The following is a 70,047-nucleotide window of genomic DNA, read 5'->3' on the forward strand; positions in this document are numbered from 1 at the left end:
GTGCTTAGGGGCCTGAGAGGGGATGAGCCCACGGGGTAGTACGCCCAACAAGGTGTGAGCGTGAAAGAGGTGGTGCTGAGGACAGACTTGTGGCCGCACCCACACACGTGCACACATGTCCAGCACTTCTGTTCCGTTCCATCCTTCCTAGTACGGCTCCCTGCTGCTTTTCTGGGGCCAGTGAGGCCAACCTGCCCTCCCCCATAGAGCAGGAGAGGAGCTGAGTGGTCTCACCTGCTCGGCACCCAGAGGGGGCTGGTGGGGGGTGGCTGGGCTTTCCTCCTCCATCTCAGCTGGGCTCCCAGCCCCACCCCAACCCTCCCCAGCTCAGCAGGTGACCCTTGGCCCTGGGAGGGGTCAGCGCCCCCCTACCCCCTCCTGGACCCCAGGGCCAGAGCTCCATGCTGTCGCCTACCCCTTCCCCCCTCCCCAAGCAGGATGATCCTCCCCGACCCGGAACCCGTCGGGTTGACAAATATTGTAAGAGCTTCGTTGCTGGTGGGGCGAGGAGGTGCCTGTCCTTCTGCCGGCTGCATCTCGGTGAGAACACAGCAGCGGGTCCAGCCTCCCCTGCCTGGCTGGGCGTCAGGGGAGGCCACCTCCGTGCTCCCACTGCCGGGGCCGCCTGTCATCGAGCCTTTGAAGTGGCGCCTGATTTTCCAGTCTGTCTGAAGTCGCTGGCTGTTTATGCAGCAGCTGGTCCAGCAAGTCCCCCCGCCGGGCCTTTTTCCATGACGGTGCCAGCCACCAGGGACTCCGGGAGACAGCCACCGGGTCTCTGGGGTGGGGGGAGGGGGGAGCAGGAGGAAGCTGAGATGCCATCTCTGTCTTCAGGGTCTTTTCTAGACTGAGGTTTGCTTATTTTTTGTTTAAAAGGACAAAAAAAAAAAAAAAAAAAAACAGAGTTTCCAAGAACCCTAATGTGCTATTCTCTTCAAAGAAAAAGGAATAAAGATTTTTAAAAAACAAAAAAAAATATTAAGGGCCAAAGGTAAAGCTTTTAAATGTCTTTGAACACTTTTACTGTGGTGGCAGCCACACTGGGGAAGGTGCCAGGCTGGGAATCCTTTCATGGATGCTAATGTGCCGTGTGACCTTGGGTGAGTCACTTCTCCCTGCTCGTCAGATCCCTGGTGAAGGTTGGACCGATTTTGCCCCCTTCCCCACTTTGGGGCCTTCTTACAGGCTATGCTGTTTGTTTTCCCCAAGACTCACTCCCCCAGGCCACCTCTTTCTTCTCAATATGAAAAGTCTTCTTTAGCCCAGGAAATCAGAGAGCAAAGTGGAAGGGCCCTCCAGGGATCAGACAGGCAGCATGATCCCTCTCAGACACAGGTGCAGAAAAATCTCCATTTGGGGGACTTCCCTGGTGGTTCAATGGCTAACATTCCTCAATCCCAACACAGGAGGCCAACACATTGATCAGGGATCAATCCCTGATCGGGGAACTAGATCCCACATGTGGCAACTAAGACTGGGCATGGCCAAATAGATAAATAAATAAAAATAAAAAATTTTAAAAATCTCCACTTTGAGGATGTCACAGCTGGGGATCAGAGAGGGCAAGTGACTTGCCCAAGGTCACACAGCGAGGGAGTCTGTGGCAGCAGGGTTGAATCTGTGTGTTCTAGCTTCCCAGCCGGTGGGGGATGGGGTTGCTTTTTCTCCTGCCTCATTAAGCAGTAGGAGGAAGTGCCCAGAGAGCAGTGGCCATGATCACATGATTTACATTTTTCAACTGAGGCCCTTGAGAGTGGAGTTTAAGTGTGAGAACTCTGGAGTAGAACAGAATTTGGGGTTCTGCATTCACCACCCCATTTATGTGGATCTTAGGCAAACAGTTTCCTATCTCTGAGACTCAGTTTCCCTAACTGTAAAATGGGCCTATTCCATGGGTTTCCTTTGTGCACAGCTATAAGGATTAAGGATAATATGTGGTTCCTGGCACGCATGGACCTTCCCTAAATCCGGCAGCTACTCCTGCAGGTCCTGAGCCTGGGGCTGGAGGCACATCTGTTTTCTCTGTCAAGCACTTGGAAAAGGAGGGCACCCAGGGCCCGTCTCCCAGGCCCAGCTGTCACGTCTGCTTTGCATGCCACACCCCTCCCTCCAGAGCCCCTTCCTGGAAGAGACAGGCGGCCATGGCGGGCTGTGCAGGAAATGTCAACCTCATCTCACTGAGGGGACTCTGCTGACACTGCTGAGATCCCTGGTGGGCAGAGTGGGCAGGGAGCAGCCCAGGGCCCAGCCTCGCTCCACGGGGCTGCCCAGACTTTCTTGGTCTCCCTGTCACAGCCTGGCTTCCACCGCTGGGAGACAGCCCTGAAGCTTACCTGGGGTTGGGGCACCCTCAGTCCAGGGGCCCTAAATGGAGCCTTAAGTGGTGGGTAGTTGGGTGGGCTCAACCTCAAGCAAGAGGTGCACAGGGCAGGTGTCCAGGAGGTTTGGGCTCGGGACTCGGAGACAGAATGAACTGGGCTGGAATCCTGACCCTGAGTCCACCACCTACAAACTGTGTGAGCTGGTGTGTGCATGCTTAGTGGACTGCTCAGTCGTGTCCGACTCTTTTGCAACCCCGTGGACTGTAGACCGCCAGGCTCCTCTGTCCATAGCGTTCTCCAGGCAAGAATGCTAGAATGGGTAGCCATTCCCTTCCCCAAGGGATCTTACCAACCAGGGATCGGACCTGGGACTTCCGCTTTGTAGACGGATACTTTACCACCTAAGCCACCAGGGAAGCCTGTATGACCTGGGTCAGGTCTCTAAACTCAGGTTCTTGAACTAAGAATAGGAAGAGGGTTAATGCCCTCTCCACAGGGCTGTTGGGGACACTGCAACAATCTTCCAGAGCCAGTACCTGACACATACAGAAAGCACCTAATAGGAGGAAGATGTATGAAAATTGTCAAGCTCTTACCCTCACAGCTGAGCATGGGATTCTTTCACCCATCCATTCATTCACTCAGTATTCAGTTAGGCCTCCTTGTGCACTTGATATAATTTGCCAGCCCAGTTCCAGGCACTGGGGAAGCATTACTGAACGTAGAAAACATCTCTGCCCTCCTGGAATTGATATTCTAGTGGGAGAGGCCCAGAGGGGACAAAGAACGGGGCTGGGCAGCAGTAAGAAGTAAAGAAAAGGACACAGAAAACCTGTGCTCAAATCCTGGCTCAGCCGCTACCTTGCTGTGTGACTTTGGACAGAGTGTTTCACCTCCCTGGGCTTCGGTTTCCACATTTGTAAAACAGGAGTAATTGCCCAGCCCGGCATCAAGAGATGAGTCTCCACTGAGGAACTAGGGGAAGGGGCTCCTCCCCACTGCTCAGCTTTCTTCCTGAGACTCAGGGCTGGGGAGCCAGAAGAGGATGGGGGGTCCCACCTACCACTTCTACTCAACCACGATGCCCAGCCCAGCATATCCCAAAGCTACAAACCTGGGAATGCCTGCCCCACCTATTCAAGTCTGGCCCTAAGGTGGGGGCAATAGCTCTGCATGTCTTCTCCAGCCCTAGACCCTCCAAACTAGGACCCTGAGATCCTGGTTCTTCCAGTCACCCTCAGGGTGCCATCTGGGGATCTAGGCAGCCTTGTTGTTGGAGAAGACCACCTTCATCCACTCATCCACTTTCTGTTTTAAGCAATCAGCCAGGCAACAAACGCTCATCCAGCACTGACTGTGTGGCAAGCCCACGCTAGGTCCAGGAGCTCAAGGGTGTGTCAATTTCTTTAGCAAACATTAAACATCCTCTGTTCTAGGCTCTGTGCCTGGCCCTGGGGACAAAGCGATTCATTGATTTGTTCAAGGTTTAGAGTGCCTGCCATATTCCCTATGCTGAGTGTCAAACAAATATCGAGGCCCTATTCTGTGCCAAGCACTATGACAGGTGCAGGGAACAAAGACCCAGGGGCTCCCTGAGCACCAGCGCAGAGCCAGGTGTACCACACGGATGGGAGGACGGCGGCCAGCGTTCTGTATGCGGACCTGAAACCCAGAGTTTCTCCCTGTGGCTAATGAATCATTGGGCTTCACAAGAGAAGTGCGAACAGAACCCCTTGTCCATGAATTTGCTAATTGAGCTCCTCGAACTCAGACATTAACCTGCATTACCATAAATACTGCAGAGAACAGCCGTCCGCTATTGATGCTCAGTGCTAATGGAGAAAACCGGTCGAGGAATAAAACTGAAATGGAATCATAAAACCTTATTTTCACCATTAATTTGAACCTAGTCTTCCCTAAATACCTTCGGCTAAATCTTTCTATAACGTTCCAGGGCTGGGAGAGGGGGTGTGGGAGCCAAAAGAAGGGAGCGGCTGTGCTGTGGAGGCTGGGGGTGGGGACCCTGGAGCTGGAGGGCTGGGGTGGAGCGGCCCTGGGCTGGCTGGCCTGTCTGCTCTGCTTCACTGGGGGCCAGCCAGCCCTGGTCCACGGCAGACAGAGGTGGGTTTTGGTGATGAGCAAAGCCGTCTCCACACATGGAGAGGAGTGAGGGGTGGGAAGAACAAGGTTGACGGAAGGGCAGGCAGAGAGGAAGGCAAGAGTGACCCCTTGGCAGGTGGATAGGGGGAAAGCACAGGCGCTGAAAGACAGATGGGCTGCTGGCCTGACCAAAAAGACCGTTAAGGGACAGACAGACCAATAGGTGGAGGAGAGAGATGGGAGGCCGTCTGACCACTGGGAGGACGGACAGAGAGACCTGATGGCGAAACGGAGAGCAAGACCGATGGACAGACTGACAGACAGAAGGACAGCCAACCTGACCTGACCCATGAGAAGCCTGACGACCGACAGGCAGACGGACAGCATCATAGGCAGACAGACGGGCACAGTGACAGTCCGAGAAGCAGATCAAGGGGGAGGCAGGTGGCCAGTCTGCCCGTTGAGAAGGCAGATGGACAGATGGACTGAAGGGCCATGGCGAGCGGAGGCTGGGTTTGGGGCAGAGGCTGGTTGCTAACCCTCCCTGGATGCGCTTAGGGGGAAGAGAAGGGGGGGAGGCCTGGTGGATGTCTTCCTCTTGCGTGTCAAACCCAAACCCCTTGCATGAGGGAGTCTGGCGTGCAGGGTGCTCCCCTGGGCCCCAGGCTTCCCGGCCTCTTCCCCTCCTTCTCCTCCTCCCAGCCACGTGCAGCGTCTGGCACGCAAGGCAAGAGGCTCAGAGTTGCTGATGAGGTGTGCTCCATGGTTGGAAGGTGGGGGCAGTGCCTGGACCCCTCCCTGGGTCACCAGGGCTCAGATCCAGCGAGGGGTCCTAGCCCTGGTCTGCCACCCCTTTGCCTCATGTGTATGCTCTAACCCTCACCACCACTCTCTGTGGAAGGTTCTACTATTACCTCTGTTTAACAAAGCATCAAACTGGGCTCAGAGAGGGGAAGTGCCTAGGCCAAGGACTCAGCATGAGGTGGTGGGAGCCAGGCTGCCCATAGGAAGCCCAGGTGGGCACCAATCCTCAGCAGTCAGTGGGGCTGGCAGGTCCAGTTTCCTTGTGTCTGGGCAGTGTGTCTACCAACCCCTGGAGTTCGCCATAGGAAACCTCCCAGCTCTTAGACAGAGGACGCTTCCTTCCTCTGGGATCAGCTTTTCCAGTGACCAAGATGCCTTTGGCCTCCATCTGAGGGACTGCCATCTGCCTCTCAGCTGGATGCAGAGTTATGTGGGCAAACCCCCAATAACCAGAGCCCTGATCACTCTGACTGTTGCTTGTTCTTTGCTCCATGAACATGGCTGGTTGGGAAAAATTTGAGACTCCCCTAAGGAGTACCCTGCTTTTCCATGAATGGAGCCTCAATTCCCATCCCCTTGATTTTTATCCATTTCTCTTTCAGGTCATCAAGTGCTCAGGACAAGAAATGCTTCCATTCATCAATATAATGGTAGTAGTAGTAGCAGCAGCAGTAGCAGCAGTAACAGCCATCAATGGAGTGTTCAGTGAGAGAAGATAAACTATGTTCTGAACTCCAGATACATTAACTCACACCTCACAGTGGGTCTGCGAGGCAGGCCTCTTCCCCATTTTACTGGAGGGAAAGCGGAATCTAGGTGGCTTCTCTACAGTCTCATAGTAAGAGGCAGAGCCAGGATCTAGATTCTGCTTAAACCCAAAGCCTGGGCTAGTTCTGCTGCCCCAGGCAGGCTTGGAGATGCAGCCGGAGCTTGGTGGGGCTTCTGAGAGCCATGACTGGACCACGGGCAGTACAGGGGGAGGGGAAGGGGGCGGCAGATGGTGGGGCAGGGCGGGTCAGAGAACCCACAGAGCTGGGAGGCAGGTGGCTTGGTGACTTAGAGACAGCTTCCTCCACCACCCTGGGTTGCTGTAGGTGAGAATTACTGTCCCATCCCTCATGAAAGAAACATCAGTGTTAATCGGATCAGGCCCCATACCCTGTGCTGGGCATCTCATCCATTTTTAATTTATTTCTTCCTTAAAACTTAACCCATGGAGAGGAGGTGGGGGAGGGGTAGCTGGGAGAAGGCTATGGAGGGATGTGGGCGAGAGGATAATTCCACACCTTCCGGATGCATCCAGGGAGGCTTTGTAGCACAGCAGTTTGGAATCACATACATGGGGGTGATTTCAGCTCATTACTTGCTAGCCATGTGACCTTGAAGAAGTCATTTCCTCTCTCTGTGCCTCAGTTTCTTCCTCTAGAACACGAGGCTAATGATATCCATGCCCATAGATTGTGCCAGGCACATAATAACATGAAAAAAAAAAAAGTGAAAATGAAGTTGCTCAGTTGTGTCTGACTCTTTGTGACCCCATGGACTGTAGCCCACCAGGCTCCTCCATCCATGGAATTTTCCCCAGAGTACTGGAGTGGATTGCCATTTCCTTTCTCCAACAATAGGCACATAATAGGTGTTTAGTAAACTGCAGCCATTGTGCCTAAGGGCTGGTCCAAAAAATGGAATGTTTTGTCATTCTCATTGCCTGGAAACGCCTTTCTTCCTGAGGCAAAATGATCCTTCACTGAAGGGACTCTGACCCTAATAAGGGGTTCTTAAGTAGAGTTGAAATCTCTCTTTCTGAAACCTCAACCTTCTGACTGTGGGAGGAAATATCCCAAGCCCGTTTCCCAGGACAGCCCCTCCAGGATCTGAAGACAATGATAGGAAATGTTCCCCTGTCCTTACTGGGGTCTTGCTACAGTTTCTAGTTGCCATAGCTTCCAGAACCCCCTTCAACATAGTATCTTCCCCTTAACACACCCAAGGGTTTGTTTTTCTCCTCCAGCACAGTCTAGCAAATATTACTGAACCAGGACATAAGCTGCCTCAGCTTCACTTAGTCCACAAGACACTGAATCAAAAGTATTTGGACAAGAAGAGAGGCAAGTCTCTAGATACGCCAGGCCAGCATGGAGCATGGCAGGAACTCAGTACTTCCAATAATCCAGCCTCAGTCCCTCCCAAAGTCCAGAGGTGGCCTTAGAGGCAGGCGCCTTCAGACGTAGCTTCAGCACCAAGGACAGCTCCACCAGGTTTGGCGGAAAGATTGTCCAGCTGGGTTTGAGGCTCAGCACAGTTCAGGCAAGGTGATGGCTCCAGACCTCAGACAACTGGCTCAAGGCTGGTAGTTATCTGGTTGCAGGGTGGAAGTGCTGAGTAACTGTTGAATGAATGCTTGATTGAGCGCCTTGGTTTCAGTCAGGGCCAAATTATGGAGCATAAATTCAGAAATTGGAGACCTTGAGGGGAAAGCAATTTGGGCCTGAAGTTGGAGGCGAGAGTCTTATCTCATCTGAGCCTTAGTTTCCCCAGCTGTGAAAGGATGGGGAGAAGAGTGGAGATATAGAAAAGGCCTGGTATATAATCCTTTTGAGACTTGACCTTTCTTGAGGATAGAGCCAGGAGTGTCTGCCTGGCCTGTGAACGATGCTGGGAGGATCTCAGAGGAGGAGGCAAATGCATGTGTTAAACTGGATTCCTGGGGCTCTGCTGTGCATCTGAAGTTGGGCATTCCATGTCTGGGATATCTCTGTGAGTATCCTTACACTGAGGCCAAGTGATTCCTATTCTGAGCATCTTGACGGACATGCAGTTCTGTCATTGGGGGAGAGACTAGGGGAGGGAGGGAATCAGAGGTGACCATCTGAGCTTGGCATGCGTGCATACACACACACACACACACACACACACACACACACAAATGCTCTTACCAGCCTCTACATACTCTCATACTGTCACCCTCTACACCACTCATATGCTCAGTCACACATTGATTCATGTCACAGTCATGGAAATGCATGTATATCACACACATGTATAATCACATATACAATAGTATTGAACGTGAAGTCACTCAATCATGTCCAACTCTTTGCGACCCCATGGACTGTAACCTACCAGGTTCCTCTGTCCATAGGATTTTCCAGGCAAGAGTACTGGAGTGGGTTGCCATTTCCTCCTCCAGGAGATCTTCCCAACCCAGGGGTTGAACCCAGGTCTCCCACATTGCAGGCAGATGCTTTACTGTCTGAGCCACCAGGAAAGCCACATACAATAGTATACCGGCTCCAATCACACACATTTGTATGTTTCATGTATTTTGGTCGCTGGGTTCTACATACAAAGACATCCATTAACTTCAGCCACCCTCACTTTCACAGCTTATACTTACTCATCAGAGTCATACTCCAGAGACCCAGGCACACGCAATCCTAAATCAACAGTCATATATCCTCATGGAGATAATGTTACACATGCCCTTTTGCATAGTCACATGCCACCACATGCACAAAAATGCCTGTGCAATCTCTCAGAGTCACTGAAACACAAACCCATAGCATTAGGCACCACCCCACTCCCTGGTCTGCCCCATCCTTCATCCTCCTTGTCCAGTGAGCCTGGGCTGCTTTCCCAGGTGTGATCAGCTAACTGACTGGGTGACTCCTGATCTTAGGACAGGGTCCACATCCCTAACCACCCCCTCCAGCACACCTCACCACTGCCCCTCCCCGCAGGGGTCAGAATGACTTAGTTTGGCTCCTGGTTCACCACTCACCAGCTCAGAGCAAAGTTTCCTGTGCCTTGGTTTCTTTACTGGTATAAACAGGATGCTGACAGCAACCTTCTCATAAGGCTGCTGTGCGGACTGGAAAGCACGCCTGGAAACGCTTGTCACCATGTCTGGCACATGATACAAGGGTGGTAAATCATGACTCATTAGTATTAATAACAGTAAACCTCCCACGTAGGTTCCCATTAGATGCCACACAGACAGCCTTCTCCCCAGAGCCCCTTTCACACAGGTGGGTGGAGGTGGAGACAGTTACTTTCAGCATCCAAAGACGATGTCCACTTTGGGAGGGGGGGGCTGCCCCGGGCTCCTTTCCCCTCACTGCCCTGGCCCCCACCCTTGGGTCACCTTGGCTATGCCCCCACTTAAACTTTCTCCTGATGGTTCCCAGCCTCCTTCACCTGGATCTGCATCACCTCGACCCCTGCCAAGGCCTCCAGCCCGCTTCTTCTTCCCTCGGGCTCCTGCTATCTCAAAGCCGGGAGGTGGCTTTCTGGTTTATTTTATTTGATGCTGGGCCCCTCACTTTTGGTATTCTGAGAGAAGCTCTTGCACTAATCTCCCCACTCTAAATGCTCGTCACATTTCTCTTAAAGCCACAGGAGCTCCCCCCACCCCATTCCCATCTTTTATTCATCACCTTCCACCAGCCCCAACACAGGAGACATGGAAATGCAAACCCTCCAAGGACTGCGAATTTCATGCCAGCAGCTGACCCTTCGCCAGCCGCCTAGGGTGGGAGAGATGAAGGTATCCTAATGAGGTGTCTAGGCATTGGGGATGGAGTTGGAGAGCTGGTCGTCCATGGGCCTGGGCCATCACCCCCTAGGCAAAATGAGAGCTAGGGGAACAAGGGTAAGGGGGCTTCCCTGGGGGCTAGGATGCTAGCCCACCCTTGCCTGCTTCCAAGGCCTCACCCACACTCACCAACTGCCTCAGCCTTGCACCATCCCAGAGACACCCAGTCACCCTCCTCCAGTCATAGACACTGTTCCCATGTCTTACCCTCATATCATCTCCTGATCCTCATGACAAGCCTGTGTAGTGTGTGGTGTATTGACCCCATGTGATGGGTTCAAGGTCATGTGGAAGGGAGGATGAAGAAACTGACCCTGAGACAAAGCAGATGCCCAGGGCCCCAGGAAGGGTCATTTGCCTGTGCTTCTATCATTCACTGAATTCTGACCATGATCCAGCCCTGGGCTGGGTACTGGGGTTGTCTGGCTACATAGGGACATTCTTGGCCTTAACCAGTGGTGATTAATCACAGTGCCATGTAAGTGCTTTCATAGGAAGCCTAAGGGTCTGTGGCGGAGAAGGCAATGGCACCCCACTCCAGTACTCTTGCTTGGCAAATCCCATGGACGGAGGAGCCTGTTAGGCTGCAATCCATGGGGTCGCTAAGAGTCGGACACGACTGAGCGACTTCACTTTCACTTTTCACTTTCATGCATTGGAGAAGGAAATGGCAACCCATTCCAGTGTTCTTGCCTGGAGAATCCCAGGGACGGGGGAGCCTGGTGGGCTGCCATCTATGGGGTCGCACAGAGTCGGACACGACTGAAGTGACTTAGCATAGCATAGCATAGCAAGGGTCTGTGGGCACTCAGAGAAAGGAGGCATCCAGCCCTAAGTCAGGGGAGGGGGGTACCAGAGTTTGAGAACTTCAGTATGGGGAGGAATTAGCCAGAGAGGAAGGGAGAGGAATATTCCTCTAATGGAACACACACAGCACAATCACAGAAGAGGCTGAGAGTGTTTACGAACCTGCAAGTGATTTCTTGTACCTGGAGGGTCCTCTGTGTGTTTCAAGGGATGAGACAAGATACACCGGTGGGGCCAGGTAAGAAAGTTCTGCTTGATGCCTTGGAACATCTCTTCCCATGCCTCCTCTAAACCCCAGCTGCACCGTCTGTCTTCCTCTCCCCAGAAGTTCCCTCAGAGGACTAGGAGGTTTGGCCAGCTTTGCCCACACTGAGGGACCAGAGGGTCATTCTTCCTGGTGCTTCTGTGCTTCTTCAGAGGAGTCCAGGTAGAAAAAGACTTGCTCCAAAGAGAGATGATACTAATGGTGAAGATTCAGACATTGTGTCTGATTAAAGGGTAGGGTCCTTATATATTTGAGAATTTCCTTTTGCTCCTCAAATGGCTCCTCTAGGTAATTTGTTTTCCTTCATCAGGTGGTTCCTAGAATGGTGATGCCAAGTACAGGAAGTAGAAGAGAGTCCAAAGCTGCTTTGGGAAGCCTTCCTTTAACTCATGCTATGAGAAGTTGGGTGGCCTAGGTTCAGAACCAGGGTGCGTCTCTAATGCTGTGCAAACTCGGGTGAATCCTCTCTGGGTAAGTCTAGGTTTCTCTATTTAAGAAACATAAAGGGGATGTTGCTGGTCATCCAGTAGCTAGCCTCTGAATTTCCACTGCAAGGGTGGGGGTTCCATCCTTTGTTGGGGAACTAAGATCCCACATACCACATGGCCAAAAAAAGAAAGAAAGAAACATGGAGGGTGTGGAGAACGAACAAACTGGTCCTCTCAAAGCTCTCTGATTTTATAATAAGAGCAAAGAAACTTATTGCAGTTTTCTATGATCCTATAATTTGGCTTCTCTATTTTCTTTAGCCTGTGAGCATCTTGAGGGCAAAAATTATCTCATTTATTCCAGAATTCACAGATTCAAGCAAGGACCTGTCACATAAGAAATGCTTGGTAAATATACAATCATTCATTTATTCATTCAACAAACATCTGTTTACATACAAATGAAAGCCACCAGTGTGCTGTGTGCTAGTGTTAAAGCATTGAGTAAATTAGATACCATACCTGCTTGTTGGAGTATGTTGAGTGATAAGGGCAGAAGATAAGTAAATAGACAATGTATAACTTCAACAGGTTTTAAGTGCTATAAAAAGAATAACCTTGTGTAACATAGCAGAAAGTGACTCAGGAAAAGGCAGTCGTTTTGGGGGTTGATTATTTTGAAGACATGGAGGAACATTCCAGGCAGGAGGAAGAGCTCATGCCAACACCTGGTGTGTTCAAGAAATCAAAAGAAGGGTTTGAATGAGGGGGAGGTTGGGTGGAGGGAGGTTGCTTTAAAGCTGGAGCAGGTTTGCTTTAGGCCAGGTGAGGACTTTAGATGTCATTATCAACTTGATAGAAAACTTTTGGAGGGGTTGTAACCCCTCCAAAAGAAGGGGTGTGTGTTGTGAAGATCCCTTTGGCCAGAATCCCTTGTGCAGAATGAATTATGGGGGTGAGAGAGGAAGAAGGGACACCTGTGAAGAGGCTCCCACAGATGTCCAGAGGAGAGGGGGTGTCGGTGGCTCAGACTTGGAGGCAAGTGTGGAATAAATGGTTAGATAGAACCCACCCAGATTCTATGACCTGCAGGTGCACCCAGTCACTGGGGTCTAGCACCCTGGACAGCGCACTCCACTCATTCCCAGAAGGGCTGATTCTGGGTTTCTCCCAGACACGAGATTCCTCAGAACACCCTCCATTGTGGTTTTAAAACATTTTAATTTCTAATTAGAAAATGTTCCAACATACAGGAAAATCAGAAAATACAGTAACATACAGGTATGTGCCCACCCAGGTTAAATGGGTGTTAACATTTTGTCATATTTGCTTCAAAGCCCTCTCTCTTTTTAAAAAAAGAAAATGGATGGAACACGATCAATACAGCTCAATACCTCTTTCCTCCTTGCCTTTTCTCCACAGAAGTAACTAAGCTGAAGCTGATGTTTACCGTCCCGGGCATGTGTCATCTTCTATTTATGCATGCAAAACCTGCAAGTCTATTGTTACATATATTTCAAAAGTTTATATAAATGGTATAATACTGTACACATTTCTTTGCCATTTATTTTTTCATTCCATATTTATGTTCTGGAGATTTACCATATTGGGAACATGTTGATCTAGTTTGTTCATTTTAACTGTGATAGATGATTTCATTGTGTTTATAAAGCAGCTTATTTTCCTGTTCTCTTGCTGAGAGGCAGTTAGACTGCTCCTCACTTTTCTATCACATACTAAGATGTGGTGAATATCCTTGACCACATATCCTTTTGCACACGAATATGAGTTTCTCCAGGGCTCCCCAAGTGGTGCTACTGGTAAAGAACCCACCTGCCAATGGAAGAGACATAGATTCAGGTTCGACCCCTGGGTCGGGAAGATCCCCTGGAGGAGGGCATGGCAACCCACTCCAGTATTCTTGTCTGGAGGATCCCATGGACAGAAGAGCCACACTCCATAGGGTCGCAAAGAGTCAGACACAACTGAAGTGACTTGGCATGCACGCACACCTGAGTTTCTCTAGGATGCATGGAAAACACTCTGGGTTCTGCACCCAGATTCTATGACCTGCAGGTGCAACTCATCCCCCAGCTGCTGTGAGTGCTGGCTGCTAGGGATTCACAGCTGCTCACAGCTTCTTGGGAACTTCTTTATTCAGGAAGTTATAAGTTACCCACCACCCTGCGCCCTACATTGGGCAGCCCACAGTCAATGACTGATGGATACAGCCAATGACTGATGGATAAGTCTTATCCATCAATGACTGATGGATAAGCCAATGACTGGTGCAAAAGCCTGGCCTCTTTGCCTCAAGGCAGATTCACTCTGCAACGTTACTAATGCTTCAGAGCTCCCCATGGGGTCAGATTGAAGATAATCTCCAGCTGAGAACCTACCATCACTTAACATTTCTTCCTACCCTATCTGCCTGACCCTCTCTCTCCACCTGAGAGTCCTCCCTCTAGAAACCACCTGCACAAGGATCTCGGGCACTGCTTAGGGGACCTAACTTCAGACAGGCACACACCTAACCTAAGGCAGAGCCACTGTGTCTCAGATTTGCTCATCTTAAAATGGTTTCCAAATTGTTCTCCAAAGTAGTTGTACCAATTTACATTCCCACCAGCAGTTTACAAACATTGCTGACTGCCCCCACCCACCACACTCATCTATACCAGTGTTATAGACTAATTTTGCCAATCAGATTGTGTAATATGCTAATTTTTGTTTTAATTTGCATTTCCGTGCTCACTAGTGATATTGAGAATCTTGTTACTATCTTTATTGGCATTCAAATTTCTTCCCCTGTTATTTGTCTGTTCACATCTTTTGTCCATTTGCTTACTGCTTTGGGATGTCTATGGTAAATTGATTCTTTGAGACTTAAATTTTTTATTTTGGAGACTAATTCTCTCTTGGTTGGTTATCCAAGTTGAAAATACCTTCTGCCAGCTGTGGCTTTAATAAATTTGCTTATTTTTTTGTCATGTAGACATTTTTGACTTTAAGGAAATAAGTTATCATTTCCTTTCATTTGTGTTTGTGTCTTATTTATTTTCTACTCTGAGATCTTCAAGTTATTTCCCTGTTTTGTTTGAAAAGCTTTGTACTCTGCTTTTTATACTTACTGATAGGACTTTGATCAACCTGGAACTTATTTTGTGAGTGGTGTGAATGGGGATATACTTTTATCTTTTTCCATGGGAGTATTTAATTGTCCTAACATCACTCATTGACTACCGTGTTTCAAACACTCAGATACATTTGGATCTGTTCTTGTCATTATTCTGCTCTTTTTCTCTGTTTCTCTATTCCTGGGACCAAATCAAATAATTTTAATTATTTAAAGCTTTGTAGCAATTATTGAGATCTAGCAGGGTAAGTTTTCCTTCCTCTTCCTCTTCTTTCTTCTTCAAAATTGCCTTAGCTATTCTGGGTTCTTTATTATTCCATATGCATTTTGGGATGACCTTGTCAAGCTGCAGAGAAAACCTCATTTCAAATCTTATTGGGTATAAAATGTATAGATTAAATTGGAGTCTACTGGCCAACTTGATAATAGGGAATCTTCTCACCATAAGCACAGTTTGTTTCTCCCATGGCTGTTATTCTTTCTCTCCTCTGTGTTCCACCCTTGCACAGGGGGCTGCCTGGGAAATGACTCTCCAAACCCTTCTCATCCTCCAATGCCCAGGTGAACACTCCCTCCTCCAGGAAGTCCTTGATGATAGCCCTGGCTCTCCAGGCTTGGTCGCCCTCTCTCTCTTTCTCCTTTGACATCCTCTAAACCTGCTGTGTGTACCATTTTCTGGACATAGCCTCCTGGATCTGATTGAGGGAACCATTTTTGGGCTCTCTGTACCTCCACCTGCTCTCAGCTTCTGAACAGAAGGGGCTGCATGTCCATCTTTGTATCCCCAACGGCACCCAGTCCATGGTGGGTGCTCAGTAGGCTCTGATGGTTGGTCCTTAGAGAAGACAGGTGTGTAGTAACACACTCTTCCTCACAGGAAACTGCTGGTTCCATGGGGCAGAGCCTGGAGCAGAGCTTGGGGTTTTAGAGGGATACACATCTGGCTTGAGATCAAACAGCTCTGGCTTACGTGAGGGTTCTGCCATATGGGACACTGGCCTGTCTGAGAAGGATTGTTAGTGAGACTGTAGGGAACACACTACATGGGTTTCCTCTCTGGTCCTCCTTTCCCAAGTTGGAGGAGGGGCAGGAATGAAGACCCTTCCCTCAGCTGGAGGGGTAGCTGGAGATCACTTATTTGCTCACCAACAAGCCCCCGGGGGTATTTTCCCCGGATGTCTGAGCCACTGACTCAAATGGACACAGCTGGGCTCTGCTCTGTCTCAGGCCACCGGCCTGTCTCCTGCCGCTCTTTCCTCTCTCGGGGAGCAGAGGCGTGTCCTAAGCCCCTGATATAACTACGGAAGCTGCCTGTATCCTGTCTTCCCTTCCCTGCCCTATAGCACCCAGGTGTCTCAATGGACTCCCTGTTCCCAGGGCAGCTGTTTGCATGGGAAGACCTTTCCTCACACAGTCCTCCTCCAGGGGAGTCCCCAAGAGAACGCGAGGTCAGGGCAATCAAGCTCCAGGGTTAAGCACCATCTGCAGTTCACAGAAGAGAGAATTAGGGATGCTTCCTAGCAGAGGATGCGCTTCGGAGTTGGACAAACCTGGGTTTCAATTCAGACTCCCATAAACTTGACTTTAGGCAAGTTGACTTCTGTATAACTCAGCCTCCTCTAATAACAAAATGGGCACATGAATCCTACCTCCTAGGTTAGATGAAGACCAGAGAGGGGGGGAAATGTATGGGATTCGTGCAGTAGGTGCACAGCATAAGGCTGCTCCTTCCTTCCCAGGAGAGGTCAGAGTTGTGGGGATGGAAAGAAACCGGAGACACAGGCAAAGATGAGGCAGAATTTATTCTCCTTGTGGGCGAGTACAAGGTTCAGGATGGAGCCCACAGAGAGGCAGGTCCCTGGGGTGCCCCACGCTATGGGCAGGGGCCACACTTTTCCAAGTGCCAGGCCCACTGTGTGCCCCCGGCCATGAGGATCCAGAGTCCAGGAACTGGGCAAGAGTGGGATGGTGGGAGGAAGACAGGGTCCTCCCCGGATCGTGTCCTGACCACGTTTCCGACTTCCATAGGAAGGAAGAACAGCTCGGCGATATAGTAATATAATATATAGAGGTGTAGAGAGCTGGCCGCGGCACCTGGGCGGGGCTGAGGCTCCCCGAATTATTGCAGGAGGGAGAGGGGGCTCAGTGCTGGCGTCTCCGCGGGACAGCTGTGCTGGCTACGGGGAGGGCTGGGCGGGGTGGGGGGCGCTGGGCTCGTCCCTCCCTGGGGGCTGGCAGGGCTCACCGAGTATCCTGCTTGGTGGGGTTCCGTGGGCCCTGCCAGCTTCCCCTGGGATGGGGCTTTCTCACCCTGGGTGTTTTTTTTTTATGTGCTTTGAAGACCATTTTTGCATTGTCAGGAGTGAGGGAAAAAAATATTCTGACATGGTAGAAAAAAGATATTTACATACCCTGGTGGGCCGCAAGGGGGAAGGTCAACTGAGTCGGTGGGGGCGGGGGGGGTGGGGTGGGGGCTTCCCAAGTCCCTCCCACCCACATCCGTCTGTGTGGGAGGATTTGGGGGAAAGAGCCCCTGGCTGAGGCGCAGCTCTGAAACTCTGAAGCTGCCGTGTGACCTTGGACAAGGCACACACTCCCTTGGTCTGCCCAGGAGGTGAAGGAGGGGTGGACTTGGGGCTGAAAAACTAGAATCTTATGGTCCTTGATCCTAGGCATGGGGCCGGGGGGTGGGGCTGGGGGAGCGCAGGCCAGGGCTGGGCAGTGACGTTGGCAGAGGCCCTTCCAAGTGAGAAGCCCTGGGCTGTGGAGGGGTACCAAAGACTAGGGGGAAGGTGGTGGCCCCTGGTCCCTGGCCAGGTAGTCAAGTTCAGCTGAGGGCATCGCGTGTGCGCCCTGGTGATGCCTGCACAGAAAGGGGCCAGGGAGGCTGGCCGGGAACCCTGTTTTCCTGTTGAAGCAGTGATGGGAGCCAGGTGGGGGAAGCAGGTGACCCCAGCCCCTACCAGCTAGAGGGAGGGCTCAGACCTGAGATAGAGCCGGGGGTGGGCCCACCCGGGCGGAGAACTAGGGTGGGCCTGGTGCTGGTGAGGTTTGGAAGTAGCCCCTAGCTCCAGCCTCCAGGTGTGCGGGAGGGGCTGAGCCTCTCCCCAGACCCTGTGGGTGCTGGGACCCGGGCCCACATTCGAGGGGCAGTGTCACACCGAGCTCCTCGCTCACACATCCTCACGCTTGTGACACGCTATCCACAGTCACACACACACGCGCCCCCAGCCTTAACGAATAAGCACAGTCACCAGAACTTGCACACATCCATGGGGGACCTGAAAGATGGGCACACACACACACACACACATGATCACATATGTTCACCAGGGCTCCCACGACCTCGTGAGAAGGTGAGTGCGCGCACACACACACTTGCACGCACACGGAGGCAGGTGAGCGACATCTCAGGGGCCTTGACGCTCCAGCTTCTGGGAAACAGAAGGCCCTCTGCCCTCTGCTGGGCGCCAAATCCCCTTCCCAGGTGGCCTGACCCCGGATAAGTCCGGGTCTTGCGGCGGCATCCTTGGTCTCCCTGGCACCTGAGCGGAAGGCAGCTGAGGCGGAAGGGCAGAGGCCTGGGACCGCCCACCTCGCGAGTCCTCCGACGGCGGCAGACGGGGCCCCGGGGCTGAGTTTAGGTCAGAGGTGCCGGCGGGGCCCCTGGGTGCTGGTCAGCTGGGCCCTCATGGTCTGGATGCTGCCCAGGATCTTCTTCTGGTGGCCCATGAGGGTGATGCCCAGGGCCCGCACGTCCCTGGAAAGGAAGGCGGTGCTGACCTGGGAGGCTGGGACCCCTCCTGGGAGCTGCCGTGCTCAGCGGCTCCGCCTCTGACCCCGCCCCCTGCCCTCTGCCCTCCTCTGGTCCCAGTAGGCCCACCACACTCACTGAGCGTTCATACGGAGCACCATGCCCAGGGAGGAGTAACCCCCGGCAGCGAAGTGGTCCCGGTAGCGGCCCATGCGGATGGAGTCCAGCCAGTCTCCCACGGTGAGGCCCCCGCTGCCACCCCCGCCCCCTCGGAGGTCAAAGCAGCTCCGGGCAAAGGCGGGGGGTGGACACCTGAGGCACAGGGGCCCTAGGTAAGGCTCCTGCCAGAGACACTGGCAGACTGGAGACACTGGCACCCGCCACCGTCAGGTTCGGCAGCAGCTAAGGGGTTTACCAGGGCTTGGAAGGAGAGGGGTGAACAGGGGTCAGGGGCCCAGGCTGGGTCTGGTCCAGGGGTCCAGGCTGAGTGGTCCCGAGGCCTGGACGAAGCCGGGGCCTTGTTCAGGGCAAGCGGGGAGGGCAGCCGGGCTTGGGCGGGGCTGGGGTGGGTGCCAGGCACCTGTGCACGGTGGCTGTGGCCCTGAGACTCTCAGGGCTGTGGATGAGAGAATCCAGGACACTGACGATCTGTGAGAAGCGAGGCCGCTGGGCGCGGTCTTTGTGCCAACAGTCAAGCATGAGCTGGTGTAGCGCGTGGGGGCAGCCCATGGGCGCAGGCAGGCGGTAGCCCTCCTCCACGGAGCTGATGACCTGCGGGGGAACACGGCGCTGGGCTGGAGCGGCCCTCTTGCCCCCAGGCCCCAGAACGCCACTGCCCAGCCAGGCTCCGGCACTCACGTCCCGGTTGGTCATGTTCCAGTAGGGCCGCTCCCCGTAGGCCAGCACCTCCCACATGACCACCCCGAAACTCCACACGTCGCTGGCCGAGGAGAAGGTCCGGAAGGCGATGGCCTCGGGGGCCGTCCAGCGAATGGGGATCTTGCCTCCCTGTGACGGACACACGCGTGTTGAGAACACCTCCCCAGCCTGACCAGGAGCTGAGAGCAGGGGTCCGGGCTGGGAAACTTGCAGGCTGGTTGGAGAGACACGGCCTCCATGACCTTCCACGATCACCTGTTCTGATGCGGGGGGGACCTGCACACGGAGCAGGAGTGGAGACTGAACGAGAGACAGTGGGTGGTGGGCTCAGCACCCAGGAGATGGTCAGTAAGAGCTGGTCAACAGGTTGCCTCAACAGGTTGAGGCAAAGAACTGACTCATAGGAAAAGAACCTGATGCTGGGAAAGACTGAAGGCGGGAGGAGAAGGGGACAACAGGAGGAGATGGTTGGATGGCATCACCGACTCGATGGACACGAGTTTGAGTAAACTCTGGGAGTTGGTGATACACAGGGAGGCCTGGTGTGCTGCAGTCCATGGGGTCACAAAGAGTCGGACGCGACTGAGTGACTGAACTGAACTGAACTGAACTGATGCCTGAACGAGTATGAAGCTCAGACAACGTGGTCTAGCAGGTTTCCAGCTCCCCTTATCCCCCTTCCTTTTTTTGGTTACAAAATCCTTTCTCTAAGTGAAACCTCAGTAGGTGAGACCCTAAGGGCCTCTGATTGATTGACCCTCTGATTGAGGCAGACCTCTGCACTTAAGGCCCCTTTCAAGAAGCCCAAATCCCCATAGAATACATTGTGAAAATGCTGGGGGGTTTTAGCCAAACTTTAGAGACAGATGCAGAGTAGATGTGTAATTCAGAGAGAAGCCAACTCTCCCCAAATCTCCCGGTGAGGGGCCGTGGGGACCAGCCCTGGTGTCTCCCCAGTGGCACAAAGGTGGGAAAGCTTGCACCCATTTGACAGAGGGGCAAACAGAGGTGCAGAGAAGAGACAGGACTTGCCCCAGGCTGGAGGCAACCCTGAAATTTCCAACCTCCCTAACGACACGCGGGGCGTGGGCTACGCACCGTGGTGGTATAGGCAGCATCAGGGTCGTCCTCCAGCACCCGGGAGAGCCCGAAGTCGGACACCTTGCAGACCAGGTTGCCGTCAACCAGGACGTTGCGAGCGGCCAGGTCGCGGTGGACATAGCCCAAGTCTGAGAGGTAGCGCATGCCGGCGCCCACGCCTCTGAGCATGCCCACCAGCTGCACGATGGTGAACTGGCCGTCGTGCGTCTGCAGAGGGATGCGGCGCGGGCTTCAGGAAGGCTCCTTGAAGTTCACAAAGGGCCTCCCTGCTTAGGAAGCACGCTAGTGTCGAAGGTTTGTTCTCACGTCTCGTTTACCCTCACTGCAACCCTGAGAGGTAGGTAGGTAGGTGGGGTGTGAAGACTGGTCATCCACTTTGCCCAAGGGGAGAGGGAGACCCAGAGAGGTGTGGCCCTGTCTCTGACCACCCAACAGACACATGGCCCGGCAAAGGCTGGGAATCTCGGGGTTTCTGGCCCGCACCTCATGCCTCCCAGCTGGGTGGGGCCCTGGGAACCCACAGAGCCACTGCTCTTAGCCTGTGTGCAGGAGAGGGCGGCAGGACCCACAGCAGAGGGGCTTTCACGTGATGGGGGCTGAAAGGCACTTGGATGGACTGACCTGCTCCACGCCTAGCTCCCCCTTCCCCAAGTCTGTTAGGTCTAAGCTCTGGGGACGAGGGGGTATTTGGAGGCCTCACACGATCTCCCATCACCCAGACTGAACTTCCCTCTCCCGGCCCATGTGGAAAACAGAGTGGGGCACGCACCCTCAGGAATGCATCCAGAGACCCGTTCTCCATGTACTCAGTCACGATCATTGCCAGACGGCCTGGGGGGTGGGGCGGGGTGTAACAGGGAGGAAGTGGTTCTTGGTAGGGGATCAGGGCTGCAGGGCCGTGACCCCATGAACATGCCACCCCCTGCCCCACTATGAGCTGCCATGAGCTGGGCCAGCACCATGGGGCCCAGGGAACGTAGGGTTTCCACTAGGGTCCTGGGCTCTGGGTTACCTTCCCTGCCAAGTCATCCAGGGACCTGAACCAGGGGGACAGGGCAGGGCAGGGTGGTAGATGGATGGACCCAGAGCCCTGACCCCAGCAGGAGGGGCTCTGAAGGCTGAGGCTGTTTTCCGCCTGGCACCTACCGCGGGTGACGACACCTTCAAGGCGGATGATATTGGGGTGGTCAAACTGACCCATGATGGACGCCTCACTCAGAAAGTCCCGCCGCTCTCTCTCCGTGTAGCCGGCTTTGAGGGCCTTGATGGCCACGGGCACGTCCCGCTGCCCTGGCATCCGCAGCCGCCCGTAGCAGACTTCCCCGGACTCGCCTGTGGACCCAAGCAGGGCAGGCAGGGGGCAGACGGTGGGACCTTCCCCTCCTCCACCTGAACTCTGCACTTGACCCGTCTTGCACACCCACGTGCCTGGCCATGCCTGGCATCTTGGCGCCCTGCTCCCTCTGCCCGGCGTGCCCTTCTCCCAGGCACCTCCAGGACGTCCCCACATGCCCAAGCCCTGCAGCTCACCAGAGCCGATGATTTTCTCGATGTGGATCCGAGACGCCTCGATCTCTCGGGTGAAACCACGGCCCGTCCGGCCCGGCTCCTCGTAGGTGTGGGGTTCTGTATAGAACTTGGGCTCTGGAATCTTCCCTGGAGGGTGGTGCAGGGGCAGGAAGACCGGTGGAGGTGCTGAGGGGCCAGGAGAGAAGGGCCATCACTGGGGTCCCTGAGGACGTTCCCTCCCAGCCCTTCCCTGAGTCTGGGAAGGGTCTGAGGGTGGGGTGAGAAGCGTCTTCAGGAATCTCAGGATGTGGGGGGCAAACAGCAGGCGTCTAGTAAGTGCTTGCCAAGTGAAAACAGGGTCTCTATGGAATGGCTCTGAGATCTCTAGGGGATCTGGGGATTTCTAGTGCATTCTGTATGTCCGACATATTTCTGGGCTCACTTTCAGGGTCCTTAAGATCCTTTTCAATTGGTCAAACTAAGCCAAGGTCCTTATGAAGATCTTTCTCATTCCTAGGGTAGGAGTGTGACCAAGAGTGGTTTCACCACAGTACCGACTTAGGTAGATGGAAAGTGGTTCTCTAAAAGACTGGGTTAAGAAGGATTCTGAGGCCACATTCAGGCTCCATGGGAATCAGAACCATGATTGATTCTACCATGGACAAAGAAGTGGAGTGTTGAGGTAGGTATCTTCATATCTGCCTTGTTTTCTGAGGTCTCTGCAGGATCCTGAAAAAGTTCTCTGTAGCAAGGGTTCTTGTCCACGAGTATATGACCAAACCCCCGCCCCCGCCAAAAAAAAAAAAAAAACCTGTGTGTGAACATGTGTGTGAGTGAAGAAATCTGTGCAGTTCTCTGAGAAGATCTCTAGAATCCTCTGCAAACGCAACAAAGTGGAACCGCAGCATGCCCCTGGGGGCTGGGGGCTGGGGGCTGTGGAACATGCTGCTGTCTCTCTCTCCGGGGCTCTAGTCTCTTCTGCGAGCACTTTTTCCCTTCCCTCCTTTTCTCAGCCCCAGCCCAGCACTGACTCCTGCTCTGATCCCCCCTCTCCCCTCTGGACCTGGGGCTCCTGCACTCACCCTGCCCGTTCTGATAATGCATCTTCTCCTCATCCGAGTGCTGGAAGGCCTTGCTGTAGCCGCAATGCCTGTGGAGGAGGACGGTCCTCAGCTTCAGCCCTGACCCCCATCAGCGACACGTGCGAATTCCCCCTTTCTTTCCCTCATCCCCTTTCAAGTCAGCTCCGGCCACCCCAGCCACTGCCCTTGGGACATCCTTGACATTCACAAACACGGCATGGGACTTCGCTGGTGGTCCAGGGGTTATGAATCAGCCTTGGAACATAGGGGACGCGGGTTCAATCCCTGATCAGGGAACTGAAGTCCCACATGCTGCAGAGCACCTAAGCCCATATGCCACAACTAGAGAGTCTGTGCACCGCAACGCAAGATCCCGCATGCCTCAACTAAACCCAACGCAGCCAAATAAATAAACATTTTAAAAATACTTCGTAAAAAAACACTGTATAGTTTACACAGTTGAGTCCACTCAGCCTTCGCGGCAAAATCTATGGTATTCCTGGCTCAATTTTACACAAAAGCACTCCCGGCAGAGGGTCTGGGAGACGAGGCTTCTGATGCCAACTCTGCCACGTGACCTCAGCAAGCCCCTTCCCTCCCCTGGGCCTCAGTTTCTCCGTCTATGGATGATCTTTCCAATTCTCGCTGAGCAGGATCCGAAGCCCACCCCGCCTCCCTCTGGAACCGAGTGGAGAGTGACTAAGAGCCTGGTCTTCAGTTTTCTAACAGATCTGTGTTCTGACACCGATTTAGCTGAAGTGGCCTCACCTCTCTGATCCCCCGTTTACTCCCTGCAGAACGAGGTCAGAATCTATACATCCCTGGGGCACCGTTAGGACTGAATGAGATGGAGGGGGTCACGCTGCAGGGAGATCCAGTGGGACTGGCTGGTGGGCGGACATGGCATGAGGGAACGAGAACCAAGGAGAATGGCTAGGTTTGGGGCTTGTCACACCACGAACAGTGGTGCCACATTCTGAGACGGGGCTTGGGGAGGAGCTGGTCTGGGGGTGCTGTGTGTCCGAAACACATTTGAGTAGAGGTGGGAGCGGGCAGCTGGACCTCAGGGGAGAGGCCTGTGCGGATGCCACGCTTGGGGGGATGTCAGCATGAAGGTGGAATTCAAAGCCGCGGACCCTGATAAGGTCACTGAGGAAAGGTGCAGGGTAAGCGGGTGAGAGAGGAGGATCTGGATGGGCCGGGGCCCTCCAGCTTTTGGAAGCTGGTTAAAGAGCTGGAGATGCAGAAAGACAAGGCTGGACAGGTGGATGGAAAACAGGAGGTGGGCCTGAGCATGGAAGGCGGGAGGGAAAAGTGTGCCAGGAAGGAGGGAAAGAACAGGTCTATCCGTAAGGGAGGCCCGCCCCAAGCACAAAGCGTCACTGGCTGGGCGGGGGCTGGAGATAGGCGGAGACACAGGAGCTCAGGGTGGCCGGGGGCCCAGGACCACCCACCTCTTCTTGCAAATGAGCAGGAGGAGAAGCACAACCAGGCCAGTGATGAGGGTCAAGCAGATCCAGACGATGGTCCGGGTGTCATAGCGGGGCCCTGCGTGGGGAAACCAGGGTCGTGGGGGCGGTGTTGCCTAACGTCTTATCCCTGGCCTCAGAGGTCTGGCAGCCTTCCTGGGGCCCAGTGGCAGCCTCCTCAGCTCTGAGAGTCGGGGCACAGGTTGCACCTGCCTCTGTCCCGACCCTCCCCTCTACAACCTGCCGCTTCAATATCCTGCTTCCCAACCTGGTGCCACCACTTCCTGGGACGGTGCGACCCGGGCAGAGTCACTAGACTTCTGAGCCTCAGCTTTCTCACCGATGAGTCCAAAACCACCTGCCCTGCCTGTTACTGTAAATGACGAAGCTGGGTGTACAGTGCATTCTGGCCAATTAACCCACAGCTTCTCCAGGGAGATCCCAGCATTACTGTGAGTTGTCAGACCGGAAAACTGAGGCCCAGAGAACTCAAGGAACTTGCTCAAGGACACACAGCATGGAGTCAGGCAGGATTCCTGCTTGGACGGTGCCAACGTGGTGTCAAACCTAAAAGCACTTGAGACACACAAGTTCCAGGGCATGCCAGGCAAGCAGCAGGGCGTCAACTCAGCCTTGGAAACCCGCTGTCCTAACACTGCCCCCTGGAGGGTGCTGAGCACAGGAGAAGACCCCAGTTGGCTGGAGATGTGGGGGGGTGGGGGGGAGGGCGGTGAGCAGAAGATTCCCAGGCTTGAATGTGCGCTGGAATCACCCCCAAGGGTTTTGATCCAACCAAAATTTCTGGGGCTCCAGTCCCAGGGTTTCTGATTGCAAAGATGTGGGGTGGGGCCTGAGAATGAGCATTTCTGACGCTTCCCAGGGGCTGCGGTGACTGCGGGTCCTGGACGATGCTGTGGGAACCGCTGTTCTGGAGGCGGGGGGTGGAGGGGGAACAATACTGGGGAAGGAGCACAGAGCCTGTCCCCAGGCTGATCAGATTCAAGTCTTGCTCTGCTGGGTCACCTTGGGTAATCTGTTTGACTGCTCTGACGCTCATGTTCCTCGCCTGAAAAGTGGGGAGGTGGACACTGCCAACTCCCTAGAGGGTCTCAGGGCCGATTAGAGGGTCATCCTGTCAGCAAGGAGCACCAGGATCCTGCCAGTCATACTGATGCTCGGGAAAAGCCCGCAGATGATGGGCTGTTATGAGCTCTGTCACCCGGCGTGTGTAACCTCCCTTCTCTGAGCCTCAGTTCTTTTTCCACCTATGAACATGGCAATCGCTTCCCATACCGCCCCAGCACCAACTAGCTCCTTTCCTCTGACCGCCACGACCCTGGCCCCGCGCCCTTGCCCCTCACTCCCTACACTCACGGGGTTTCCCGGTCTCCACCTCCATGGCCTGGCTGAAGCGGCCGCAGCCGGCCGAGGTGCGAGCTCGGACCTGGAACACGTAGCGGGTGCCCGGCTTGAGGCCCGAGACAGTGGCCCTGGTGGTGACCGCCTTGAGGGTGGAGTAGCTCTGCATCTCCTTGTCCTGCCCGTGGGAGGGGGGCGGTCAGCCTCGGTCCCCCGCCTGCCGCCCTCCCCTGCTCCCGTCCCCGTGGGTGGTACCTTCTCGTAGTACTTGATCTCGTACTCCAGGATGATGCCGTTGGGCTGTTCTGGCTCCTGCCACAGCAGCGAGACGCTGGTCTGCCCCGCTCGCTCCTGGCGAATCACCACCACCTGAGACGGGGCTGGGGCGTAGAGGATTGAGGGGAGGGGGGACTCGGTTAGGTCAGATGGATAGATGGGTGATGCTGAGGACTGGCCTGTGTGTCCCTTGCCCAGGCACGGCCCCAGGATGCTAGCTGGGACCACACTCACCCTGCCAAGTGTCCTGCCGCTGCCCCAGGAAAACCAGTCCCCTCTGCTCCTCCTGGCAAATGACCGCCAGGCAGCCTGGTCAGTTACGCAGGGTCAGCGCAGCCTGGCTCCCATCTAGGATGCTGGGCTGGGCTGGACCCACATGAGGCCTGACCACCCCAACTTCCACCGCCTCCTCCCTGGCCAAGCCGGGAGGAAGTTTGCCAGACCCCGGCCAGCCCTCCCGAGCAGTGCTTCCCATCTGCCCTGACGTCTGTGTTGCCACGTTGCCCGCCCCTGCCCAGGGCCTCGGGGGGTGTGCGGCAGGACCTCAGGACTGCTCAGAGAAGGAGGAAGAAAAGGAGAAGGGAGAGAGAGTCAAAGGAATGGGCACCCTCACTGCCTGGGTTTGGAGGGCGTGAGTGGGGTGGCGCTGGCTACTTAGAGAAGGGACATGAGCTAACCTGCTGCCCATGTAAGCTCAAGTACCCTGGCTGCCACACTAGATCACCCTTTCACCCCCTGGCTCATTCCCTCATCCTCCCATTTCATCCCCACCTCCTGCATTCTGGGCAAATGCCTCTGATGTGAGCCTGATGGGAATGTCATATGTCAACCCGGCCATAGCCAAATGGAGGGGACTGCTCTCGGAGCTGTAACCTCGTCCCCCCTGCCCCCTCTGGCCACAGCCTTCCTGTTTCCTCGCTGCTCACCCTCCAAAGGCTGGAGGACCCCTGATAAGAAGTCCTCACTCAGGGCAGATGGGGCTGGGTGAGTAGGAAAGAGAGGAGGGTCCTGGACCAGTTGGGGGTCCTCTAGCTTTTGGAAGTTGTTAGAGAAGAGTTGTTGGCCATGAAATTAAAAGACACTTGCTCCTTGAAAGAAAAGCTATGACCAAACTAGATAATATATTAAAAAGCAGAGACATTACTTTGCCAGCAAAGGTCCGTCTAGACAAAGCTATTGTTTTTCCAGTGGTCATGTATGGATGTGAGAGTTGGACTATGAAGAAAGCTGAGCACCGAAGAATTGATGCTTTTGAACTGTGATGTTGGAGGAGATTCTTGAGAGTCCCTTGGACTATAAGGAGATCCAACCAGTCCATCCTAAAGGAGATCAGTCCTGAATGTTCATTGGAAGGACTGATGCCGAAGTTGAAACTCCAATACTTTGGCCACCTAATGGGGAGAACTGACTCATTGGAAAAGACCCTGATGCTGGGAAAGATTGAAGGTGGGAGGAGAAGGGGACGACAGAGGATGAGATGGTTGGGTGGCATCACCAACTCAATGGACGTGAGTTTGAGCAAGCTCCGGGAGTTGATGATGGACAGGGAAGCCTGGCGTGCTGCAGGCCATGGGGTCGCAAAGAGTCAGACACAACTGAGCAACTGAACTGAACTGAACTGAACTGAGAAAAGAGGGGCTGGCAGAGACGGAGGACAGGCCAGACAGGTGGATGGAAAGTGGGGGGTGGGCCTGGGCATGGAAAGCAAGAGAGCAGGGGAGGGAGTGCCCACTGCAAGCTGAATTTCTAGGGACGGGCGGGCAAAGGCGTCCAACTGGAAGTGCCCAAAGGTGTCCGCGGAGGAGAGGACACAGGTGTGTGAGCATGACAGTTCTTTTCAGGAAGCTTCCATGTGAAAAGAAGTAGTCTGGTGGCTGGAAGGGCATGTGGGTTCTTGGGAGGCTGTTCTTTTTAACAATGGAGCCCCTGAGCCGTGTGAGTAACTCCGGGTTCTCCTTCACCCCCGACTAGCTGGTCACCTGCCTTGGCCACGGGCAGGGGCAGGGCGTAATCCTCGCTGAGTCATCAGCATCGAGCGGAGAGCCTGGCATCTGATGGGTGCTCCACAGATGCCAGAGGAATGAGGGTCTCTTGGGAGGATGAAGCCTTGGCCTCTGGGAGGGAGGTGCCCTGGGCTCTGGGCTGGGAAGCTTGTTTCACCTGGGAGCGAGACAGACCTGGGTTCGAATCCTGACTCGACCACTTTTATGCGAAGACCCTGGGTGGCTCTGGGCCTCAGCATTCTCCTCGGTAACACAGTGGGAAGGGAATCGCTGGGCCAGGCCTGCGTGGTGTTGGAGGACACGAAAGTGGGAGGGGTGAAGAGCCACAGGGAGCGTGCCAGGGGACTGTTAACAGGAAAGCCGCCACAGAGGGCTCTTGGGTCAGGCCGCTGCTTGACAGGCAGGACCCACCAGAATGCGGAAAGAAAGGGGCTACATTCAGCCCAACGACTGACTAGAAACAGAGAGCTAAATGGCTGTTGCCCAAACTAGTGTGGCCAAAACCATCCCAGGGACAGCAGTGGCCGCTGTTCTGGAAAACGACAATCAGAGTGACTTTATTTTTTAATGACATTTATTGAGCACGTACCATGGGCTAGGTGCTGGGCTCAGCATTTTTATTTCCTTCACTTAAGCCTCATGACAGTAATTGCACAGGTATGATTATTCCTACTGCAGCAGGGAGGAAACAGTGGCAGGGGGGAAAGTTCTGGAACCCAGGCCTCGGATGGTCATGCTGGTCTACCTCGGGGCTTTCTGGATCGCTCCCACTTACAGGAGAGCTTCTCAGGTGGCGCCCGCGGCAAAGAACCCGCCTGCCAATGCAGGAGATGTAAGAGACATGGGTTCGATCCCTGGGTTGGGAAGATCCCCTGGAGGAGGGCACGGCAACCCATTCCAGTATTCTTGCCTGGAAAAGTTCATGGACAGAGGAGCCTGGTGGGCTGAAGCCCACAGGGTCACAAAGATCATGTGTTCTATTTTTCTAAGGGCATGAAAAGCCTGTAGCTCGGCGTCCTGGTCAGGAGGACAGGGTTAGACAGGTGGGCACTTGCCCAAATGCAGCCTGCAGCTCTGAGGCTGTGGAGGGCGAGGGCTGGGGAACTGGGGACCAGCACCTCCGCCTACCTGCCTGGTTCGTGGTGATGTTGACCACGGCGGCCCGGCGGGGCTCGGGGCTCAGGTCGGACACGCCGTTGACCGCCTCGATCCAGAAGGAGTAGTTCATGTGGGCCAGCAGGTTGGCCACCAGGAGGCTGGCCTGCACCAGGCTGGTCTGCTGGGGCACGAAGCGGGTGCCACTCCCGCACGTCTCGCAGTGGCCCAGGGCCCACGGGCAGCGGCGGCACACGGCGTTGTAGGTGATGTCACTGCGGCCGCCCCGGTCCAGGGGAGGGGCCCACTCCAGGGTCACAGACGTCCCGTTCACGCTGGAGATCAGATTCACCGGTGCCGAAGGGGGCCCTGGGGCGTACAGAGAGACAAGCGGGCCTGGTGGGTGTTCTGGGCTGGTCTAGCTCCCCCCACCAGATCAGGGAAGAGCTGCAGTCCCCCGCGATCCCTCGGGATGAGGGCACACCCACTGGATCCTCTGGAAGCTCCCCGAGGGCAGAGCTGGTGTCTCTGCCCTCAGAGTAAGGAGCGCAGTGTCAGGGTCTGGGCACGGAAGCCACCCTCCCCATGCAGGACCACAGGGATACTGGGGTCTGCTTCACAGAAAGTCTGCTTCACAAACTTTTCCTCCAGAGTCGGGGAGAGGCTGCACACAGCAGTCCCCCCGGGTGAGACGCTCCAGGCACTTGCATTCCAGACTCCACTCCTTAAACCCCGCCTGGACTCCATGTAAAGGACACGGAATGCCGTGGTGGAGGAGAGTGGAGCCTGTGTCCCACGAGACCCCTCCCTCCCCACCATCCCAGGGTGGCCCCCCCCCCAGCTTGGTCAGCACAAGGACATTGAGGAAAGGGGTGGGGCTGAGGGCTGGGGGCTGGGGTAGGGTCCCGGGGGTGGGGGTTTGAACAGAGGTGGAGGGGGGGTAATGGAGACCCCCGAGGCTCAGAATCCCAAACAGGGAATCTTGGATTTTAAGAAAACAGAATCTCAGAATCAGAGAGAAACCTTCGAATCTGCAGGGTATGGAAGGCAGATGTCTAGCCTTTCACAAGCTTAACATTCCTAGAAGTGGAGGGCACTGCATCGTGGATCTGGGGAGAAATCGGAGTCCAGCCAGCTGAATGCAAGTGTCCACGAGCGAGAGCTGGGTTCACTCGGCCTGAGGAGCCCAGAGCGGTCACCATGTCCCTCGCCTTCCTCTCTGAGCCTGCAGGTGCCCCAGGGGGCAAAGGGACACAGGAGGGGAGGAACAGTGGAGGGAGGGTGTGTGTGTGTGTGCGTGTGTGTGGTATGGTGTGTGAGTATATGGTATATGAGTGTGTGTGTATGTGTACAGTATATGAGTATACTTGGGATGTGTGTGTGCACGCGCATGTGTGTGGTGTGGTGTGTGGGTGTACGGTATATGAGTGTGTGTGTGTGTATGTGTGGTGTGGTGTGTGGGTGTATGGTGTATGAGTGTGAGTGTGTGCATGTATGGTATATGAGTGTGTGTGTGTGTGTGTGTGTATGTGTGGTGTGGTGTGTGGGTGTATGGTATATGAGTGTGTGTGTGTGTGTGCATGATATATGAGCACACCTGGCCCTCACCGGCCTCTGCAGGGGGCCTGGGGCTGAGTGGGGATGGAAGCGGGGGCAGGGGACATGGAGATCACGCTGGGGGATAAATTCTAGGGCAAAGTTCCTCAGCACCGCGTCAGGCCCCCCTCACGCCATCCCAAGAGCCCAGGGCGGGCGAAGTGGGGAGAGGCTGAGCTGGCTGCAGCTCCTCCCAGCTGGGCTGGGGGTGACAGGCCTCTCCGGGTGAGGGCAGAGACCAGGAGGCCAGTGAGGAGCTGTATCAGCAAAAACACTGACAGCCACACAGCCCTGCGGGCCCGGGGTCCGGGTCCCTCGGAGTGCCCCAGGTACGGGCATGCGCACAAGCTCTCCAGGCACACGTCTCCCTGGCTGGCCAGGTGTGTACACGCCAAGCTCACAGAGCTCCACGGGAACTCAGGAGGCCACTGCAGGTACCCAGATGCACACACGTGTGTGCACTGTACACCCGGGGGCACAAGCACTTGATCAGCTCACGCTCTACGCAGGCATCTTCTGTCCCCCCCACACAATAGCAGCTCCTAGAACTCAGGAGCTCCTACCAGTGCATCAAGGTCATCATTGATGGGGGGCATCTTCTGATACTCGCCTTGTCTCAGGGGCAACCCCCTCCACACCGCTTGCCCACCCCAGCCCCCGGGACACTGGCATGACCACTGGTTCAGAAGATGCCCATGGTCACCCAGTGCTGGAAAGGAAGGAGTCCAGCTCTTGGTCCGCCCTTCAGAGCAGAGAGGACAGACCGAGGGAGGAAAGGCAAGATTTCCCTGGAGAGATGGCAAGTGACCGACGACAAGAAGCTGTGGGCCCAGAGAGGTCAAGGGCATGGTGGAAGGGTCGGAGTCACCCCCGGGCCCAGACCGACCCCTGGCCCAAGAGAGTCACCTGTCCCTGCCTCACCCGCAGAGACCTGGCTCCCTGGGGGCACGGGGTCCTGGTCTCTGGGGCCATGGGGCGGTACTCACGGGTGCAGGCGGCGGACGGCGGGTCCAGCGCCGCCCGGTAGTAGCTGAGGTCGCAGCGGCAGGCCTGGGCGGCAGGGGCCGCAGAGTGGCTGTGGGGAGGGCAGCGGGCGCAGAGCTGGTCCCCCGGGGCCGACTTGTAGAAGCCCAGCTCACAGGCTGTGGAGGAGAAGGTGGCCTCAGGTAAGCCAGCTGGGCCCCGCTGACGGGCCTCAGGGATGGGGCTCTCAGGCTCAGGGCTCCCAGGGGACAGTGGTCCAGACCTTCAGCATCACCCCTTTCCTATCTCATCTGCAGGTGTGGGGTCTGAAGCTCAGAGGCAGCTGGTGACTTCCACAGGGCTGCACGGCAAGGCAGGGGCAGGGCAGAGGCTGGGACCCTGACACCTGAGAACAGCCCCACAGCTGGCTCAGGAAGAAACCTCTCTGAAGGCCCCTCATCTCCAACGACCCCTCCCGCCCAGGCTCCCAGGCTTTGTCCCCCTCACAGGGCACCACGAGCTTCGGGGGCAGGGGTCACGGCTAAGAATCCAAAGAAAGTGAAAGAAAGTTGAAGTCACTCAGTCGTGTCTGACTCTTTGCAACCCCATGGACTGTAGCCTACCAGGCTCCTCCATCCATGGGATTTTTCCAGGCAAGAATCCTGGAGGGGGTTGCCATTTCCTTCTCCAGGAGACCTTCCCGACCCAGGGATTGAACCCAGGTCTGCCTCATTGTAGGCAGATGCTTTACCATCTGAGCCACCAGGGAAGAATCCAAAGGGGGCCAAAAAACCCCAGGAATTGGTCCTGCGTTGGGCGGGGGGGACAAGAAAGCCACCCAGGGAATGGGGGTGGGCGGGAAACATGGCTGGAAAAAACGAGTGATGAGACCAGAGGTCCCCAGACGTGCGCAGACATGGAGGTGTCCCTAAGAAAACACGGACCCTGGGCCATCACAGTCACCGAGTTAGGAGAGTGAGGGGTGTGGCCTGGGAAGCTGTGTCTTACAAGTGCCCCAAGCGATGCCGACCATCTAGGAATTGCGGGCTCCTGACGCTCCCAGAACCTGCGTCACCGTCGCCGTGGCTGGGACTGACGCATCTCGCATCTGACCCTCTCCACCCTCTGCCTCACCCGCCATGAGTCTCTGCCCTGATGGCCAAGCAGCCTCCAGCCCCACTGCCCCAGCCCCAGCCCACCCCATTCCTTCTGCCCGTTTCCAGGAGAACCTCATCTACACCAGGCTCTGAGCTGGGTGCCAGAGACACAGCCTTGAACAAGGTCCGCATGGTCTCTGCCTTCAAGAAGCTGGCCTTTTTCAAGGTGGGGAAGACTCAGTAAAAGCAGCTGTGATCATTTCCAGAAGAAAATAAAAGCTGAGGATGTGGCAGACGGTAAACGGTGGGCGGAGCGACCGGCCCTGAGAACAAGTCAGCTGTACAGGGAGAGCAGTTGAGCGTGTTGGGGGTTCTCGAGTGACACTGCCGATCCAAACCCTCGCAGGCTCCCCGTGGCCTCAACAATAAAGCCTGGCATTCAAAGCCTCCTGGAAGCCCCCGTCAGTGCCACCTCTCACACCCCCCTTTCTCAGGTCGAACTAGAGGACCAGCCAGTCTCCGTACTCCGTGCCTCAGGGCCTTTGCACATTCTGTACCCATTCTCCTCATCTCCCTGTCGAATTCTTTCAAAATTCCTTTTCACTGTGCCTTTGATGCAGCCTTTCTGGACACCTCCACACACACACAAACACATACAGGCACAGACGCGACCACTCCCCTCTGTCTTTGCATCCCTGCTTAGTCTGACCACCTGCAACACTACGGCTGTGTTTTTTTCATCTGTGTATCTGACTCTCTCTCCTCGAGGGCAGATGATCTCTCTGAGTAGGGCCTTATTCATCTCAGAGTTCCTAGGGTCTGGCCCAGCGTAGAGCTGCCAGCACTGGTGGGAATTTTCAAAGTGAGCTAATCCTTCCATTATCTGCTCTGAGCAGAGACAGACCCCAGGAGTTCAAGAGGACCAAATGCCACCCTGAGCGGCGGCTCCCAGCTCCACCTGTGGAACGGAATGCTTTGAAACAGGGACCACCAGGAAACACTGGGCTCTGTCTCTGCCGAGTCCTGTTTGGGAAAACTCGGGGCTTGAGAGAAGCTTCATTTGATTTGATTGTATCTCTTGATTATAATAGCTAAACTCCAGTTAATTTGGAAAATTCTACAAACTTGGGAGGAAACTTGCAATCAGGAGACATGATGATGTCCTTAAGTTGCTTCCCAGACTCAAGAGACTGTGAAGCCAGAAGGCTGGAGAGTTGGGGAGAACGTGGTTCAGTTTTGAGACCTCTTCCCTGGCCTCTGGGGAGGCCCCTGACTGGGGCCAGGTGCTTGGAGTTGTGGGGGGGCTCCTAGCTGACATCTTGTGACCTTGCCTCTCTTCCTGGGAGCCCCCCAGGAGGCCCAGTGCTGGGGTACAGCCCAAGAGCGTCCTTCTGAGCCCAGGAAGCAGGCAGAGGAAACAGGCTTTACACTTCGCCAGCAAATATTTATCCTATCTGTTGGTGAGCTAAATGACGTTCTATCACACTGGAATCATCCGATCCACATCGATTAATGTCGTGGGAACCACCTGCTTATTCTGTCTCTCGTCTGCTCCTTCACCCACATTCACCGAGCTTCTGCGATGAACTGGAGACAAACAAGAGCTAACGCTGCTTTCAGGGAGCTTTCTGAGCAGTGAGGGGGCAGACCAGTCCACGTGCGGTGTGACATCTCCGTGTGACACATGGCACTGAGGAAGCGCCCCAGGACAGCCTTTGTGTTTGGAGTCCCGGACCATTCAGAGTTCAGCGGGTCTTCCGTCAAGAGCAGAAACTCAGGAGCAGGCTGCCTGCTGGGCTCCTTTGCTCATGCAGTCCCCTCCCTCCCTGAGGCTAAGTGACACTGGGCAGGTTGCTGGGCCTCAGTGTCTCCATCTGGAAAATGGGGATAAGAATAGTTCCCACCTCTGAGGGCTGTTGCGAGAATGACAGGAGTGAATACATGTGAATTCACGCCAGCACAGTGCCCAGCACTTGTTACTACCACCCTACTTAGTGGGCATGAATACAACTGTTTGGCAGAGAGGAAACAGAAGCTCGGGGGAGCTTGAGGGCCTCGCCCCAGGCTCCCAGCTGAGCCAGGATGCAAACCCGGGTTGAGAGGGAGCCTCCGGAGCCGGGGCCTTTCCCCCACCAGCCTCTCAACACCCGGCCTCGGCTTAGAGGCAGCTCCGCCATCCCGCCAGTCCACGGGGGGGTGGTTCTCTCACGCTCGGCTAATACCCATATGGCTATAAAGTGTCAAGGCTAGATTAATCCGCTCAATGAAAATAAAATAATCTTTAATAAGAATACTAATCACCAGGCCTCGGGGAGCCCGGAGACCTGGAGGCAGAGCCGGGAATTAATGGCCGAGACAGATGGAGCGGCTCTGGGCTGGGGCCCGCAGACCCAGGGAGCTTCCGGCGTCTGTGGTGCCTGGTGTCGGCCGCAGGCCAGGAGGGGCTCCCACCCCTGCCGAGGGCACCTTGCCCGGGCCGCCTGTCAGGCCGGCAGCTGCCGGGGGCCCCGGCCACCTCTCTCCTCTCCCCTGCAAAGAGCTTGAGATTTGACAAATAAGGTGTCTGCCGGTGGCCGACCAAAGGAAATTAATTCTAAATCAGATTTTAAACACAGTCAGGAAGGCAAAGGAGCTCGTTGTTCATGCTGCCCCTTCGAAATGAGATGCTCTGATATTTATAGAAAGATGATTAGGGCCGCAGAGGGTGGCTTATACTCTGCATCCAGGTGGCAGAAAGGACGGTGCTAGGGACTTGGGACTCTGGGTGGCTGCTGCGTTGCACGATGTTCTGAGAGGCCCTTCCACTCTCTGGATTCAGGATGGGGGGGGCGCAGCCACGTGGGTGGCGGGGGGAAGGTAAGTGGGTCAGGAATTGGGTGGTGTGGGGAGTTTTCTGGTCAGGAGCTTGGGAGATTTGGGATTCAATCAATACTGCTAGCTGTGAGCTCTCGGGATGTTCACTTGGCCTCTCTGGGCCCTTTCCCCCACTGGTAAACCACACTAGCTCCGCCCGGCTCTGACGTGCTTCCGTGGGTCCCCGAGGCCTGAAGGCGGTCTCAGGAAGGCTTCTAAAAAGCCACGTGATTGGGCTGGTCCCCTCTCCTGGGCTCTACTGTCATCTCTGTAAAACCAATGGCTGCCTGGCCACGAGGGTGAGACCACCGAGACAGGAGCCTGACGGCTGTCGCCATAGCCCTGGCCACTGCTGCAGGCCTCAAGCTCTGGGTCCCTTCTCCTGTCGCTAGAAAGAAGGTGGAGGGGCACTTGGGCAGGGGAGGCCGGGACCCCCTTGCTCAGCCCTGTTTGCTCAGAGAGAACTGCCCAATGGAGAAGGCCAGGGCCCCACGGGTCTCCGGAGGTCCCTCTCAGGCTGGGTCTGGGGCTGCAGCTTTGAGGTCATCTCAAGTAGATCAGCAAAGGCACGCCCAGTCTGTGCCCAGCTCCTTTTAGGCCCTAGCCCTCCCAGTTCGCGGGCTACCCACCAAGGAGTGGGTGGGGGTCCCTGGGCCCCCACAGGGCCGCTGGCCCCAGGCTCCCATTAGGCGAGCACCTCAGTTTTGCACCTGTGCTGCTTCTTCAAAGGAGGCCAGCAGACACTGAACACACCCACCAACAGGGTTGAGAAACGCCTTTCCCTGTGTGATTTAAAACTGGCATCCTGTCCCCAAACCCCACTGCCTGCAGTGCACGATGAATTAGTATTTTTTTTATAAAACCTGTAATTATCTTGCAACTGGCATAATTATGTTGTATTGTGATTTAAATGTAAAAATCAAAACAGGCTGCAATTCCCTAACCCTGCTTTGGCATTACTTTATTATTTTTTATTAATGTGCCAGAAGTGTGAGGAAATGGGAGTGGCCTTGACTTCTCCCAGCTCTGGGGACGTCCGGCTGCTCAAGCGTTGGGGTTTTCACCAGGACTCCTGCCCTTGACATGCTGTGGGTCCTTGGGCAAGATGCATTCCCTCTCTGGGCTTCGCTTTCCATCTCCACCAAAAAAGGAGGCTGGAGCAGTACCTCTGAGTGAGGCCCCCACCCTGAAGTCAGGAGGACCAGTCTCCCTCGAAGGGCAAGGATGCACGCTGGACAAACAAGTGGCCTGGTGTTCTCCCTGGCTCAATCCAGGGCTGGAGACAGCTGACCTTGAGCAGGTATCCACAGGCCGGCCCACCCGACTATTACAGCTTATATAGTCCTGGTTACTAACTGTTTTAATGTTACCCCAGGGAGGTGGGAAGCAAGGCTTTGCAGAGGGCTTTATGGACAGAGGAAGCTGTTCAGGGCTCTGGAGTGAGAAAACATGGGATCAGATCCCTACTCTGCTACTTAAGTTGAGGGGACTCAGTTTTCCCCTCTGTGAGATGGGGATACAATACCTAGCTTTGAGGACTATTGTAAGGATGAGAAGCTGTGAACTCCCTGGAGACAGGGATGCCCTGTGCCTCTGTCCCCTATGCATGGATGAGTTACTGACATGATCTGTATCAAGTGCTCGTTAAAGTGCCTGGCACATAGCAAACACTTGAAAACTTGTCTCTAAGAGATTTTATTATCCCCATCAGAACACGGGGATGCTGGGAACTGGGTCTAGTGGGGAATGCAGTCGGGATGGGCCAGGGAGAGGTGAAAAGCCTACACGTAGCTCAGAGCAAGATAGACCTGACTTGCTACAGGTCCACCTCTCATCAGCTCCACCTCTCATCAGCTGTGAGACCTAAGCAGGACACGATCTCTTGGGCCTCAGTTTCCCCACCTGCAAAATGGAATTATAATACCTGCCTTGCTACAATAAGCCAATGAATTAATGTCCTAGGAATCCCCTTGGAAGCTGTAAAGGTGATAGCAATGTTTGTTGCTACTGTTACCCAGCGGGAAGTTGAGAAGTACAGGGATGTCTATGAAGGAACCGGGAGAGGCTGGAGGACTGGGGAGCCTGGCAAACTAGGCCACAGAGGGTAGAACCAATCCGGAAACAGGCAAACGTCCTAGAAGATGCTTTGGAGTTTAGGGTCCAGGAGAGTGAACTTATAGCAGTCAGCAGGGTAAAAAAAGATTGAAGGGCTTCATAGACGGAACTAGTGGTAAAGAACCCACCTGCTAATGCAGGAGATATGAAAGACATTGGTTCGATCCCCAGGTTGGAAAGATCCCCTGGAGGAGGGCATGGCAATGCACTCCAGTATTCTTGCCTGGAGAACTCCATGGACAGAGGAGCCTGGCGGGCTAGAGTCTACAGGGTCGCAAAGAGCTGGACACAATGGAAGCGACTGAGCAGAAGGAAACCGGACAGCCCCAGGGAAGGGCCAGAAAGGGCCTGCTGGCTGGACGGGAGAATCTGGTCCTGGAGTTCCTGGGCAAGACGACTCCTAAAGTGGACGGGGTGGTCTCTGAAGCCCCCTTGAGCATCATCTGAAACGGCCAGCCTGTGTCCTGCTCCTGTGAGCACCCAGGGGCCTTCCTGCTGGCTAGGACAGAGGTATGGTGCTGAGAGGCCCGAGGGTCCCTCTAACTGTGGTCCCGGGGCCTGTGTAAGAGCAGCTAAGGGCTTTGAGGATATTCTGAGTGTCTTTCAGGGCCCCATCCCAGTCTTCCCCGAGGCTGTCTGGGGCACAGGCCCTGGTCTCTCTGATCCCCACCCAGGAACATCTCCTTCCCCAGGAGAACCAGTGGTTCCCACGGCAGGCTTCACCAGGCTGGGCTGAGTGGCTGGCCTGCCATGTGTCCAGCCCCTGGGGAGATCAAGGGATGGCAGAGGGCAGCCAGGCTAGGACCAGTAACAGCTGGGGCACCAGCTGTGTGAGCTCACCAGCCCTCCCGGTGTTCCTGGGCTGTTGGGGTGCCTGGCTGCACCGATCCGAGATGCGTGTCTGCTGACCACACGCACACGCACACACACACACACGCACACAGCCTGGACTCTGGGCCCTGCTCCTGGTCTGTGACATGGGAACCCCAGCAGAACACCTGTGGGAACAGGTGCTATTTCAAGACCCAGAGGCTCTCGGCTGTGCCCTCCCCCACATCTCTAGCTGAGTTCCGCCTGCTCGCGGGCAGACACACCCAACGCACCCGGACACACCCTGGCTGTCCCCGCCCGCCTATCTTCACAATGCCCCTGTACGCCACGCGTGCGCTCACCCCGAGCCCAGATTCCAATCGACACCCCCTCCTCAATACCGTGGCAGTTCAGTGGTTCTGAGTCTGGACTCTGGAGCCAGACTTCTGAATTCAAATCACAGCTCTGTGACTTCCCAGCTGTGCGACCTTGGGGAAGTTACTTTCCCTCTCTGGGCTTCAGCATCCTTATCTTTAAAGCCAGGATAATAAAAGCTCCTATTTCACTGGATAGCTTTGGGGATTAAATGCGTTCATACGTGAAAAGCGCTTAGAATACTGCCGGCTGTGGTAGGTTCCATCGCTGTCCCTAACACGAGTAGGTACCCAGTTAGTACACCGCAGTCACACAGGTGCCCAGAGATGGAGCTCTGCACAACACCCACGGAGGAGCTACCTGGCTGTGGTGTTTTTCCCTCCCAGCAAGACACATACAGCACACACACTGGTGGCCTGGAGACCCAGGAGCGCTAGGGCTTCATGCTTCCTCCCAGGTGCTGTGAGCACCACCCAGACACCTGCCGACTGAGCCAACCCTGCCTGCCACCCCCACCCCCCGCCAGCCCTGCCGGGACTGAGCCCAGCTGTCAGCCCACCGCGCAGAGGCGTGCTCACCCACGCAGGCGTCCCGCCGCTCCTCGTAGCCCGCACTGCACACGCACTTGCCGATGGGCACCAGCCACTCGCCCTCGGCGCTGCAGTACATCTTGGGCGTGTCCCGCTCCTCGGAGTGCCGCACGCACTGGCCCCGCACCTCCACCAGCGAGGAAGAGTCGGCTCCCGTCACCGCCTCCGAGAAGGCGGCCAGGTTGCGCACCATGGTGGGGCACTTCTTGTAGTAGATGCGGAGGGACAGGATGGCCAGGCAGGCGCCGATGTCCTGGAAGGCCAGGTAGAAGCCGCGCTTGCTGAGGGGCCCCACGCCGCGCACCTCCGTGTTGAGCTTGAGGCGCCGCACGCCCAGGTCGGCCCCCGTGAAGCTCTCGTCGGCCGCGATTGTGTCGATCTTGAGGAACTGGCTCTCCTGCGTGCTGGCGCCCAGGTCGCGGTCCGACTCCAGGTAGTAGAGGTTGAAGGTCTCCTTGCAGGTGCCCAGCACGCCGGGCATGCTGTTGCAGTCCCGCAGGGTGAACTTGATCTCGGCATAGACACGCCGGGCACCGTCACGGGGCACCCAGCTGGTCCGCAGCCAGTTGTTCTGGTTGGGGCTCATGACATTGCATACCTGGTACGTGTGGATGGGCTGGAAGGACTCGTCCACCTCGTTGATGGAGTCCCACTGCGGGCAGAGAGACCACAGCCGGCTGAAACGAGAGGCAGCGGCTGGCCCTCTCTTGCCACAAGCCACATGCACGGTGCTAGGGGAGGTCTGGGAAAGAAGACTGAACATTCTCCAGCCTCAAGGGGCTGACCTTCCAGTGGACTGTCAGCCATCAAGAGGCCAAGCACCCCACACGTGGTTATGGGGAAGGAGTATTAGTCACTCAGTCGTGTCCGACTCTTTGTGACACTGTGGACTGTAGCCCACCAGGCTCCTCTGTCCGTGGGATTCTCCAAGCAACAGTACTGGAGTGGGTTGCCATTCCCTTCTCCAGGGGATCTTCCCGACCCAGGGATCAAACCTGTGTCTCTTCCATCTCCTGCACTGCAGGCGGATTCTTTACCACTGAGCCACCGGGGACATCCTGAGGAAGCGTTATCTGTTGCCTTTTCACAGAACCAAGGGGTTCAGACCTAGAGCCGTGTGTCCAGGGTCACATGGCTAGTGAGTGATGACGCCAGGACTGGAACTGATGCCAAAGCCACAAAGCTCTGACCTCGTTTCTACACAGCTACTCTGTCACTCCCAGAGTGGGGTGACTTGCGTGGGGAAGTCAGTGAGCCCACCGCTCCAGTTTTCACATCAGCTGCCAGAAAGATCTTTTTAATTGCATGAAGCTATGTTGTACCCTGGCCTCAAATCCTTCAGCAGCACCCCCTGAACTGGTGCTTGTTGAGTGACTGTCTGATGGATGGATTCCTCTGCCTTGCTGTGTGTGATGTTCCCTCTGCCCCCACCACGGGCTGCCCTGGCTGCGGGAAAGTTGAGTATGATCACTTCTGTGTCAGGTGCCAGCCAGGCGTCACTGATTCAGAGGTAAACCAGTGACCATCACCGACACAATCAACGGATTGAAAAGGCAACCTGCAGAAGGGAAGAAAACACCTGCAAACCACGTATCTGATATGGGATTAGTATCCAGAATATATAAAGAACTTCTACAATTCAAACGCGAAGAACCAAACAGACCTAATTAGAAAACAGGCAAAGGACGTGAACAGACTTTTCTCTAAAGAAGATACACAGATGGCTGAAGCGCACGTGGAAAGATGCTTAGCGTCACCAAGCATCAGGGAAATTCAAATCAAAACCACAGTGAGGTGCCACTTCACACCCATTAGCTATCATCAAAGCAACTGAAAATAACAAGGGTCGGCGAGGATGTGGAGAAATTGGAACCCTGTGTATTGCTAGTGGGAATGTTAACTGGCGCAGCCACTGTGGAAAACAGTGAATGCCAAGAAACTAAACATAGAATCACCACAAGTTCCTCTTCTGGGTGTGTACCCGAAAGAAACAAAAGCAGGGACACAATCAGAGATTTGCACACCCGTGCGTATCGCAGCCCCAAGGTGGAAACGCAAGTGTCCCTCTGGATAAGTGGACAAACAGCATGTGCCCACTGATACAGCGGGGTACCGGGAAACTCTGACACGTGCCACATGCAACGTGGGGGAACCTTGAAGACCTTATGCTGCGTGAACTAAATCAGGCACAAAAGGACAAGTCCTATATGCTCCCACTTGTATGAGGCGCTCACCTCAGGTTCCTAGAGACAGAGAGTAGACTGGTACTTACCAGGGGCTGAGGCGAGAGGGTCATGGGAGTTATTATAGTTTAATGGATACAGAGTTTCAGTCTGGGAAGATGAAAGCATTCTGGAGATGGACGGGGTAACGGTCACATAACAGTGTGAATGGACTTAATGCCACTGAACTGGAGGCTCACAAATGGCTAAGATGGCAAATGTTGTGTTAAGTGTATTTTGCCGCAGGAGGAGAAGGGGACAACAGAGGATGAGATGGTTGGATGGCATCACCAACTCCACGGACATGAGTTTGGGTAAACTCTGGGAGTTGGTGATGGACAGGGAGGCCTGGTGTGCTGCAGTCCACGTGGTCGCAAAGAGTCGGACACGACTGAGCGACTGAACTGAACTAATGAAAAGAATTGCACAAGAAATACTCTCTCCCTGCAAGCCCCTCACATTCTCACAGATAGAGTGTGGAGGGTGTGGGTACTCAGGCTGTGGGCACTCAGGCTGTGGCAAAACCTCCTGCAGGGCTGAGGCTGGACCTTCCTGCAGCGGTGGGAGAGAAGAGCCCTAGCAGAGGCTGGCAAAGGCCAGCAATGTTCAGCAAGCCCAGTCTGGACACAGAAGAGCCAAGCCGAAGACACAGAGTTGAGAAATGAAACAGGAGTCGAGAGGTCTGGGTTCAGTCTCAACTGGCTGTGTGACCTTAGGCAAATGGCCACTCCTCTCTGGGCCCCAGCTTCCTTAGCGGCAGAATGCTGATCGGCCGGGAGTAGTCGCTGTTGGGCTGAGTTCAGTGGATTCCTCAGGGTTCTGAGGAGGGGCTGGGGGCCAAGGGCGGACGGAGGAGACAGGCTCTGGGGTCGCTGTCCTGGGTGCACCAGAGACGCAGGGCCGTGATCTCGCTTGGGCCTCTGTGGGTATTGTCTCTGAACTAGGGACCCTATTGCTTAAGCAGGGGTCAGGGAGGGGAGTTTGGGAGGAGGGGGGAGGAAGCAAAGACCACTCCTCACTGTGCTCTGAGAATCAGCAGGGTCCCGAGCTGTCCCACAAGCACTAGAGTGGGGATCTGGGGCATCCTGAGTCTTCCCTGCCTGACAAAAACCCCTCGATCTGACTTCATCTTGGTCAGCTATATGGTCTCAATCCCCAGCCAGCTTATCTGTAAGAGGGGCTTAGAAAGGCCCCACTTCAGTGAGACTTGAGAGGATGAACGGAAAAAAAAACTGCCCGGTGCTTAGCTTGGGCCTGGCCCTGAAGGGGACTGACATGATGCTGGACTGCCATCATCCCAGCCCCCCATGCCTGCCTCCAGGGACCCCTGGGGAAGCAGACCAGGGCGTGCCAGCCTCACCTGAAAGACTGTATGCTTCCTGCATGCCCCCCACCCCAAGAAGGGCCCCCATGCTGCACCCCACTCTGCAGCCGGGGCTCTGGGCAGCACTGTGTCACATCTGGGGTTAAAGTCGTTGTCACAGTTAATGGAGCACCGAAGAGCCAGCCAGCCGCTCACTGTCTGTTTCCTGCCAGGGACCCGGATAAATTAATCAGCTCGATCCCAGTCTGCTCCAGCCGCCCGAGCGGGGCCAAAGGCCTGGCTTAGCCTCAGGGGCTGCCGCAAACACAGAGAGTGGCACAAATTCCTGGCGGGTGGTACAAGGGCAGAATCAGCCCTGTTCTCTACCTGGGGCACCCCCACTCCATGCCAGGTGCCATGCCCACCCCAGCTGCCTCTCTGGCCCCTGGCACATACCACACCCCCGCCCCCCGTCCCCACTATCCCTATGGAACTCTGTCCCCTTCCAGGAACCGAAAGCAGCAAACCAGCTGTGCATCCCTGGGCAGATCACATTCCCTCTCTGAGCTTTGGACTTCTCATAGGTAAACCGAGGTAGCTAACACCTGCCCCTTTTAGCTACTCCAGGGGCTGTTGAGGATCAAGAGACAATAAAAAGGAATATTCACGAGTGGCTGTTAATTCACCAGGTGAGGTGGAGCACGACCCAGTGCATGGACGGAGGGGTCCGAAGAGAGGGGTGCAGCCTGGTTAGAAGCATGAATTCTGGAGCCAGACTCCCCAGATCTTAGCACAGACGCTTAACCTCTCAGAGCATCTGGTTTCTTGCTGGTACAATGTCCTTTTCCTGCATCATCTCTCAGATGACAGCTGCAGGGAGCAGGTTCTGTGATCATCCTTGTGTTATAAACGAGGAGGTGGAGGCGAGGTAAAGGGACTGGCCTGAGTCATGCTGATTAGAGGCTGCAGAGCACCGGCTCATCCAGACCCAGCACCGCTGGCTTTAGGCTATGCGGCCTGCCTGATGGTCTGATAACTTGCTGATGCTGGAGACAGTCATGGATGACCCTTGTACCCAGGGTGCTTAACAGACTCCAGAATCAGAGGATGGATGGAATCGCAGGGACCATCAACCTCCACCCAGCTACAAACTTATTCAACAAAAGATTCCCAGGCCCCTCCCCAGACCCCCTGGACAGGGCACCTGCATGTTTCACCTGCCAGCTTGGCACAGGTTCAAGATCCAGAGCTTGGAAACAGAGATCTCATCTGGCTTTCTCTCTCCTCTGGGCAAGCCCATCTCCAGGCCCCGTACTGAGAGGAGGTGGTCCCTGTTTCAGTAAATAATGCAGGATCGGTTCCCAGCCCTTCACAAGGTGACACAGGGACTCGGTGAGGGCTCCAGGCCCAGAGATCTGAGCTGGCATCCATCACTTGAAACCTGCCTGACAGTGGAAAGATTTTTTCTCGCTGCTCTGAGCCTCGGCTTCCTCATCTGTGAAATGGGATGGCTGTACCACTTGCAGGATTAGTAGTGGTGATTAAACGAGAAAACGCCCACAAATTGTTAAGAGCTATGTGACTTCTATGGTCGTTCAGACGGTAAAGTGTCTGCCTGCAATGCGGGAGACCTGGTTTTGGTCCCTGGGTCGGGAAGATCCTCTGGAGAATGAAACAGCAACCCAGTCCAGGACTCTTGCCTGGAAAATGCCATGGATGGAGGAGCCTGGTAGGCTATAGTCCACGGGGTCGCAAAGAGTCGGACACGACTGAGCGACTTCACTTTATGTGAATATAAGTTATTTGTTCTAATTCTCAAGCGAAATGAGTAACTCTGAACCACTCTTTTTTTAGGGGGTTTTGCTTGTTTGTTTTTGGCCGTGCCATACAGCTTGCAAGATCTTTAGCTCCCCAACCGGGTACTGAACCTGCACCTTTGGCCGTGAAAACGCGGAGTCCTAACCAGTGGACCAACAGGGAATTCCCCGAGCTACTCTTCACAGCATCCCGCAAACAAAAGAACCTTGCATCACCAGCAAAGTCCAGTCATATTTCTCACCACGCACCCCTGCTTAAAATCCTTCCTACTTCTTGTTACCCTAAAAACCAAGTCCTAAGTTCTGAGTGGGACAGAGGGACAGAGACATCCAGCGCCAACCAGGGGTTCAAGTCCATTCCTGCCCAGCTGCTGAGTCTCAGAGGAGACGCTGACCCAGCCCACAGCCAGGCAGTCGCCTCCTCTTGGGTCAGCCCCTGCCACTGGCAGAGCCGGTTCCCTGCACCAAAGCCCTTCACACGCATGAGCACCCCGGGAGACAGCCAGGCGGGACACACAGAAGAGCCCCTCAAGGGGAGAGGCTGAGGCCCTGGGGGGTAAAGGGACACTCCCAGGGCCCAGCCTTTGTCTTCAGGCAGGGCTGCCGTGCTGAGGCACAGAGGGGGTCCCTCCTGGCTCTCAGGGACCCTGGTCTGCCCCTTCAACTCCCTGAAGCCTGGTGCATGGGGACTGATGACAACAGACTCAGCTTACCTCCACCTGGGGACCAGACCCCCAGAGAGAGAGGAGCTGGGATTGTCCTGACCCCAGTCACAGTCCCCAGACAGCCCAGATTACAATCTTACCCCAGAGTAAAGAAATACTCAAAGATCAGCTCAGTGTCATTGTCATCATTAATATTATGATCACTCTGTCTCCGGAGCCATGGAAGCAGAAGTGTTCACGAAAGAAGTTATGGGTACCAGACATGTTTGTGTCTATGGTGGGCATGTGTGTGTTTCTGATCATGTTTATAGGAGGAAATTTATGTGAGATATAGCCATAATACACACTAATGACAATGATAATGATAATAATACATGTAATGGAGGCCTGTGCTGGGCATGGTGCCAAGACCACGTGTCATCTCCCTTAACCCTCCCAGCAAACCCCAAGAGGTTGCCACGTGCTCATCCCATTCTACAGACAGGGAGACGGAGACTCATGGAGGTGAAGTGGTGACCCAAGGACACTCAGCTTGTGGATGGTCCCACCAAGCTCATGGGTTGCATTGGCTTTACCACCCTGCCTTCCTGAGATTTAAGAGAATCGTGGGGACCGGGCAGTGCATCCTTGGCTCTGGACACTCGGGGTTACCATGCCAACGCCCCAGGAGGGCAGAAGGGAGTCACCTGTGAGTACAGGGATCTAATGGGCTGAGCCCAGCATCACCATGGAGGCCAGATGGGCCTGGGACACAGATGTAAGAATACCACATTCAGGCCTCAGACTGGAAGAAGGGGGAGCCGGCCCCGGACTTGGTTCTGGAATTCCAGAAGTCTGCATGCGCTAAATTTAAGAAGTCAGCAGCTCTGTCTCTGACTGCTGTGCATCCTTGGGTAAGTCCCTTCACCTCTCGTGGCCTCTGCTTTCTTTTGATCTGCCTGATGATAAGACCTGGGCATCACGGCCTCTCTGTTCACAGAGGGACAGCACTGGCCCCACTGCCCTTTACTCACCCCGTGAGCCGGATACGTGAGCCAGCCCCAGTCCCCGTGGATGGTGGACGTGTCCAGCAAGTTCACTGCAGAAAAGAAGATAAGAGCACATCAGATCCCTGGGCCCCCCTTCCCCAGTCCCCTAGGACCAGGGTGGCCTGGCCACACTGGCCTGCTCTCAGCCCCGAACACTCCAGCTCCAGTTTCTGGGTCCTTTCTCACCTCACTGGCCTTCAAGGCTCAGTTCAAGTTCTTGCTCTTTCCTGAAGCCTTCCTCCACCACCACAAAATATAATCTTCTCACCTCCCAGAAGACTCAAGTCTTCTCCGAGTGCTAGGCTGCCTCGATTGGGGGGTGCAGTGAGATGCCAGAGGTCTGGGCTTGGCGGTCCGGGAGGTCTGGATCTGAATCATAGCTCTGCCAGCTGGGAGCTGTGAGTCCCTGAGCAAGTTTCCTCCATCCCTGAGCCCCCACTTCCTCCCCTGTAAAATGGGGTGACAGTAATGCCTGCCTTACAGGGGGCTGTGAAGATGACCTGACCCTGGGCCACTTACAGGACATGGTGGCATTCCAAAGCACCCACTGATGTTTGCACTGTAAGTCAAACCTCCACCCAGAGAACTGGACCCAGCTTTCCCATCACCAGGGTCCCCAAAAGGCACCTCGCACCGAGCAGGTCCTCGGCGCGAGGAGGTCCTTGGGCATGGAGGGCTTTGGAGGAGGAAGCACTGCCTCACAGGGAGCACGTAGTGTATGCTGGGCTCTGCTAGGGGAGCTTGCAGTGCCTCATCTGTGGCCCACACGGCAACACCGAAAGGTGCTCATTCCTCTGCCCATTTTCCAGATGAAAACACTCAGCCTCAGGGAAGATCAGGACGATGCCTGGAGCTCCACAGGTGTGACTCCTGGGCTGGCACCCAGAGCACCACAGACAAAGCCGCCAGCCCTGGCAGCTTGAGCCTGAGGAGCAGGAATCTCTGGGTTGTCACAGTGGCAGAGAAAGGAGTGCTGGCCCAAAAGGCAAGTTTACTCTAAGCCAGACCCCTGAAGGGGATCCTGCAAAGTACCAAGAACAGGGTAAGAAAAAAACCTGCTTTTAGAATCAGACACTGCTGGGCTCACATCTCAATACAGCTACTTGGTAGCCGGTGACCTGCACTTCACTGAACCTCAGTTTCCTCATCTGTAAAATGGGGATAATGATACATAAGGGTGGGCGACAGTAAACTGCACGCCTGGACCCCATGCTTCACCAAAGCTGGCTCCTGTTTCCTGAGTCCTGGCCCCTGCCTCTCTCTTGGTACCTAGGAGCAGTGAGCATCACTCACTTTAAGGTGATAAAGATGCACCAAACTGGGAAGAAATCAGGGCTGCTGTGTGTCCTTGGGTAAGTCCCTTCACCAATGTGGGCCCCTGCTGCCTTTGATCTATCTGATGAAAGGAGTCTGGGCTCCGAGTCTCACAGCTTTCATTTCCCTTTCTCTTCTATCTACCCACCTCTCCCAGCCAGCAATCACTCCAACCAACCTGATCTGCTAACTTAGGAAGGCCGCAGAGGGTTAAAATGGGCCTTCCTGGAACTTTCCCGAAGACAGGGTGGGTGCTGTCCTCCGGCCTGAGATTTGTATAGCTCTGCGCCTGCCCCTCAGTGATGGAGACAAGTGTCATCAGGAAATGTTGGGAGTGCGGATGCTCTCATGCGCTGATTTTCCTCCTCTTCCTCCCCTCACTCTCCCCACCCAGCGACGGCTGGGGGTGTTCCAGAGGCCAGCTGGAAAAAGGACTTGCCGAGCCAGGGAGGGCCTTCTGAGCTCTGGCTTGGAATCCCCCCCAGGGGCGGGGGGGTGGCCGGGTGGGACCAGGGGATGGAGGCAACGTCCGCAGGAGGATCTCCCTTCCCCAAGCCGAACCGGCCCCACGCCAGGGCGGCCGGCAAAGAAGCCTTCCCGCCTCCCTCCCTCCCCGGCAATGGCGAGAAAACTGGGTCAGGAGCTCTCTCCTCCTGCTGGCGGGTGGGCGGGGGAGGGGCTGCGCTGCAGTTTACCCCAGACCAGCGGGCTGAGTTTGGGGAGTGGGGAGGAGGGGTGTGGACAGGGACCTGTAGGCTCCCCCGCCACACCCCACATCCCAGATGGGGGTCTTGGAACTGAAGGGCCCCTGGGCCAGCACCGCCCAGACACAACTCAGACCTGCACCCACCCAGGGGCTGCTGGGACTTCTCCCCCTGATCACCCCGACTCTAGAGGCAGAGGCCTGCAGACCCCCACTTTCCAGGCCTTCCCTCCCCTCTGGGAATCCCCATGATCAATCAGCCATGATCAATCAGCCAAGGCGGGGAGCGGGGGAGGGGGGGCTCAGATAATCCAAAGATAAATCAAAAGTCGATTCTATTGGATTCAGAAAGAGCGACCAGATTCCAAGCCTGCTTGTTCCAATTCCTTCCAGACCAGCTTCTGTCCATCCCCTCCCTGATTCTCTCTCTGTCCCCCTCTTCCCCATGTCCTGTCCCCTTCTCCTGGGGGGACACAGAGGTCTCTCACAGGAGGCTCCAGGCCCACAGGAGGTCTCACAGGGCTGGAGGGAAGTCCAGGGCTAGGCCTCTCCTGCAGGGACCTGAGTCCCCTTGGAGAGGCCAATGCTTTGGCTCACCAGGGCCGGGCTTTCTCTGTCCTCTTGCGCTGCTGGACTATAGGTCTGTGTGACCCCTGGGAAGTCGATGACCCTCTCTGGGCCCATCTCCCCACTTGCAAATGGAGAACTGGACATTCGGTGTCTCAGGGCCTTCAGGGAAGCAACCACTTAACCCCTCTGTGCCTCAGTTTCCTCATCAGCCAGATGTCTGCAGGCGTCCCTCCCAGGCCTACCTGCCGGCCTGTTCTGGGGGATCAAACGGGTCCCTCCCCTGTTCTGAGAAGCACAGATAATTCCTAAGCCTTTCCTGTTTGACTGAGGAAGGTATTATGCGATTTCTTTTTTTCCTCCCGTGCCGTCACCTTCCCCCATTCCATTTCGCTGAGACTAATACTTAAATTGATTTACATTCCCAGAGGACACGGCACGTGGTGGTGAGGCTAGAGAATTCGGGGTGGCCAGGGGATGTCAGCTGGGATGTGAATGCCTCGGAGATCACCCCAAATTGGTGGATAATCCACGTCAAAGAGTGATAAGGGGCTTTGAGCCTGGTGGGGTTCGGGGGCACCCCTGCAGGTGCAGGTCCGTCCCCAGCCCTGTGAGGGACCTGGCACAGGGTACTTGGGTAGCCTGGGGGCACTGTCACCTCTGCAGGACCCCCACTGGGGAAAGAGTCCCCTCCCTGAGTTCCCACAGTCTCCCCCGTCCGGTCCTGGCCCTGCACCAGCGCACAGACTCCTGGCTGTCCTGCGTGGAACCCAGGCCCCAGGTCTCCACCCAGGACCTTTGGACCTGCGAGGGTAACCTGTGCCCAGGCAGGGGCGCCCTGCTGTGCTGATCAAATAGGTGTGGCCGGGCCCTGGCACCAGGCCTGCCTGCCTCCCTCCCACCCTTGACAGACGTCCCCCACTTCCTCTCCTGGTGACCTTGCCTCCTCCCCAACTGCTGCCCCTCTCCGGACACAGCCTCTCTCCCAGGCCAAAACAGTCTGCCCTCTGCTCAGGAGCCGGGTCAAAGTTCCTTCCTAGGTGGATCTGGGGTTTGCCAGTCTGGCATTCTGGAGGGTGCTGGATCCTCCTCAAAGAAGAGGGTTGAAGCACGGAGTTGGGGCTGTACCACCCAATGCCCAGGCACTCGCTGTGGGCCCTTCAGAATTCCCCTGGGCATCCAACCCAGAGGAAACTGTGCTCAGGCCACAGCTCCCAGACCTCCCAGGCCCCTTGTGTCCCGTTCCCTACTCACCCCTCAGCTCCCTTGCTCTGGTCCCTGCTCCCTGCGTGGCCCGTTTCATTGGTGGTTGAGTTTATATATATCTGTGTGTGTTGGTGCTGTGCACATGCATTTCTAGGGACACGAATGCAAGTTTGAGGGTCTTTTCATACATGTGGTGTCTGCCCACAATGTGCATATTTTCACACGCACGAATCTTTACATGCACATGCATGCACCTGTGTACTGGCCGCACTTCTGTGCATCTGACTATAGGGGTGTGGGGGCTGTCCACGCACATGAGTCTCTGCGGGCCTGTGTCTCTCTGTGTGAATCCCAACACGTGGCTGCTGGTGCATGTGTGATTGTGGGTACAACTGTGTCTCTGTGAGCTGCTCGTGTGTGAGGGGTGGATTGGTGGTGTGTCTAAGCATGGATGAGGAACACCGGCTCTGGAGCTCCCTGGAATCTGGGAGTTCATCCTGCCAGGCTGAGGATGCAGCTCTGGAGCCAGGCTGTGAACCCTAGGATTTGCACAGAGCCCCGGGTCAGGCCTTCTCCTGGCAGAGCTGCAAGAGGAGAAGGGGTCCTGGGCAGGGGTCGGGTGAGGAGCAGAAACCAGGGCAGCGTCCTGAGCTGGACCTGGGGTGCCCGGTGGAATAAGGGGTGAGTGTGTGTGTGTGTGTGTACGCTCACGTAGGTGTGCAGCCCTAGGTGCTGGGGGAGCCTGACAGATGCCCCCTCCCGGCTTCCCTTATCCCCTCCCAGATCCTTTTGGTTTCTACTGCTCAGCCCACACCCTCATCCTGCGTCCCCCCGGAGTGACCGGACTTCCCCAGCCTTGTCCCTGGACAAGACCCAGCCCTCTGGCCTTGCCCACCTCAGTCAGTCTGCAGCCTGCTCAGCCCCCTCCTCCCGGGCCCCTTCTCCCCACCGCCCACGGAAGCTGCTTCCCCTGGGGCTGGCTGCTGTCCTTCCGCCCCCACCCCCAGCCCTCCAGCCCAGCCCACTTCCAAGACCCTCATTCCCTGCCCTTCACGCCGGTCTTCCCCCAGACCCGGTCCTGTTCTCTGGTCCTCCTGCCTCCCTTCCTGGTCCCCATCCCTGGACGCCCGGCGCTTCTCTTCAGCCCCCTGAACCTCCCCCTGCATCCTGGGTCCCTCTGTCCTCTGCCCCACCGCGTGCCCTGCCCTGCCTCCTCTCTCCCCTACATTGCTTCTCTTGTCTGCCGTCCTCCGGTCCGGTCCCTTCATCCCCAGTGTCCGATCCGCAGTTCCCTGTCCCCAGCTCCGAACCCCTGAGTCCCGTCCCCCTGTCCCTCGTGCCTCTCTGTCCCTCATCCTCAAGCCCTCGGGTCCCTCTCCCCCCAGCCCTGTCCCAGGCGCTCCGTCCCCTGACCCCGGGTGTCTCGCGGTGCCACCCCTCCCCACCCAGATCCAGGGATCCCAGCCCCTCGGGCACTGGGGTCGAGGGGAAGGAAGTTGAGCCTCTCGGCGGGCTCGCTCCGGCTGCTGCGCGCGCCGCGCCCCCGGCCCCTCGGCCACCCCCGCCCCTCCAGCCGCCGCTGCTCACCTTCGCCGCGCGCCGCGGACACGCAGGTGGCCGCCGCCGCCGCGGCCGTGACGACCCAGAGCGCGGGGGGCAGGCGGCCCCGGGCGGGGGCCATGGCCGGGCCGGGCGGGCGGGCGGGGGCGCCGCGCACCCTGGGCTCGGCCGCGGCCGCCCGCGCGTCGGCGCGCTCCCTGCTCTCCCGCACACCCGGCGGCCGGGCGCACACACCGGCGCACACGCCGGCTCGCAGCGCACACGCGGGCACCCGCGCCCGCCCCTGCCGCCGCCGCCGCCGCCCCGGGCGGGGGCCGGCCTGTCACGGCGCCGCCGAGCCAATCAGCACCGAGGCGGGTGCGGGGGGGACACGGAGCCCGCACCGCGGACACCTACCCGCGGATACCGCCGCCCGCCCCACGTGCGCACGCTCGCGCCAGCACCTTCACGCCGCGCACCCAACCAGGGGTCCGGACGCCTGGCAACACACTGACCCACCGGTTGGGGTCGGGGGAGGCCCTGCGTGGATAGACACGGACACGCTCACTCTTACACACGTGACCCTCAGGCACACGCATCCCCCAACAAACTGCCTCGCACGCGGTGATGTGCACACACTAGTTCACGGACGGAGGCTCAGACACTGGCTTAGAGACAAACTCACGAGCGCTTTTAGTTAAAAATGCTCTCCCCTGACCCACCCCCCAATGACTGGGCACCCCGAATTTAGGTGAGGCCTTAGAGCCCCTTGATCATGCGCTCGGCACTCAGGGACCCGACCAACGTTTTAGGGCTGGCTTTGAGGAAGTTTCTAAACCTCCCTGAGTCTCAAGGTCCATGTCGGTAGAACAGGGATAAGAGGGTCTGTGTCCTAGAGTGGATGTGAAAATTATATGCAAGGACCCAGGTAAGGTGCCCCGCCGTCCGCCAGGCACACAGCCAGGTGGCCAGCTTGGCTGAAGGCGGTTACCATTCCCTGCTTCTCCTCCCTTGACCTTCCCCACTCCAGTTCCAGGCCCAGGATTAGGGATCGCCTCCTGGAGGGTGGGGGGAGGTGAGGGGGGGGGGAGGCTGCAGTCTGTTGGGGAAGGACCGGAGAAGGGGCTCCCTCCTGAAGCTGACTCTCTCCCCAGGAGCACCGGGTGGGCCAAACTGTCTGGGAAGCAGAGATCTACAGTCCTGGGGGCTGGCCAGCAAGTGTGTGCCCACCAGGGCAAGTTCCACCTCTGCCTCTGACTTCCATCTGCTGCTCAGCACCCTCTGAATGTATTTCCACTATTCTGCTCCCTGGGGAAGAATTGGACCCATGGCTGGAGGTTACACAGGATGATAAAGGCCATTTGGGGATTCTTTTGGCGTCGCAGACCCTGCTTTAACCATTTTATAAACTTGCTCTACTTTAAGCCTCGCACAACCCTGCAGGGGAGGTGCAGCTAAGAAAACTGAAGCGCACAAAGGCCATCATTTGCCTGAGATCGCACAGCTGGCTAAACGCTGGAGAGGTACTCAGATCCAGATCTGCCGGACTCCAAAGCCCACTTCTTTTCCTGTGCGTCTTTCTTTGTTACAGAAAGGGGAAGACGGTTTGTATTAGGAGCCCTTTTTGAACGGCTCAGACCAACAGCCTCAAAGATGTAGTTAGCCCCTTGTTACCAGAGGCATTCAAACCGACACTGGCTAGAGACTGCTCCAGGAAGCTGGGGGTCAGGGGAGCAGACTGGACTAGACCCAGAGAGGCAGACAGGCAGGCACGCTAATGAAACCTGCCAAGGGAAGTGTTCCCAGCTCCAGTCAACTTTGCCCTGGGGGTATCAGCCCAGTTTTCTGCATTTTCAAGAGAAGCTGTATATCTGGGCTTTTAGTATTTAAAGTTACTAATGCAAACATTTTAATTACAAGTGTGTGGAAATCTGCGGAGAGGTGTCCATAGGATGCAGTACACTTGACCTTCCTTCTGAGCTTCCTCAGACAGAAGAGTCTCTGGCTGGCACCTGGCTCCTGGGCCACTGGGCTGTGGGCCAGGCAGGGCAGAAAGAAGCAGGCAGTTCAGGATGCAGTCAAGGCACTCCTGGGCATCCCCTACCCCAGCCAGGGCTCCCAGAAATATTCGCTGGCGGAGGAGGCTTTGTAGGGGACTGGGGTTCTCCATCCCCAGGTGAAGACCAAGCCCGTTGAACCTAGGCTTTGTCCATTTTGCAGGTGAGGAAGCTGGGGAGGCCTCTAAGGACTTGGTGAGAGTGAGGGGGAGTTCTCTGTCAGGGGCCTGCTCCATATTCTGAATCCTCTTGGGCAAAGTGAGAGAATTCCACCAGGTGTTCCATGGGCTAAGAGCAGTTTGCTTTCTTTTATCTAGCTGAGCTTCTGATACCCCCACAATGACGTCTCCTGGGGTCTCTCCTTCCACACCTTCCCTTCTGCCTGTCCCGAGTTTCCAAGTAGCAAGTTGCCAACCTGCCCATGGGGAGGAAGCAGCCATTGACCATCTCCACCGCCATCCCAACCCCCGCCACCCATCTTCAGCTCACCTGCAGCTTTCCTTCACTGTGTACCTCCCAGGCTGGACCCTGCGTCCCTCTCTCATAGAATTCCTGCATTCCCCGCTCCCGCCCCCATTTTAAAAAGGAGCGTGAGTTTTGTGAGGGTTGACTGCTGGAGCAGGAAACGACGAGGCACACTAGCAGACTCCATGATGCTTGTGGAGTGTGTCACCCCCTCCCTACAGGGTTCTGAACGCCCACGGCAGGGTCCCTGCTGGGTCCTGATGCTTTCTCCTGGTGCACAGTGGGTGCTCCGAGAACCTTTGCTGAATGATCCAATACACCTCGAGCAGATGCGTGGAGACCCACACCCTGCTGGCCCAGTGCTTGAGGCCATCGTTGCTGGAAGGCCATTTCTGGTTTACAGAACATCCTGCTTTCTGGATTGCTGTACAGCTGTGCTAACTGGACCTGCTACGTGAGCTTGACCTCAGCTCTTCCCAGGGGGTGAATCTGAACAATGCTCAGCCCTCCCATCAGCTCAGGGGCGCTTTGGGACTTTACTATACGGAGCAAGATGGAGGTGGGGCAGGCAGGGCTGGACCTGACCAAGCAGGGAGGCCACAGAGCCAGTCCTTTTCCAGCTCAAGGCCCCTCTCCGACCCTCGTTTTTTTCCTTCTGGGAGTGAGGAGAGAAGTCTGGAATGTCTGGCAAGCCCCCCTGTTACGTTCTCCATTAGTCTCCATTTCTGGGAGAAATACCCTCCCAAGAGTATTTCTTCTCACTGCACCTTTCTGAGCCTGTTTCCCCAACTGTACGAGAATAAGGAGAAAAGCGCATAATGAGGATGGATATGCCACCAAAGAGGGTTGCTCTGAGGCTCACATGAGTTCACAGGGGCAAATGTGCTTGGAGACCTGTCAAGACAGCTGAGGTTGGAAGGCATCACTGTTCTTTAAGGGAGGGGGTGGGAGCCAGGCTGTCCTTTGCCCCCGAGGGATGGGCCCTGCAGAGTGCCCCTTCGAGCACAGGGAGAGGAGATGTCCAGCAGGAGATGGGTATGTGGGGGGCACTGGCTAGTGGTGAGACCTCGCTCACCCTTGAGCCACCCTGACCCCTACCCTGATGTCTTATTGCCCCAAGCTGTCCACGCAGGGCCTAGACTTCTGCAGAGAAAGGCCTGCCCCTTCTCAGCCTCTGCCTGGTTCACTCTGTGAGGGGACCGGAGGGGTTAGGAATCCCTCACATTTGCATAGAAACCTCTCCTTCTCCCCAGGGCCAGGATCTGGGATGAGCCAGGGGTGGGGGTGAGCCATTGGAGATCTCAGGAAGATCCTGCTTCCTAACGTGAGGCCCCGGGTTGCTTAGGGCCTCAGTTTCCCCATGTGTGACCTGCTGGCTCTACTCATTTTCCCAACTGCCCTGAATATTCATCGGAAGGACTGATGTTGAAGCTGAAACTCCAATACTTTGGCCACCTGATGCGAAGAACCGACTCATTTGAAAAGACCCTGACGCTGGGAAAGATTGAAGGCAGGAGGAGAAGGGGATGACAGAGGATGAGATGGTTAGATGGCATCACCGACTCAATGGACATGAGTTTGAGTAAACTCCGGGAGTTGGTGATGGACAGGGAGGCCTGGTGTGCTGCAGTCCATGGGGTCGCAAAAAGTCAGACACAACTGAGCGACTGAACTGAACTGAACTGAATGGTCATGAAGGGAGCATGGAGCTGCCCCCCACCATACTGGGCTGGTGCTGGGGTTCCCAGGTCATAAGATAGGACCCTACCTGTGATGTGCTCCCAGGCTGGAGGGAAGGCAGCCTCCTGGGGACAAGTGAGGAAGTCACTTCCATGACATAGCAGCGATTCACCCGGACCACAGGAAAGGCGTTTAAACTCAGGTGGTACAACGGTAAAAATCTGCCTGCCAAGGAGAAGACGCAGGTTCGATCCCTAGGTCAGGAAGATCCCCTGGAGAAGGAAATGGCACCACTTCAGTATTTTTGCCTGGGAAATCCCATGGACTACGGTCTGTGGTGTTGCAAAGAGTCAGACATGACAGCGATTGAAACAGCAGCCTCAGCACTTCTAGAGCCAGGGCAGGAGTGCCTAAGCCAGCCCCGTCAGCTGGAAATATAGTGTAGTGTGCCACATGTATAACTTGATTTTTTTCTAGCAGCTCTATTAAAAAATAAAAAGAGGTGGAATTAAGTGTAATAATATATTTCTTGCGGGCATGTTGCCCGGTGTGTAATATTAATTTATTAATCAATTCGGTAATTCAACGGTGATGTATTGAGTCCCTCCTGTGGGGCTGTGCCAGGTGCTGGGAATAAGGTAGGCGGGCCGCACAGAACTGAGGTCTAACGGGGAAGCAGATCATTAAAGAGGCAATTACAAAATCCCCCTCCACGTAAGGGAATATTTCAGGAACCATAGGCACCAAAACTTAAGATTTACAATTTAAAATATTAAAAAAAAAAAAAAAAAGTTCTCTTGAAGCAGAACACAGCGAGTGTAACTCAGCCCTTTCTTGGGCGCTCAGAGTCATGGTGTGAACAAAGAATCAGTGAACCTTGATGTGGAAAAGGACCTAGAGACGAGTTGTCAAGCCACTGCTGGCGTGGCCATAGGAGACAGAGGTGCCCTCAGCGTCGCAGACGTGGGTGGGCCTGTTTTCCCTTGTCCACGGAATGAGCCCAGGCTTCTCTGCTTGCTAGCATCTCTCTCTCTGCCCTCTCTCCAGGCTGTCAGCTGCCTCTGCTCTCTGGGCCTTTGACAGTTCCCAACTGCCTCCTAAACTGCTGCTTCTTATCTGTTGTGGACTTAAATATGAACACTGATTAGCATCGTACGTAAAGGGAGAGTCAGTGGTCAATGGGTTCTAAGCGAGGATCTTCCCGTGAATAAAGAACATGAGATGAGTGTCCATGGTCGTGGCTGTTGAGAGGCCTCTTCTGCTCATTCCGGGCTGTTCGTTCTCAGGTTGGAGGGTAAATGAGGTGTTGTTATAAATACATAAGAGGCTTATTAATGGCCAGGCATGCACAGACTAATTGCTTCCTCCTGTTTACATATAATCAATCACTTCCACAGTTTGGAACCAGTGGCAAGCAGCAGAATGGAGTAGAAAGATGACGAAATTGGGATGAGCCTCAAAGGTTTGGGCTTGCTCCATCCTTCATGCTCAAGTCTTTCTTGTCCTGGAAAAACAGAACCAACCCTCCCTTTATTACACGTCCCCCCTGCCCATCCTTCTCTCCTCCCCTTCCCAGCAAACTTCTTGAATCATCTGTCCTCACAGACTCCACATTTTACTCTCTCTGTCCCTCCTTGTCCATCGTCACCTCCACAGTCCCCCAAACGTCCCCTGCCCAGATGCACGCTCCGTGATTCTCTGTCCCGTGGCTGGTCCTCCTCCGACACCACCATCCACCCAGTTGTACGTATCAGGAACCTGAATTTAACCCTCTTCCTCCTTCTCCATCAGCTGTGTATCCAGGACATTCCAAGTGCTTTGATTTTACCACCAAGTCTTTATAAAACTGTTTTTATTGGAGTATAGTTGATGTACAATGCTGTGTTAATTTCAGGTGTACAGCAAAGCGAATCAGTTACACATGTGCATACATCTCCTCTTTTTAGATTCGTTTCCCATATAGCCCATTACAGAGTATTGAGTAGAATTCCTTTGTGTTATACAGTAGGTTCTTATTGTTGTTCAGTTGCTCAGTCGTGTCCGACTCTTGGCGACGCCGTGGACTGCAGCACGCCAGGCTTCCCTGTCCTTCAGTCTCTCTCGGAGTTGGCTCAAACTTATTAATCACCTATTTTGTATGTGGTAGTGTGTGTGTGTCAATCCCAATCTCCCAATTTATCCCTCCCCCGCAATCCCCGAGTTGGACTATAAAGAAAGCTGAGCACCGAAGCATTGATGCTTTTGAACTGTGGTGTTGGAGAAGACTCTTGAGAGTCCCTTGGACTGCAAGGAGATCCAACCAGTCCATCCTAAAGGAGATCAGTCCGGGTGTTCATTGGAGGGACTGATGTTGAAGCTGAAACTCCAATACTTTGGCCACTTGATGTGAAGAGCTGACTCATTGGAAAAGACCCTGATGCTGGGAAAGATTGAAGACGGGAGGAGAAGGGGACAACAGAGGATGACATGGTTGGATGGCATCACAGACTCAATGGACATAGGTTTGGGTGGACTCCGGGAGTTGGCGATGGACAGGGAGGCCTGGTGTGCTGCAGTCCATGGAGTCACAAAGAGTCGGACACGACTGAGTGACTGAACTGAAGGGAACTGAACCTCAATCCCCTGGTAACCCTACGTTTGCTTTTTCCCTCCGTGACTCTCCTTTGGCACCAAAATGTATCATGACCGCTTCTGCTCCTCACCTCTGCTAGCATCCAGGCTGCGCCCCCATCAGCCCCAGCGGGACAGCTCTAGGGACACATGGCTGGCCCCCATCCACACCCTCTAAGCCCCTTCGGTGGAGCTCCATGCCACGGCCATAAAGACTGGCCAGCACAAACTCTCATGCTCGGTCCCTGCCCCAGGGCCTTCCTTCCCTGAGTAGAGCGTTTCCAGAGCCTTCCCCTGCTCTCTCCAGACAGAGACCCAGATCCTTACCATGCCTGCAGGACCTGTCCTGTAGTCTGAACCAGCCACCTCTCCAGGCACCACCTCCTCCCTGTCTGCACGCACAGCCTTTGCGTAGGGAGCGCCTTCCCTTGGACCTCCCCCCACCCTCCAGCCCCTCCTGGTTATCCTCAGAGAAGCCATCCCCGGGCCCCGGCCCAAGTCCACTCTCTAGCAAAGCCCTCCAGAGCTCAGCTCAGTTTGGGAATCCACCTGCCCCGTTCCTACAAGAGCAGGGCTCATCTTGGCTGGCACTGGACACAAACCTTCAACACGCAGTGTGGGGCCGCCTCTGTGAGGACTTTCTGCCTTGGTCCCGGCACCCTTTGTCGGGGAGGGCCTGGCCCAGGCCCGGGAAGGGGGCTAGATCCTTTCTGCCCCCTACCTGCCTGTGTGACTGCAGGCAAATGACGTGACCTCTCTGGGAGCACAGCTCAGCGTGGTGGGGAGGTCTCCACGGGCTCTCGACATCTGGGATGATGTGGCAGGATATTCACTATTCTTATTAATCTTAATAGCAGCCCTTTGAAGCAAGTTCTATTATTATCTACACTTTATAAATGAGGAGAGTCAGGTGGAGGTGAGGTGACATGATCCATCCAAGGTACCACAGCTGTGAAGCGGCAGACCCAGGGTTCAAATCCAGAACTGTGGTTTTCAGAGCCTGCATTCCCGCTGTGGTGAGGCGGCGGGGAGAGGGGAGAGAGGGATAGTCAGATGAGTGGGAGCTGCCGACTGCTATCCCGGGTGATGATTTGTGGGTTACGGAGGCGGGGGGTGGGGTGGGGTGCGGGCCGTTCCCGGAGCTGTGTGTCTTTGGGAGGTCACTTCACCTCTCTGAGCCTCAGGTCCCCGCCTGAAAACTCCAGCACCTGCTGTTTAGGGGGGCTGATGATTTAGAGGGTGCCTGGTGCCCAGTAGGCCCTCCTGCCTCTGCTCCCTGCCCGGCCCTGAGACCGTCCTCTGGGGAGGTAGGGGTGCGCAGAAGTGATCAGAGTGTGGCTTGTTATCAGAAAGAGGAGCATTAATATCCCTGGTATTAAAAAAAATAACCTTATCATCATCATTCTGCTTGTCAGGAGGAGATGAGCCCCCATCGGTATTCTGACAGAAGGGAGCAGCTCTCTGTGTTTGCAGGAGACAGTCAGAGAAGGAGGGAGGGAGAGAGATGCAGAGAGACAGAGAGACACACTCAGAGAGAGAGCCCCGCGTGTGCGTGTGTAGGAGAATGAGAGTGCCTGGGTGACATGACTTGTTGGGGGTGGGTGGGTGGGGATGGCACCTCAGAGTAGGGAATAGCTTTAGGAGGGTGACTTGGTAATACCCAATATCGAATGTATTGAAATGCTAAGCAGCTCTAAAGATCTCTGTCTGATTTTCATTAAAGCTGCTGAGGCAGAGGGTGTGATGGGAGGGGCAGGGCCTCCCTTGCTGCCTGGGAGGATCTGATTACAGGAGCCCCCCAGGGTTGTGACCAGCGCCGAGGCCACACCCCCACCCGCTCTTGGGCGACACCGTCACTGCGGTCACCGCAGGACCCGCAGCACGGGGACGCCCTGGCCCTGCATCGCTGAGTCACTGAGCAGCCTCGGTGATCACGGCTGCTCCAAACCAAGGGGCACTGCACCCCACCCATCCCCCTCTCCCTCCCTCCCGGCCACACCAGCTCCTCTGCCACAAGAGCACTGTGACACTCCCACCCCATCCCCTCCACCCAGGTTTCTGAGGTCCCGAAGTGTTAGGATGGTGGCGCGGGGTGGGGGACACACCAGCGGCCCTCCAGTCTCTGCCTGTCTGAGAGAGCTAGAATAGATCCTTTCAGGGCCTTGCAGCAGGAATACCGACAAGCTGCTGAACGGCCCAAAGGAGGGACAGCTAAACAGGTTGGTGATGGTGCGCTTGTGGAGGAGGCGGGGAGGAGTCACAGGCCCAGAGAGGGCAGGTGATCCCCCCAAGGTCACACAGCCAGCAGCAGCCACATGTCTGGGACCAGCACCCAATCTCCTCACCCCCTGTCCAGTGCTAGGGCCCCCACATGAGGCCACCTTACCATGGAGCGTTTTTTAGGATGTGGAGAGGGGGCTGGGCCGAGGGTTTGATCACAGGTCAGCCTCAGGGAGCGGTGGGGTGGGGCTGCAGGAGGCTTCCCCACGGGAAGGGGAGATCAGCAGCTGGAAGGGGGTTATCGTTTATGGGGTGTCTGCTGGGAAGCTCTGCAATTCCCCTGTCCAGGAACCCCACACCAAGGGTATCATACCATGTACATTAGTCTCCCTGGAGGCTCAGAGAGGGAGAGTAAGCTGTCCAAGGTCACCCAGCCAGCAAGCAGCCAAGCTGAGATGTGAACCCAGGATACCTGATGCTCACACTGGTGTGTGTCACTCTTGGCCAGACGACCCCTGGGGGAAGGGCTTCTTGAGTAAGAGACAGAGAGTCAAGTGGGAGCTGGAGACCCATCAGTGGCCAGAGCTCCCAAGAGTCCAGTTTAGTTTGAAATGGTCCCAAATGCAGATTTACTCTCGGGGAGGTGGCTGGAGGAGGGAGCGAGAGCCCAGGGCTGCCAGGGGTTGGGGCGGGGTGGGGGCCTGGGCTGTTTGAATTCCCGCCAAGCTCTTCCCAGCCTGGCCCAAGGTCATTTGTTCGGGGAAGAGAGGCAGCTTCTCCGCCCTGGGTGCCCCGCCCTCGCGGCTCTGAGCGGGGAGCTGTCCGAGACTGAAGGACAACGTTCCTGGTGAAAGCAGATTACCCGGCACGGGGCCTGCAGGGCGGGGCGGCACTGTGGTGACAGGTCCATCAGGCGCTTCGGCTCGCGTCTCCTCTCCGAGGGGATGTTTCTGGGGGCTGCTGGTGACAGGCCCAGGGCTGTGGAGGCAGTGCTGATGACAGGGAGACAGCCTGGCCCCTCGCCTGGAGACAGTGATGGGTAGGGGCTCTCAGCCTCTCTGAAGCCTCCCCCCCAGGAGCCCCAGGAATCGCCCTCTTCTGGTTTGGGACCACCCAGTGAATCTACCCCCTCTTTAACTCCATCACGCCAGGGCGGGTGTCTGCCCTGGGTGCCCCCTCTCCCCTCTCCAATCTCGCTTCTGACCGCAGGCAGGGTGACCTTTCTCAAGCACCACTCTCCCCTGCTTACCGCTGCAGGCACCCCGTGGTCCCAGGAGAAAGCCCTGCTCCTTGGCCTGAGAAGCGAAGCCCTTCGAAGTCTGGCGCCTGCTCCTTCCCTGCCCTCTTCTCCTGTCTGCCCTGGGCCTCTGTGCACCCTCCCCTTATCTTGCCATTTCCCCACGGGGCCCAATTCTACTTCTCCCGCAGGTCTAAGCTTGGACGTCACCTCCTCCCTGAAGCCTTCCCTGAACTGCAGTCCGGAAGGCTAGGTAGGGTGCCCCCTCCCCCAGCATCCTGGCATTTACCCCTTTGCTCATCCTCACCTCCTACAGCAGCTCACGGGGAGGAGTCTCAAGTTGTGCAGGGCCTGTGCTCAGTGTTGTGTTCACGTCGCCTCGTTCCACCCTGGCACCCCCTAGAGTGTGCGAAATGCCTGTTCGTCTGTGGCATGCACCTTATGATACTTGAGTGCCTTGTGATCACCCACTTTTTAAAGGAGGGGATGGGGGGCTCCGGATGGGAATGATGTCTTCAGAGGCACCAGCGGCTAAGTGGCTGATGTGAATCAAGACTTCAAAACTCCTGATTACCCACTTCTAGCGCACATCCTGGGCTTCTCTTGTGGCTCAGCTGGTAAAGAATCTGCCTGCAGTGTGGGAGACCTGGGATTGATCCCTGGTTGGGAAGATCCACTGGAGAAGGGATAGCCTACCCACTCCAGTATTCTTGGGCTTCCTTGATGGCTCAGCTGGTAAAGAATCCTCCTGCAATATGGGAGACCTGGGTTTGATCCCTGGGTTGAGAAGATACCCTGGAGAAGGGGGAAGGCTAACCCGTTCCAGTATTCTGGCCTGGAGAATTCCATGGAGTTCTGCCCCGGAGACCGAGTGCACATCTTACCTTTGATATCTCGGCTTCTGGGGGCTTCTGAGGGGTCCTGAGCTCTGGCTGGAAGCAGCCCTGGGCAGTCTGACTGTAGCCAGGACCATCCCTCCCGGCAGCCCTGAGCCTCTGGGGACCCGACAGAAGTAGTTCTGAGCTACTTCCAGGGAAGGGCATGCACTCTTCCCAGTGCAGCCAGGAATTCTCAGCCTACTCCTGGGACTCTCAGCTCCATTTCGGCAGCCCCTTAACTGACTCCGGAGTTCCTGACCTCACCCAGCTATGACCTCCTGGTTTCCAGATCCTGGCTCTTGCTCATCCCCCATCCCTATGTCCATATGCAGATCCTGCCTTTGGCCCCGCCCCTAACCCCCGCTCCCTCCAGCCCTCTGGCTCTGTGTGGGGCAGCTGGGGATAAGCCTGACCTGGGACCCCACCCCAGGGCCTGCCCCGCCCTCATCCTGGGCTTCAGGCTTGTTCTGCCAGCCTGTTCCCCCACCAGAGCTTTGAACCCCACCTCCTCTCCGCACCACCGCCGAGGGGCTGGGGGAGCTGGGGATGATGAAGTCGTCTCGGAAGGAGGAAGCTAAAGATGTAAACGAGCCCGTGAAATCTCTGATGACAGCCGTGACCACAGTGGCTCCAGCCATTAAACACGGAGCTTTAACGGCCCCCGAAATACACCTGGGGCACTTGTCAGCAGCTCCTGCTCGTCACACGTGCACATGTGAACCGAGCACACGCGTGCACGCACACAGGCGCAGCGAACAGCACAGAAGGGGAGAATAGGAAACCCTGGCAGATGGTTTCGGCAGTCCCCCTGGCCTCAGGGTCCAGGGTGGGGGGTCCAGGCATCCTTTCATAGTCTGCATCCCTCGTGGCCTCTTCCCCTCTCAGATCACACTTTATCTTTGCACAGCACTCACTTGTCTCCTGTATGCTTCTGAAAGGGCCTTGGTGTGGCTCAGACGCTGTCTGATCCCTGCCCCTCCCCTGTCCACAGCACAGCCTCCAAACGTGCAGCACAGTGCCCAGCACACAGCTGGCAGAGGAGATGTGTGTAGGCTGAATGCGTTAGGTTTCAGCAGCATCAGAGATTCCTAACCGAGACCCTCATGCTTTGAGGCTCACTCGATCACATTGAAAGTGCTGGATGAGTGCTCTGGGCTCTGAGTTCTGGCCTTGACACTAACTTGGGTGTGACCTTGGCTTCTTGTGTGACCAAGGCATCCTCCTCTGTAGTGTCAGCTTCATTAACTGAAAGGTCCTCGGGCTGCCCTGGTCGCCAGAGCATCTGTGATGGTCGCCTGAATCATGTGGTGAATGTTGGTTGGCCTGTGGTCCCTGCAGCCTGACCAGGGATGATGGCCTGGGCGCTGTGGACACTCAGAGCCTGCAGGACCAAGGAGGCTCTGTTAGGGGTGTTCCTGTGTCGACAGTCATTTTTGTTCACATAGCATTTAGAGCACATTGTAGGTACTCAGGGTAGTCTGGCTAGTCTGAACTCAGCCATCAAATCCTGGAAGAGTGAATTTTCAGGCAGCATTTGGAAAACCCTTCTTCTGTATCAATTCCCCACCTAGAGAGTTCTGCATCCTGGCTCTTGATTACCTCTTCAGCCATGGGTCTCACCACGCCTCCTTCCCCATGCTAAGCAACAACCACTCTGAGCTTCAGTGTCCCCAGGCTGCCGCAGTCTCCCCGGCTCCCCTCTGCCAGTCCCTCAGTGGGTACACTCCTCTTCCCCTAGCCCCACTCCTTTGCCTGGTGAACTCAACTTCAAGCTACTCCAACTGCAGGCGTCCAGAAAGCCTTCCTTGGCTCCCTGCACCTGGGTTGGGTGCATCCTCAGACTCATAGTGTCCTGAACTTCTGCCATCACTCGTCACGGTGACGAGTCCACTCAAGGTGCCTTTTCCAGCCACCTAGGACTTGGGAGAGCCAGCTGGTGTCCCCTTCAAGGGAAACTCAGGGTTGGTGGGTTCTGGCTGCCCTCCCACCCTCTCACTGGTTCCCACCTCATGATTTGAGCGTCCACCTGGCTCTTCAGCGCCTGCCAAACATGGCCATTTCTGGGGCCAAGGCCCCTCCCCGGGCTGCCTGCCCAGAGGGCTCCAACCCTGTGCCATAGGCAAGCTCAACTGAGGGCTGTCCTACAGCACCGGGCACAGGGCTGGTGCACAAAAGCCAGCCATGCCCTCGTGGGTATGCCTTTTCCAAACACAATGGGCCCCCTCTCTCATGCTCCCAAGGTCTTCAGGGCTCCGTCTCCCCATCTCAGCCTCATAACTTTTGCCCTTTCCAGGAGGCATCTTTCAGTGATAACCGGAAGCAGAGTCCAAGGACTTTGAAAGTTCCTGAGCAGAAAACTGCCTGTCCTAGCTTGTGACAAGACCAGATGCAAAGGATTATCTGCAGTGGGAAAGGTCAGATGGGTGGGGGGACAGTAATGGTGGGAAAGCGGGCAGACCCGGAGCGGGGAGGGGAGGCCAGGCCGGAGGAGGGAAGGGTGACGCGCCCTCGTCTGCAGACATCTGGTCACAGGGGCGGGCCAAAGGCTGCTGGGAAACTAAGCTCTGACCGTGGGTGAAGGGCAGGCTCAAGACCGAGCGGGGACACTGAGGGGCCAGCAGCGGTGGGTGGGGGAGAGCCCTGCGGAGGAGCCTGAGCGAGCTGCTGTGCTCCTCTGGAACGTGGAGGTGATCCCTGCAGCTCTTCCCAGGGTAGTTCTGAGGCCACAGAGGTCCAGGTCTGAGAGGCAGGCCTGGCGTGTGCGTGTTTGCTGTGATCGAGATGCTGCTTGGCTACCCACGCTTTTGCTCTTGCTGTTATCGTGATGGTGGTTCTTTATCGAGCCGTGAGCTGGCCCTAGTCATGTGATGGCTCATTTAATCCTTGCCACACCGTGTGCGTAAATACTCTCACCCCGCCTGGGGGGCCAGAGGAGCAGGGAGCTGGGGAGGAGATGAGGGACCTGGAGGTGGAGTCTGTGCAGAGTCGAGGTCAAGCCCCCCCATTCCCTTGCCTCCGGCTCTCCATCATCCTCCCTGCACCGTGGCATGGGTGATCCCCTGGGGAGGGGTGGGGAGCCTGTGGGGCAGTGGGATCTCAGCCAGCGGAGCCTGGTGGCTGACCCCGGGAGTGTCCGGGGGTCGGGGGGGGGGGACCCATGTGGCAGGGCAGGTCTGGGGTGGCCTGGCTCAAACCCTCCGCCCGCCCCTCGGTTTCCAACAGAGATTCGTTTAAGAGCAATGGCCAGCTTGCTCGGGGACTTCAAAGATAGTATTTGATGAGTTTTAGCAGCTTCAGCAAAACTCTAATTTGAATTTCAGGCGCTGGTGTGTGATTTCCTTGGTGACAGCTCCGAGGGAGGCTGGGGCTCGGCTGTCATCCGCTGGGGCCCTCTCGCTGGCCGCCCACCTTCCCGGGGAGGAGGGACAGGAGGAGCCGGCAGCCCGGGCTCCACTGAAGCTCAGGGAGGAGGAGAATAAACAAGAGACAGGGAGAGAGGGGGCTGGGGGGCGATGAGAGCAGACACCAAGGAACAGAGAGAGACGACGGAGAGGCTGGAGGGAGAGAGGGGGCTGTGGGGGGGCGATGAGAGCAGACACCAAGGAACAGAGAGAGGGGACAGAGAGGCTGGAGGGGCTGAGGGCGAGGTTAGGGACCCCGGAGGACACCCCAGACATGCGGGGAAAGACGGGAAGGCCCAGAGGAAAACAGGTGAGCGGAGGGAGAGAGAAAGAGACAGAGAGAGACGGGAAGGAACAGAGAGACAAGCCAAGAGCCAGACTCAGGGGGTGAGCAAGAGAAAGAGCAGGGAGGTGGAGACAGAACTGCCAGGAGGAGGGTGGGAGAGGGAGCGGGGAGGACGGACAGACGGACGAGAATTATGGGCAGACGCTCTTTCACTGAGGGTGCGCAGGGCCAGGCCCGGGGGCCCTGGGGTCCCAGAGATCGAGACAGGGGAAATGGGGGTTGGGGGTGAGACTTGGCTCAGGGCGCTGGGTGCGGCAGGAGAAGAAAGTTCTGTCTCCCAGCCTCCCTTCCCCAGCACCCTCCCGCCCCCACCTTAGCTGAGGGTCTTAGGTCCTGTGTCTCTGGGTCCCAGAGTCCAGCTCTGAACCCAACCTCTCTCCACTGTCCTGACCCCCAGCCGTGGGGCAGCTCGCGAGCAGGATGATAACGCCTGGTGCCAAGGCTGTGTGTGGGTCCCGAGTGCATTGTAGCCAACCCACCCTCCCCACCGCCCCACATACCCACACACAGACACGCACGATGGGTGAGAGGGAGCCAGAAAGGGAGAGGCAGAATGAAAGAGGAATCGAGGTGCAAGGGAAAGAGTCCCTTCTTCTCTCTGAGCCTCAGTTTCCTCCTCTGGGAAAAACCAGGATCCAAATTCCCACCTCTCACTGGGCTCTTGCCAGGGTAAATGAGATGAGTCGTGTAACGGGTTTAGCACCTGGCTCAATTGGATCTGAGCTGAAGGGGACCCATGCCCTTGGGAAGAGACCCTGGGTTCTGAGATCTGTCTTCCTCGTGATGTCTCCCCTCCTGGGGGAGAGGAAGGCAGTGCCCCTCTCCCCTGTGTGACCTTCAAGGCCACAAGGACCATCCCCCAGCCTCAGAGCAGAGCTCTGGGTGTCACAGGCCCTGTATAGCTGTCATCCAACTGGGCTCTGGGGAGTCAGTGAGAGCAGAGGCTGGGGGCAGGATGAGATGAGAACTCCAGCCCGGCATGGGTCGCGCAGGCAGCCACTAGCCCCGTGTGGCTACAGAGCCCGTGAAAAGCAAGTAGTTTGAATTGAGATGATTTAGCATGAAGAAAATGTCAACTATTTCATTAGTATTTTTATATTGATTACACGTTAAAATGAGAATAATTTCGATGTTCTGGGTGAAATAAAATATATGGTTAAATTGAGATTTCCCTGGTTGTCCAGTGGTAAAGAATCTGCCTGCCAATGCAGGGAACATGGGTTTGACCCCTGGCCCAGGAAGATTCCACATGTGACTAAGCCCATGTGCCTGCAGCTGCTGAGGATCTTGAGCCTGGAGCCCATCTCTGCAAGAAGAAAAGCCACTGCAGTGGTAGCCCTGCACGCCGCAACTGGAGAGCAGCCCCCAGTCGCCGTAACTAGAGGAGCCAATGCACTGCAATGAAAACCCAGCACACACTCCCCCCCCCCCCAAAATATATATGTAGTTAAAGTAATTTCTTCTGTTTCTTCTTATTCTTTTAACACAGCTATTGTAAAATTTAAAATGGCACCTGTGGGGACTGCCCTGGTGGTCCGGTGGCTAAGACTCCAAACTCCCAAAGCAGGGGGCTCGGGTCCCACCCCTGGTCAGGGAGCTAGATCCCACATGCCATGACTAGAGATCCAGCGAGCCAGAACTAAGACCAGTGCGGAAATAGATAAATAATGCAGATATTTTTATAAGGGTGACACGTGTGGCTTGTGTTCTGTTTCTCCTGGTCTCAGAACATCTGAGCTGGAAGAATCATTAGCTCTCGTGGTATAGGTTGGGGGCCGGGGCTGGGGCTTACTCCAGGTCACACAGCCTAAAAGGAGTATCCAGAACTCACCAAGGATGGGGGCAGGCCAGTGAATTAAGGACACCACAGCTGCGGAAGGATGCGCTCATTTAAAAAGGAGAAAAAGGCAAAGCTGAGCTCTGGACTCAGCCTTCAGTGGTGAAGGCTACAGGCCTTACACGATTCATAAAAGGCAGAGCAGAAGTGTTACAAACAGGCCCAGGTCTGGGCCTCAGGACCTCAGAGACCCACCAGCAGGCTGTGCAGAGGACAAAGGCGAAGCTGGCTGGGGGTGAGGCCAGTCCGTCAGTCCCTCTGCTGCCCGCTTCCCTGTCAGTGGCCTAGTGTCCAATGGGTCAGTGGTACAGAGCCTGCCTGTCAGTGCAGGAGGCGTGATTTGATCCCTGGTCTGGGATGATCTCCTGGAGAAGGAAATGGCAACCCGCTACAGTATTCCTGCCTGGAGAACCCCATGGAGCCTGGCGGGCTACAGTCCATGGGGTCGCAGAGTTGGACACGACTTAGCAGCTGAACGACAATAGCAAGTCCGAAAGGGTAGGCTTTGGAACCCAGTGGGCCTGACCCCTAGCTGGCTCTGTCACCTATCAGAGGCCCTGAGCAGATCACTTGACAACTCTGGGGCCCCCCTTCCTCTTTGAAAAAACCTCCTACGTCCAAGGACGGCTGGGAGGGTGGGTGGGTGAGAGATGTGAAGGGCTCGGGCCCTGTGGGCACACAGGCATGGGAAGTATTCATTCGTTCAGCACCTGCCCTGTCTTAGGCGCCGGGAACCCAACAGTGAACCGGGAAGGCCAGGGGCCCACCCCGCTACGGTGCTTCCCGTGTAGGTGAGGAGACAGACCAGTGAGGAGAGGCTGCATAAACATGTAGATGGTGACAGGTGCGGTGAAAACAGCTAACCTGAGGGTGAAGGGACAGAGAGTGACCTGGGCACATTGTTTTAGGCCGTGTGGACGGGTGGTTCGCGGCACAGTGATACTCAGCTGCTGTGGATATTATTAGAATCTGAGAGCCCTGGTGCTGGAAAGTTCTACAAAGGCTCTACAGCTCCGGCCCTCCGCCTCCCAGGGGCCCACTCCTCCTGCAAGGCTGAGACGACAGCTTTGACGTTGGACTTCCGGGTTTCAATCCCAGTTCCACCTCCTAGTAGCCAAGTGACATTGGCTGAGTTCCTATTCTGTCCTCTCTGCCATGAGGATGATAACACAGGACAAGGTTGTGCTGGCCTCCCGGGATGGCCGGTGCGGGGCTTGGTCCACCTGCAGATGACGACTCTGGCCCAGGCCTGTCCAGCAAGGCTGACCCCAAGACAGTGGCCCCTGGGGTCAGGGCAACACAAGGGTGCAACGGAGGCATGAAGGAGGGTTTCCTGAAAAAGCCGACATCCTGGTCACAGCTCAGGATGCCTTCCAGCAGAAGCAGGAGTCGGCCAGGAAGAAGGGAAGGCCAGGCACCCTGGCCTTTGGGACCACGAGCAGAGGCGCAGGGAGCCATGCTTCCTTCTTGCCGCAGGAGCAGGACAGGCACAGCATTTAGAGGGCTGCTGGCAGTCTGGTAGCCTGGTGAGGGAGGTTGGAGGCCGGGACTTGTGAGTGATGAGTCGTGGA

General features: G+C 55.9%; 1 protein-coding gene across 1 annotated transcript; it reads right to left on the reverse strand.

The window, feature by feature from the left end:
• Positions 1-16,238: 16,238 nt before the first annotated feature.
• EPHA8 (EPH receptor A8) lies at positions 16,239-51,887 on the reverse strand. Its single transcript, XM_070777023.1, has 17 exons — positions 51,794-51,887; positions 46,402-46,466; positions 39,370-40,033; positions 31,565-31,720; positions 29,016-29,351; positions 25,864-25,988; positions 25,624-25,786; positions 24,235-24,328; positions 22,781-22,848; positions 21,720-21,884; positions 21,336-21,521; positions 20,959-21,020; positions 20,187-20,396; positions 19,068-19,217; positions 18,790-18,980; positions 18,348-18,521; positions 16,239-18,215 (listed from the first exon to the last, which is right to left on the reverse strand). The coding sequence occupies exons 1-17, from the start codon at positions 51,885-51,887 to the stop codon at positions 18,101-18,103; spliced, it is 3,018 nt and encodes a 1,005-aa protein (XP_070633124.1). The 3' UTR covers positions 16,239-18,100.
• Between the last annotated feature and the right edge of the window lie 18,160 nt (positions 51,888-70,047).

This window comes from Bos indicus, chromosome 2 (assembly GCF_029378745.1).
Source record: "Bos indicus isolate NIAB-ARS_2022 breed Sahiwal x Tharparkar chromosome 2, NIAB-ARS_B.indTharparkar_mat_pri_1.0, whole genome shotgun sequence".
Lineage (NCBI taxonomy): Eukaryota > Metazoa > Chordata > Mammalia > Artiodactyla > Bovidae > Bos > Bos indicus.

Excerpts from the sequence above, each read along its gene's own strand:
- EPHA8 (XM_070777023.1), bottom strand. The coding sequence starts at position 51,887 with ATGGCCCCCGCCCGGGGCCGCCTGCCCCCCGCGCTCTGGGTCGTCACG. Across the intron at positions 22,849-24,234 it reads CTGCTCATTTGCAAGAAGAG|GCATTGCGGCTACAGCAAGG; the intron begins GTGGGTGGTCCT and ends CCTCCTCCACAG. Across the intron at positions 21,522-21,719 it reads CGAGAAAATCATCGGCTCTG|GCGAGTCCGGGGAAGTCTGC; the intron begins GTGAGCTGCAGG and ends TTGGGTCCACAG.